This window comes from Catharus ustulatus, chromosome 17 (assembly GCF_009819885.2).
Source record: "Catharus ustulatus isolate bCatUst1 chromosome 17, bCatUst1.pri.v2, whole genome shotgun sequence".
Taxonomy (NCBI): domain Eukaryota; kingdom Metazoa; phylum Chordata; class Aves; order Passeriformes; family Turdidae; genus Catharus; species Catharus ustulatus.
Window position 1 is genome coordinate 14,981,473 of NC_046237.1, and position 68,492 is coordinate 15,049,964.

General features: G+C 52.4%; 3 protein-coding genes and 1 pseudogene across 11 annotated transcripts; 3 read left to right on the forward strand and 1 right to left on the reverse strand.

Annotated features, from left to right (window-relative positions):
• The first annotated feature begins 1,677 nt into the window (after window positions 1-1,677).
• Window positions 1,678-6,289, forward strand: SRSF6 (serine and arginine rich splicing factor 6). The gene is made up of 6 exons (XM_033075017.2): window positions 1,678-1,959; window positions 2,138-2,286; window positions 3,554-3,681; window positions 3,843-4,051; window positions 4,582-4,671; window positions 4,787-6,289. The coding sequence occupies exons 1-6, from the start codon at window positions 1,853-1,855 to the stop codon at window positions 5,148-5,150; spliced, it is 1,047 nt and encodes a 348-aa protein (XP_032930908.1). The 5' UTR covers window positions 1,678-1,852; the 3' UTR covers window positions 5,151-6,289.
• A 93-nt stretch (window positions 6,290-6,382) lies between these two features.
• Window positions 6,383-40,314, forward strand: L3MBTL1 (L3MBTL histone methyl-lysine binding protein 1). Of its 4 annotated transcripts, none has more exons than XM_033075007.2 (23): window positions 6,383-6,689; window positions 19,264-19,445; window positions 19,671-19,833; window positions 21,939-22,162; window positions 22,817-22,961; window positions 23,098-23,236; window positions 23,867-23,990; window positions 24,591-24,678; window positions 26,707-26,798; window positions 27,392-27,496; window positions 28,234-28,369; window positions 28,854-28,954; window positions 29,981-30,132; window positions 30,222-30,298; window positions 30,684-30,769; window positions 31,334-31,444; window positions 31,681-31,795; window positions 32,024-32,123; window positions 33,032-33,229; window positions 33,518-33,564; window positions 34,263-34,420; window positions 34,997-35,059; window positions 35,988-40,314. In XM_033075007.2, the coding sequence occupies exons 3-23, from the start codon at window positions 19,698-19,700 to the stop codon at window positions 36,120-36,122; spliced, it is 2,532 nt and encodes an 843-aa protein (XP_032930898.1). In that variant the 5' UTR covers window positions 6,383-6,689; window positions 19,264-19,445; window positions 19,671-19,697; the 3' UTR covers window positions 36,123-40,314. The 4 variants fall into 4 exon arrangements, with proteins under 4 accessions (XP_032930898.1, XP_032930897.1, XP_032930899.1 ...); XM_033075006.1 differs by lacking the exon at window positions 6,383-6,689 and adding an exon at window positions 13,152-13,208; XM_033075008.1 differs by lacking the exon at window positions 6,383-6,689 and adding an exon at window positions 13,152-13,208 and having other exon boundaries at window positions 28,863-28,954.
• On the reverse strand, window positions 40,074-43,428 carry LOC117004305 (immunoglobulin superfamily member 1-like). Of its 6 annotated transcripts, XM_033075016.2 has the most exons (5): window positions 43,175-43,428; window positions 43,049-43,084; window positions 42,584-42,853; window positions 42,077-42,358; window positions 40,074-41,493 (listed from the first exon to the last, which is right to left on the reverse strand). In XM_033075016.2, exons 1-5 carry the CDS (start codon window positions 43,206-43,208, stop codon window positions 41,327-41,329), a joined length of 789 nt encoding a protein of 262 aa, XP_032930907.1. In that variant the 5' UTR covers window positions 43,209-43,428; the 3' UTR covers window positions 40,074-41,326. The 6 variants fall into 6 exon arrangements, with proteins under 6 accessions (XP_032930907.1, XP_032930905.1, XP_032930901.1 ...); XM_033075014.2 differs by having other exon boundaries at window positions 42,077-42,853; window positions 43,175-43,297; XM_033075010.2 differs by having other exon boundaries at window positions 42,077-43,084; window positions 43,175-43,297.
• A 9,036-nt stretch (window positions 43,429-52,464) lies between these two features.
• On the forward strand, window positions 52,465-57,699 carry LOC117004337 (annotated as a pseudogene).
• The last annotated feature ends 10,793 nt before the right edge of the window (window positions 57,700-68,492 follow it).

Genomic DNA, 68,492 nt, shown 5'->3' on the forward strand with positions numbered 1-68,492 from the left:
GCTTAAATAATGGTTTTTTTTACATTTTAAGTCTTTGGTAGAATTAATCCTTTAGTTCTGTGTATGCTCCACTCAGTGCAATGGTGTTGCTGCACAGAGGAGAGACTCAGAGACACTGTGACACTTTAGTAACAAGCAGTTTTCCCACTTACCAGTTTCTGAGAAAGCTCTGGTGCTTCAGAGCTTGTCCTCCAGCAGAACAGCTAAATGTGGAATATCCTGAGTGTGAGCTACATCCCAACACTTCCAGGAGAGCTTTTATTTCAGTAAGCTCAGGGGCAAGATTTCTCATACAGCATCTCTCATACTGTTCCTCTCTGTGTTGGGCAACTCAGGAATTAAAAAAGGCTTTTTGAATTTTCTACACAGAGATGTGTGTAATGGCTAAATTTACCCACAAGTCAAAATATCTGTATATCGTAGGAAAAAAATAATACAGCAACTTGTAAATTAGTTGCTGTAACGGCATACAGAAAACACTCCATGAATTTGTGAAATCATCAAAGTCCTTTCCATTGTAACAGGTCGCTCACTGCCTGTTGCACTACATTAATCAACCTTTTGAGAAAAAACTGAGACTTGAGAGATTCTCCCAGTTCTGTAACTCAAACTCAGAAGTTGCTTTGTTACAGATTCACTCAGGGCAGCATCCTGAAAAGAGAAGGCAGTGGTGGTGCCCTGGGCTGTCACAGACAGGGATTTTCCAGCACGGAAGATTGAAGTGAACACAAGCTGCTTTTAAAGTAGCTGGGAAAAATCCTGTAGTAGAATTAAATGTGGCTTTTTTATGATTTTGATTATGTAGTATGCAACATAAAAATGTTATCTGCATTATCTGCTTATATAAAATCTAAATATTTAATGTAATACAAGTATAATAATTAAACAGAAGTTTGTCTCAAATATACAAATCATAGTGTACAATAGGAATACTTTGAATGTCAAGCCCAGCAGACTGCAACAGTGCATTTATCCACATATTGAGAGGATTTTTATCAATAAACTGAGAGAACTTTCCTAATTCAGAACATTAAAGGGAAATAAGGACACACTCTTGGAGACTCCAGGCTGGTGTTTACGATTCTCCTCCACAGCCGTGGCCTGGAAGGGACTCCACAGTCGAAGCCCTTGGTGCAGCTCGGGCTCTCAGGAGGTCGTGACAGGAGCTCTGTGAGGCTGATCCCGGGGATTCTGCGGGACTGATCCTGGGAGCTTTGTATGACTGATCCCAGAGGTTCTGCAGGGCTGAACCCGGGGCTCTGTGCGGCTGACTCCGGGAGTTCTGTGGGATTGATTCCGGGGGCTCTGTGGGGCTGACCCCTGGAGCTCTTTGCGACGGATCCCTCGGCTCTGCGGGACTGATAACAGGAATACTGTGGGACTGATCTCAGCAGCTCTGTGGAAATGATCCCGGGAGCTCTGTGGGGCTGACGCCGGAGCTCTCCGAGATCCCGCCGCTCTGCGGAGCTGAGCGCGTCATACGCTGCGCGCTGGTGGCACATGCGCAGAACCGCGCTCATCTCCCGCGCGACCGCCAGGCCGGGCCAGACCGCGCCCGCGCCTCCGCGTGCCCGCAACGCTCTACCACTGCTCCCGAGCGCGCGCGGCGGCGTGGTGACATCACGCGGGCTCCGCCTCCCCTTATAAAAGCGGCGGCGCGCGGCGGGCGCCATTGTGGTGCGCCAGGCCCGGCCGTGCGGATCGGGCCCGCAGCGTATCCGCCCCTCACGTCACCAGCACTCTCGCTCCTTCTTTCTCTATCTCTGTCTTTCTCTTTCTGTCTCTCTTCCTTTCTCTTCCTCCTCCTTTCAATTTCTCTCCCTCCCCTCTTCCCCCCCCTCCCGCCGCGGACATGCCGCGCGTCTACATCGGGCGTCTGAGCTACCACGTCCGGGAGAAGGACATCCAGCGCTTCTTCAGCGGCTACGGCCGCCTGCTTGAGGTCGATCTCAAAAACGGGTGAGCGCCGCTCGTCTGTCCACCCGTACTGAGGGCCCTGGGCCGGCCCCGTCCATGTCGCGGCCGCTGCCGCGTGGCGCCGGCGCAAGATGGCGGCCGGGGTGGGGGGAGCAGAGCGGGGGGGCCTCGGCATGGGCCGGGGGCCGCTGCCTCACCGGCACCTTTTTGCTCTGCCCAGCTACGGCTTCGTGGAGTTCGAGGACTCCCGCGACGCCGACGATGCCGTATACGAGCTGAATGGGAAGGACCTGTGCGGGGAGCGGGTTATCGTGGAGCACGCCCGAGGCCCCCGCCGCGACAGGGACGGCTACAGCTACAGCAGCCGCAGTGAGTCCGGGCCCGTCCCTCCCCTCGGGGCGGCGGCGGGCAGGCCTGGGGGCGGGCAGGGCTCGGCTGGCAGCGAGCCCCGGGACTGGGTGCGGGGGGTCATTAGCAGAGGGTACCCAGTGCACCGCTGGGGCTGCAGCGTTATTCCGGCACCAGCGGCGCGCTCGGGTATCCTGGAGCAGTTCTGGCTGCCAAATCGCGGCCTTCTAGAAAGGGCTTACTCTGTTGATAACCGCTCCTCTATTCATGGGAGCGTTGAGATGTGACAGCGATGTTACATCAGTAATGTTAGTGTATAAATATCGTTGTGTAACTGGGGGAGAATCGCTCAGCTGTGAACTTTCATGTGATTGATTCTGTTGGATATATGGGAGGGGCGGGGGGAGGTTTTGGAGCAGGAATCTGTTGTGCTGGAGGGGGGGTTATATGTAAATGTTTCTGTGCTCAGCTCGTGTAGCTTCTTGAGCTGAGGTCTGTAGAGCTTGAAAGGCCTAGTACTGTAATTAAAAGTACTAAGGTTGATTTTTCGGTGGTGTTTGGAAGCGTGGTGTCGGGGGGGTTGGGTTTCTGTCTTTTTTAAAAAATCAAATGTATGTTGTTTTAAAATTGTTGCATGTTCAATTCAAACTTTTTAACAAGTCCTTGATGTTTCAATTTAAAAGTGACCAGTGGGGCTGAGGCTGTGTCCACTGAGGCTAAGATGACTGCCTTTCCTGGCCATGGCTTTTCCATACATTGTGTGACCCTTGCCCTATGACCCTTTGGCTGACCTTACCGGAAGCCATGACGACAGCAGCCTTTTGCCATTAGACGCAGGGTGATGGTGAGGATTCCAAGGGTTAGACAAAACTGGTTAAACTGAACTAGGTGACTGTTACCTTGCGTGTTTTGTGGCCAAACCACCACCAAAAACCTCATACTGTGATGTAAGTACTTAGTGTAACTAGTAAACGTTTTTGTAAAATGTAGAAATGCATGTAATCAGTTAAGTTTTATATTTTACAATGTTCTGTAAAATAAAACTTAGCAAGGTGAATCTAATAAGGAGCAGTCACTCTCTAACAGATTTTAGGAGCACAGACTTGTAGGATGTTAGTCTGTTTGATTTGCCATTAATATAGATCATGGCAAAATTGCAAAGTTTATTGGAGGCTTAGCGAAATAAAGTCCTACTCCAGTAAATATGACTGTTAAACTAACTTTTTCAGAACATTGAACTTTCTTCATGCTAGGAGACGACCTAACTTTGTTTCTTTGTACAATCAAGGTGGGGGTGGTGGCGGATATAGCAGCCGGAGACAATCGGGACGAGATAAATACGGACCGCCCGTTCGTACAGAGTTCAGGCTGATTGTTGAGAACCTTTCCAGTCGCTGTAGTTGGCAGGATTTAAAAGTAGGTATTGATGTTCTGTGTGGAGTCTGTTGTGAATATCAGGAAGTAGTAGCTTCCTTTAATAGCAGTGTTGATGTTGCAGTAGAATTAGAAAAAAGTGTACGCATTGAGTGCTGCTTGCAGAGCACCCCCATTGTGTAAGTGCCCTGTGCTTCCCGCAGGATTTCATGAGGCAGGCTGGGGAGGTGACTTATGCAGATGCCCACAAAGAACGTACAAATGAAGGAGTGATTGAATTCCGGTCATATTCGGACATGAAGCGTGCCCTGGACAAGCTGGATGGCACAGAGATAAACGGCAGGAAGATCAGGCTGGTGGAGGACAAGCCACGCTCCAGCCACAGGCGATCCTACTCTGGCAGCAGGTCCAGGTAACTCAGGGAACTTGCTGGGCACTGAAGCAAAAATGGGGGTGGGCACTCTACCTGCAGCAGTTACCTTCAGCTGATGATTTAGGACTAGCAGGAAACCTAAGTGTAGAAGGAAATTTTACATACCGTAAAGCCAGGTTTGAGCAGTTTTTTACATGTGAAATCTCAGATGTGGTTCACTGACAGTATGTTGAACCCACCCTGGTGGGACCACCTTTGCTCTTGAGAAGTTCCGAAACAACTTTTCTGTTAGATTATGCTACTAGATAGCACAATGTATTAGATGCATTCAGGAAGATTCTTCCCTGTGAGGATGGATTTCGCAGGGCAGCTGTGGCTGCTCCTGGATCCCTAGAAGTGTCCAAGTCTAGGCTGGATGGAACTTGAAGCACCCTGGGCTTGTGGAAGGTGTCCCTGCCCATGGAGCGGGGTGGAACAAGTTGATCCTTAAGATTTGTTCCATCCTGTACTTGATGCTGGGGGGCACAACCAGGCAAAGTGAAAGGGAATGACATTTTAAATGTCTGCAGGTCACGATCCAGGAGACGGTCTAGAAGCAGAAGTCGGAGAAGTCGGAGCAGCCGCAGCAGATCCCGGAGTGTCTCCAAAAGCCGTTCCCGGTAAGTGCCCCAGAGTTAATGCTGCCAGTGCAGGAACTCCCTTCCTGACAGATGTTTACAGCTTCTGGAAGCACACTGCAAGCCATTGAGAATAAACTATCTCTCTCTTTGAAAGATCCAAATCCAGGTCACGAAGCAAAGACCGCTCCCGTTCCCGATCCAAAAGCAGGAAGTCCAGATCAAAGAGCAAATCCAAACCCAAGTCTGACAGGGGTTCACGCTCGCACAGCAGATCCAAGGAGAAGTCTGAGAAGTCCCGGTCCAGATCCAGGTCCAGGTCTCGATCTCCAAAAGAAAATGGTAAAGGGGATGCTAAGTCTAAGTCCAGGTCCAGGAGCAGATCTCGTTCCCACTCTCCGCAGCAGCAGCCATTGGCCAAGGCTCGCTCTGAGTCACCGCCCAAAAGAGCCACGTCCAGGTCCCGCTCCAGGTCTCGCTCAAAGTCCCGCTCACGATCAAGATCCAGTTCAAGAGATTAGGACTAGAACTCTCCTCTCACCTTGCACACTATTATGGAACATTTTCCTACCTGTCAGGCCATTAGTGTTATGTTAGTTGGTTCAGAAGTTGGTTTTTTCTCTTGCAGGAGGGAATGGCCTAAGAACTAAGTCATAAGATATAAAGGTTTAAGTTGTATCCCAAATTTGACAATACCAGGAGGAATGGTGGTACAAAGCAGGAATACTCCCCCTTTTGTAGAAATTGAGCTGAAAGTTTGATTTTATAGCATTTCTGCAGGAGTACCTTAACTACTCTTAAATGCAAAGTGGTTTTTATATTAAAAATAAACTGAATATAAACAGGCTTAAATATGGGCTTTTTGAAAGTATCCTTTTTTCATATTATTTTCATGACATTACAACTATGGGTGTCATTAGCTTCATAGGTTTCAGCTTGCTCCAAATGCAGGATTGCCTTGCTGGACAGGTCACGTAGTTTATCTTAATTTTGGAAGCAGGTGGCAAACTGTATAAACCAGTAACAGTACTAGGAAGATTTTAGACCAGCAATAAACTCAAGTTGGAGGACTTACATTGTAGCTTGACTTGCCAAAAGAACATTCCCCACATACTGAGACTGTACTAGAAGTAACAAAGGTACTCTGGAACCTGTGTCCTATAGTATTGGTGAAAATCCCTTTGTTCCAGACTTGAATGAATAAAAACTTTCTGACGTTTCTTGCTTGGATCTCAAGTGTCACTGTTGTCAGACACGAAGGTATCTCTTGGCTGTGGTCCAGGTTATTAGTATGCTGTGTGGTTTGTCAGCCTCAATCCCCATTGGATATGAAGCCCAGGTGAAGAAATCTGTCTTCCCTCCCCTTTGACTCACTTATGTTAACGTTTTGCTTCAGACTAGGAGAACATAATCCTCATGTGTGTAGGTCCAAACTTTATTGGAAATGTAGTCTCTTGGAGCTAGAATTCTAGTTTTAACAAAGGCTTTGCTAAACCACAGTTGCCAGTTCACTTAAATTGTGGAATAGGACTCCTCCCAGAAATTCCCCTTTATAGTTAAATTGATTTTTTGTAACATGCAGTAGCAAACATTAGAACTGCCTTGTACTCTTTATACAACGTGTAGTTTGACTTGTATAAAATTAAATTGGTGACTCAAACTCTTGTGTTCATTGCAGTAAAATGGGATTCTTGCTCTGCCTTGTGCTGGGGAAATCAAAACTTACCCTGCAAAACTTACCCTGCTTTTATGGAGACAACTTCCTTGGTTTAGTGAGACTAGGTAGCTCTTGACAGGCTCTTGGTGGTGTGCTTGAGACCAGCACAAGCTCTTTTGTGTCCCAGTGTATCACCTTGTCCTTTGCAGGAGTGGCTGGGTGTGACAGCTGCACCTCTGTTCCCAAGTTACTCACCCAGAGGAACTGGGTCAGCATGGAGCACATGTGAAATGTCACTTGATGCCAACTTTTCTGGAATTTCTTCATGCTATAAACAAGTCTGAAATTCAGTGTCTCACCACTTCCTGACCATCTCTGTAAAGCTGCACTTTGCCCGTTGCAAGTGAGTATCCATGCTGGTGGCAGAGGAGTTCCTAGGGAGAGTGGTCAGTTCTGAGCTCATGTTCCTAGAGCCTAAACTGGAGTGGTTCCATGCCTGATGTTGCCATAAGATCAGGTTATCAAGCCTGGGTGCTGCAGTGTTATCTGCACCTGACCCTGGTGGTAATTTGTGATAAGGAGTTTGGGTTAAATTGGAGGCTTTTCCTGACGGTGGTGTATTTCAGCATGAGTCGAGAAATGGTGTTGCTGTGTTGATTACTGCAGGGTCTGAGATGGGAGGGGAGTACTTGAGGCCTCCTACAGAATTCAGACTGGGCAAGAACAGTTAAGGTCAGGTTTGCAGCCTAAGATACACTTGAGGACATACGAGTTAAGCTGCTTTGGTTATACTTGTGATCATGGAGTAGGTCAGACTTCAGAGGGAACTTCGCCTCTTTGTAAAACAACTTTAGAGGGAACTCTGGTAAAATGCATATCAGACTCTTCAAAAGAAGGATTGACCTTGGAGCTCAGCAGGTTGAAAAACACGTGCATATTCCCAGCTTGTGTCTGTGATAACGAGATGTTGACCATTACTATTTTGCAGATACAGTACCTTCTTTCTAGAACTGACCCCAGTGCCAGCTGGAGAATGTACTGGCCACTCCAACGCCATGGGCACCCCAGCCTTGGTCAGCAATGCAGAGTGGTGGCTCCTAACCAGCTACACTCAGCTGGCTGAGCTGAGATTGCTGTGACAGTGGTTATATTTTGAGTCCTCATTCATTAATTACAGGGAGGGGCCAGATTGCATTTAACCAATTTACCTCCAACTCCTTTAAATACTGAGATTTTTTTGCTGTTTTACTGGAGCCACATTGCCTGTCTCCTTTGGCTGCTGCCCTTCACCATGCAAATTAAGCTGGGATTCCTTGGCATGACTCAGCCTTCTGGATGGGTTTCCTTCGGAAAGCTGGGAGGATTTTGGTTGTGCCAGATCCTGAGCCAGGCAGTGAAGTGCACAGCTTGGGATAATGCTGTAAGGAACAAGCAAACCCCAAACACACCCAGCGTTCCAGCTCTCTCAGCAGCACTTTTTGTGGGAATGGGACACTGAGGCTGGTGTGTATTGGTCATCACAAGTGTGAGTTTTCCTGAGATCTCTTCTGGGTGTGATGAAAGGGATTGGGATAAATATCCATAAAAGAGTAGAAGGCTACAGGACCTTCATGCTGACTGCAGGTGCTTTGCCTGCAGTAGCAGCAATAGTTTGATGAAAAAACTATCTGGCATTGTCATAACTCATTTTTAACCTGGCTCTGCAAACAGCCTTTTGGGGATGTGCATCAGAATTGGGCTATCTGACTTTTGTTGTCGTTTTTAGTGGGGTTTTGGGGATTTTTTTTTTTTGCATTTGGTATAATCAATATAAATTTGTCTTTAAAAAGATAAAAGAGAAACCTGGCTTCTCATCAAATGTGGGGTACAGGATTGACAATCTAAGTGTCTATAGCAAACTGTAAGAGAAATCAACACTACAGTTAAAAGTGAAACTTAGAATGTGGGACTGTATTTGCAGTCTGGATCTGGCCTTTTCCTCTATTTGAAAAACATACCTCTGTGTGTTTTGGTTTTTGGCGTAGATGCAAGTTTTGTCCTTCAGTCATAGAATCCTGGACTGGTTTGACTGGAAGGACCTTAAAGCTCATCTGGTACCATCCACTGCCATGGGCAGGGATACCTGCCACCAGACCAGGTTGCTCCAAGCCTCCTCCAGCCTGGCCTTGGACACTTCCAGGGATAGAGCAGCCACAACTTCTATTTGATTCACTTTTTATTTGATTCTATGTCAGGAATAGTAGTGTTGCTGTAAGGAAGGACACAACTCTGTGTATGATGCACACTAAATTAAGTCTCTCACCTTGCAATATCACTGCTTGGAGTAGAGCTGAGGGCCCGAGTAAGTGACCCTCATTTTTCTTATTATAGCACTTCTACCTTTAAATTCCATGGTTTCAGACTCTTTACAACTGCCAGGTGACTCTGTCCCAATCCTGATTGTAACCACTTTTAGATGAGCAGTGGGGAGTGGCATTTAAAACAATTCCTGGATTTCTTCTTCACACATCGAATAACTTGAACTATTTCCAATTCCTACTAAAGTCTTAGTTTAGGTTGGCACTATGACATCCACAGAGCAATTTCATACATCAAAGAGCAAAACCTGTGAAAGCAGGAACTTGGCTGACATCCCAACAAATAGCTGAGGTGCTGGGAATGTCTTTGAGAGATGATGCAAACCCTGGGATCATTTGAAAGATGCATCATTTGGATGTGGTTGACAATAAAGTTCCTGCAACACCCTCAGCAACTCTCTGCTGTGTCCTAACTTTGTCAGGGCTGTTTAAACCAAACATGTTACTTTAAAAGGTGAGAAGCACAACTAACACAAATATTGCTCAGTGTAGTGGTGGTAGTTCAGGAATTTTATCTATGTATCCTTAGTTTCATAAGGTCACTTTTACATAGTGATCAGCCCTTTCTCTTGCTTTTTTTTTTTTTCAGTTAGGTGAAAAGGGTGAAATAGGAGAATATGGGCTCAACTCTCACAGCTCCCTCACACATTATTAGTTTGCTAAATGTGTGTGTAGGTGTCAGAGGGGAAGTTGCAGCTGTTTCATAATCCAGTAAAAATTTGCAGTAAACTAACTGCTCTGAAGTGGCTCATAAACCTCCACCCTTTTAGCAGCATCTGTCTTTACCAGGCTGGGTTGGAAGCATATAGGTGTGTTCTTGTGGGAGAAGGAGCAATTGGTATGATCCACACCACAGAAAAAGCACTGACCACAGGACGGATGTCTGCAGCTAATGCATGGCTCAGGGTGTACATCACACCAGCTTGTACTAGAGCTCAAGTTTTGAGCATAATTCTGGGTGATTCTCTGACTCAAGGGCAATATCCTCTTGTTCTTAGAAAGCGGCTTTTGCAGGGTGGTCTTATTTAGAATATCTTAAATACTCTTTCCATTCATTTTAGAAGCAGACACTTAAGTCTTGATCCAGTGTTTTTCCATTGGGTAAGAACTGAGTGCAGTGATTTTGGTCCAAAGTACCAAAAACAGGTGACACCAGGGTTGAAAGTGACAGTGTGTGCTGGCGTGTGCCTGGAGTGGGGGGGCTGTAGATTTATTACAGCATATGCAGCTCCTTTAAATGGGAATAAGAGGTTAGTGCTGTTAAGCCAGTAGGTGTTGCATGGATCACAGCTCCTGGGCCTGGTGCAGCTTATGGTGCACAACTGCACCCAGGTGAGCTGCTGGCAGCAGAATGGGATCAAGTGCAAAATGCTTTCCCCTGCACAGCTCTTGTGCACTTTGTTCTGGTCAGCATTAGCGTGAGAGGAGAATAACACAGCACAGTCTCTTGTGATCACAGTAGTGACAGGGATGCTGTACAATTCACCTGGGAGGTGCCACAGCAGCTCCTGTTCTGCTCAGCTCTGCTTCAAGCATGGAGTAAGTGCTGACAATAACAGGAGACACAAGAAAAGTATTTCTGAAAGAGCCTCACCTTGTCTGAGTCTGCTGACAATTAAAACCAGTTGCTCTGGGACACTGGAAGTGTAATCCACCACTTTCCATCATTCAGGTGTCAGCTGTGTATGTGTGGCAGCCCAGACCAGAATTGTTCTATAGTTCTCCACATACAGCATCCTCCTAGAAAGCATGAAACTGATACAGAGTGACCTTCCCAGTGGGAATAAAAGCTATGGAGAGCTGCAGCTTCCTTTGCTTCATGTTTTATGTGGTCTCTGTCACGCTTTTTGGACATGACTGTGGGTGAGGACAGGAGTAACAGGCACTACCATGTGTGCATGCTGCCATCTTGTGAATAGCAGAATCTCAGCCAAACAAGTCCCAGAGCAGCATAGCCCTGCACACACTGGGACTTAGGGGACTAATGGCACAGCAGAGTTGAAAAATCCATGTCAGAATAAATTAAATAGCAAAAGCATTACAAAGAGCTAAGTTTAAGCAAATGAAAGCTCATAGAATCCCAGAACAGCTCAAGCTGGAGGGGATCCATAAGGATCACAGAGTCCAAAACCCTACTCCTGACAAGACCACCTAAAATTAGACTATAGGGACTGAGTGTTGTCCAGATACTCCCTGAACTTGGTGCTGTGACTGCTTCTGTGGGGAGCCTGTTCCTGGCACTGAGCAGCCTCTGGGTGAGGAACCTTTTCCTAATGTCCCACCTGAACTTCCCCTGAGGCAGCTTTGTTCCATCTCCTCCATCCCGTTGCTGGTCCCAGAAGGGAGAGATCAGCGCCTGTCCCCCGCTGGAGGAAGGTGCAGAAGCAATGGGGTCACCACTCAGCCTTCTCCTCCCAGCTGAACAGGCCAAGTGGCCTCAGCTGTTCTTCGCAAGTCCTGCCCTCAGGACCTTTCACCAACCTGATTCCCTGTTCTGGACACAACTCCAGCCCTCAGATGTCTTTTGTGTGCTGAGGGGCCCAAACTGTTCCCAGGACTGGAGGTGAGGGTGCTCCAGAGCAGAGCAGGACAGTCACCCCCTGATGTCCTGTGGGGCAGGGCTGGCCCGTGGTGGGGCTGGCCCGTGGGGCTGCGAGGGCACTGCTGGCTCCTGTTCCACTTGCCCTCAGCCTAAAGCCCCTGAGCCCCTTCCTCAGTATAGCTCCCCAACCCCCAAGGTGTAAGTTCAGATCCTTTGCAGTAGAGATCACAGAAATCGAAGTTGAGGCACAGAGAGGGAAATGGTCTGATGTTACATCAGCCAGAAGGCTCACTGGGAAGCCAGGGCTGTTTCCTCTTTTTACCTAATGTAGCTGTTCCCTAGGAATTCATCATTCTGAGTTCCTGATTGTTTTTTTTTTACAGCAAGCTCAGCCAGGAGCAGGGAACTGATGAATTGCTTTTCAAGTGACTGAGTTTCACTCTGCTCCTGATTCAAATCTGCTTGACCTTCCCTCTGCAGCATAAAATGATTGATATGGGAATTTTTTTTCTACACTGTGGCACTGGAGTTTTATTTGAAAATGGGGAAGAAGGCAGTAGTAGCAAAGGAAATACATTGTTACTTCCCTCCTGATTTGCAGGATCTGTGGCTTCATCAGAGTCTGACTTAATATTTTTAATGTGGTAAAAGTTTTGGAGTACAAAACTGAAGGTGACAAGGAACTTACAGATACACTAAAACTGTGAGGTTGCCCTTACCGTCTCCAAAGTGAGTAGGAACGCCCTGTGCCCCAGGTTCTGATCAGTCAGAGCTGGCTGTCAGGGTGAGCAGGCAGTCACGTCCCCCCAGCCCATCCAAAACACATAGAGGGCTCTTCTCAGAAGTTTTTTGTACGTTTGACCATTGTGCTTTCAGCCTTAGTTCCTTCCACTCCCACTTTCTGCACGTAAGTGGGACAGAGCTTGTGTAAGTGTCTGGTCACAGAATACTGAAGGGTGGGCAGGTGAGCAGCCCTGGGTTTGAGCAGAGCCTGTTACTGCAGTGTGTCCATCATGCATTTCCACTACAGGACCAGCCAGAATGATCCTTTCACTGCCCAGGGATCTTGGGGATGTCACACTAACATCCTCTGGTGCCGCTTTGAGCCTATGGTCGGAGTACCAGAGAGGGAATTCTGCCCTGGTACTGAAGCCAGATAAAGCCTGGGGAGCTGATATGGTCTCCAGGGCCCCTTGGCTGCTGTGGAGGACAGGTCCCCATTGGTGTTGTCTGGTTCTTCTCAGAGGGGAGTTTGGTTCACCACACAATTTAGAATTGTTTGGATTGGGAGGGACCTTAAAGGCTCATCTCATTCCACCCCCTGCCATGTGCGAGGACATCTTCCACTATTCCAGGTTGCTCCAAGCCCTGTCCAACCTCGATCCAGGGATCCAGGGGCAGCCACAAATGCTCTCAGCAACCTGTGCCAGGGCTTGCTCACCCTCACAGGGAAGAATTCCCTCCCAATATCCCATCTGTCCCTGCCCTCTGGCAGTGGGAAGCCATTCCCTATATCCTGTCTCTCCATGCCGTGTCCCCAGTCCCTCCCCAGCTCTCCTGGAGCCCCTTTAGGCACAGGAAGGGGCTCTGAGCTCTCCCTGGAGCCTTCTCTTCTCCAGGTGAGCACCCCCAGCTCTCCCAGCTTGGCTCCAGAGCAGAGGGGCTCCAGCCCATCCACAGCCCCCGTGCTTTAGCGAGGCAGCACCCTGTGGCTCCGTGCTGCCCGTCCCGTCTGATCCTAGCCCCGCGGCCCGGGTCTGCCCGGCCGGTCCGGGGGGCTCCCGGCGTTGCCATGACGACTCCCCCCTTTCCCCGCATCCCCCCGAAAAGCTGCGGCGGGGCTGAGCGCGGCCCTGCGGATACGGCCCCGCGCGTTTCCACGGCGACGGCGCGGCTGAGCCGCCCCCTCCCCGCGCTCCCCGCGCACACTCGGACCGGCCCCGCGCCCCTCCCGCACCCCGGGCCGGGCCGGGCCGGGCCGGCCAGCGCCGCCGGGCTCGGAGCAGCGCCCGCCCGGCTGCAGGTAAGGAGAGCGGCCCGGGCTCACCGCGTCCCCGCCTGGCATCGCCGCAGTCCCGAGCCCGCTGGGCGAGGCCCCGGCCGGGCGAGCGGGCCCGGGCCTGGCGCCGGGGCGGGAAGCGCCGAAATCCGCCGGGCCCGGGCGGGGCCGCAACCACGCTGGAGCCGCGGGGTGGGGCCGGGGCTGCCCCGGGGCGGCCGGGCCGGGCCGGGCCACCGGGAGCGGCTCTGCCTTCGCCTGGGCCGACCCCCAACATCGGCGCGATGATGGCCCGGGCCGGGCTCGCGTCCTGCCCTGTCCGGCTCCGGCCCTGCCCTGCCCAACCCAGCCCAGCCCAGCCCAGCCCAGCCCTGCTCAGCCCTGGCTGCCCCCGGGGAGCCTCTCGGGACGCACCGGGGTCAGGAGTGCCTTCACGGGGGACACTTGGCCGTGTTTCTTCAGGTTTTTCTCAAATATGGGGTGAGCAGGTGCTGTCCCAGAGCTGACCCCACTGCAGCCCTGCACAGGGCCCTGCAGCCTGGAGGGCTTTGATCCAACCTAGCAGTGCACAAACAGCCCAGATGCTCCGCATGGTCCAGGACAGGTCCTGGATTGATTTCTTTACTAGTTATAAAAGAAAATAAAACACTGGACAGTTAGAAATATTTTGAGGTTAGGTATCGTTCCTGTTTAGATGTTTCCATCTGCTTATAAGTGTGGAAAAATATCCAAACTGTTCAGGGCTGGTGCTGCCAGGGGGCAGTTGGAGGTGGGTGTGGCTGTCCTTGTTGTGCCCCTCAGAAGTGCCCGGGCTTCAGGCTGCCCTTGGCCTCCAGCTTGGATGGTGTCACCTTGACCCCTTTGAGGTGGCACATGGGACTGCTGGCAACTGCTCATCCTCCCCACCTGCGCATCTGAGCAGATCCACAGGCCTAAGTGCTGGTGACAGTGAAACTCCTGGGGACAGCAGGGGACACCCAGCCTGAGTGTCTCTGCTTTGTTGTCTGTGTCTGAACCTAAAGCTTGCTGCTTGCTGCTTTATTGCCCTTCTTCCTCTGATCTCCATTTTCACAGAATCTATTTGCTCTTTTGAAATGTGTGACATGAACAACCTCTTACTGCACAGAAGGACATTTCGTCTGTTTTTGAGATGTTGATAAATACCATGACCCACTCCAAACCTCACCATGCTGCATTAGAACCCAGGAGAAGAACTTTGTGGCCCTTTGTTTGTTCCAGAGGAGGCATTTGCTCCTAGCTTTGCAACAGCAGTCAGATTTGGAAGGGGAGAAGTGTGTGATTGTCTGTCTCCACTGGGCTGCTTGCCTGTGCCAAGGGTGTTCCTAAGTGCTCTTGCATGTATACAAAGCAAGTATTTTCTGCATTACCATTAGTCTCCTAAATACCTGCCCTGGGCAGTGCCAGAAGACAAGGGAGGATCCAAGGGAACGGCTCCTAGCCCCAGACGTCTCTCTGGTGCTCTAGTGTGTAACTTGCAGTTTAAGCATCATCCCAGCTGGTGGTCTTTCTTAAAGGCTCAATTTTGCCACTGGAGGTAATTAAAAACCCATATCTCAGCTGATGGCAAGGATGGGAAAGTTTTTGATTATGACTGAGGAAATTCCTGAAAAAAAAAAAATAATTACAGAATCTCAGGCTGGGTGAGGCTGGAGGCACCTCTGGAGCCCACCTTGCACAGCCCCTGCTCCACCAGGGCCACCCAGAGCCAGCTGCCCAGGATGTGTCCACGTGGCTTTTGAGTCTCTCCAGCCATGGAGACTCCACCACCTCCCTGGGCACCTGCCCCAGTGTTCGGCCACCCTCCAGTGCAGAAGTGTCTCCTGAGCTCAGAGGGCCCCTCCTGTGTGTCACTTTGTGCCCGTGGCTCCTGGGGCTGTCCCTGGCCCTGTCCCCTCTGCAGCCTCTCCCCAGGTGTTTATCCCCAGGGATGAGATGCCCTGAGCCTGCTCTGCTCCAGGCTGGGCAGTCCCAGCTCTCTCAGCCTCTCCTCATGGCAGAGATGCTCCAGTCCCTCCATCACCTCCTTCCTGGCCCTGTGCTGGACTCTGTGCAGTCTGTCCCTGTCTCCTGTACTGGGCAGCCCAGCTCTGGGCCCAGCACTCCAGGGCTGGCCTCACTGGTGTGGGGCAGAGGGGAAGGACCCTCTCCCTCCACCAGCTGTGACACAGCTCCCAGTGCAGCCCAGGATGCTGTTCTGCATTGCTGCAAGAGCACATTGCTGGCCCATGGGCATCCTGGTGTCCAGCAAGACCTTTCCTCCCAGCTGGGTGGCCCCCAGCATGTACCAGTGCAGGTTTCAGGAATATTTAAAATTCTAAGTAGCCACAAAGTGAATAACTGTTAATATTGTTTGAATTAGACTACTTTCAGCCAATGTTTTGATGAACAGAATCACCTTTTCTGAGCAGATCATGCATTATACAGTGCTGTTGGGGCTGTGCATGGCTCCATGCCTGGAGCTGCTTCTCTCCATGCTCCTGTGTGGCACGCAGCACACCCTTTCTCTTCCCAAGAAGCAGATCATTCCCTGGCTCTGCCATGGTTTGGTGAGAGGGTGAGGGTGTGTGTGAGGCTGTGGCAGAGCTCGTGTGTCCAGCAGCCTTAGAGATGCTCTGCAAGCCCCAGGGTCACTGGTCTGGAACGTGGCTGTGCCAACACCCAGTGATCCCTGTTGGATGAGCTACACCTCTGTAAGCAGCAGAGACAGTGATCCTGGTTGCCTTAAAGTGTGTGTTTTGTGGCCAGTGTCCTTGGCCTGTGTGACTGTGTGCACAGGCTGATGTTCCTAGCTGTCTCAGGCACTCAGGGTGGTCAGGCTGTGCTCTGTGCCCCCTTCTCTGTGGTGGTGATTTGTTTCCTGAGCCAGGAGGTTTATCTCTGACAGAGAACACAATTCAGAGACACTCATCCTGCTGTCAGAACTGGCTGGGATAGGCTGGTGGGGTGTGGCTGCAGACCATGTGCACAGCCCTACCCTTCCACAGAGCACAGCATTCCAGGGAAAAAGCAGGAGGGAGCAGAGCGCTCCCAGATGAGACTTGTCTTGAAAAATTCCACCTTCCAGCCTGCACATTGTGGTGTTCGCTGGAGGGATCGTGTATGTGTGTGGCCAGGGTTTCTTGGGATGGCTTTCCTCCTTACTGGCTTTTCCAGCTAGGGATCCTTGGCTGTCCCTCAGCAGAAGGCAGAAGTGAGGAATGGATGTGAGGAGTCCTTGTGGAATGGATGGGCTGAGGAGTGGGGCTCACCTGCACCCTCTGTAAGATGTGGAGTTACACCCAATACCAAGAAAAATGGAGAAGGCCAAAACAGCTGCAGCTCCACTGTTGTTCTTTTAAAAGCTGGCTGGGGGTGGGATTTGAAGGCTGCTGAGAGGCCTGATTCTGGTTTGTCTGGGTGGGCAGAGCTTCATCAGATGTCACTAGGACATGTGCAGGCCAAAAGCTTTTTAAGAACAACAGCTAAAAAATAAAAATTAAAAAAAAGAATAAAGAAATAGCTTTTGTTCAGTATCCAGAGCAATCAGCAGAACAAATCATAGAATATCCTGAGCACAAGGATCCTGGTCCAGCTCCTAGCCCTGCACAGACACCCCATCAATCCCACCCCACCCCATGCCTGAGAGCATTGTCCAAATGCTCCTGAAGCTCTCGAGGTCCTGGGGAGCCTGTTCAGTGCCTGTGCCTGACCACCCTCTGGGCTTAAAACCTTTTCCTAACCTCCAAGGAAAAGTGTGAGTTTGGTTTGCTAATTGTTGTGCTAATTTGCCGATTTTCGTCCTGGTAGGCTGGGTAAAGACCAGGCTGAGTAAAGCCCTGAGCTGCGATCCCAACCTGCTGGGAGCAGAAGGTTGAATTACTGACCTTCTGAGGTTCCTGAATTATCCTGTGATAATATGGGTTGCTGCAGGGCTTGCAGGAAACCCCCTGAAGGGATCTGTGGGGCAGTGGTACCTGCCTGGGCTCTGGCTCCAGGGGCTGAGGCCACCAGAGTTGTGTGAGCTGTGGGCATCCCCTCTGTGACATTTTTTCTGCTCCCAGGGAGCAGAGTTATCCCAAGTGCCTTTCTCCTGCTGTGACAATGGTGCTAGGGCAGGTCGTAGCTGTGGCTGAGCCCCTTTTCCTCATGTTGCTGTAGCATTCCTGACTTGAGACACTTCACAGCACCTTGGGCTTCCAGGGGGTTTTATACCGGGATTTTAAAAACTGTGAGCTGCAAACAATCTCCAATCCTGATTCTCAGTCCTCTAGGTGGAGATGGAGCTCTGCAGCCCAGGTATTGTGTCATGCCCACACCTGTGGGGATTATCCCAGGAATCCAGGGTGTGCTGTGGTTGATGTGAGTAGTGTTGGTGGTAAATTTTTGTCTGACACTGTGGAAGCCCCTGACAAAGAGGTGGGAGAGCCCTGGGAGCCGCTGAGTTTCAGCTGTGGCAAGAGTGTGCTTACAAGTTCACACAAACAGTGTTCTTGCTGCTCATGTGTGGCCTCAGAATAGTTTTGAGCCTGGTATAGAATTTGTGCTCCATGCATGCTCAAAGGGCAGGAGCTGGGACAAGGAGTTAGGGGAAGGTTTCCACCAGCAAGACAGTTGTTCCAGCCAGAGGTGCTGGGGAAAGCACTCACACTGCTGCTGAGGGACAGATGAGGGGAACAGAAGGCACAGTTTGTTGTAGAATGGAGGTATTGTTAGGGTTACAGAGGACCTGTAAAATCACTGAGTCCAGCAGTATGGTCAGGCCATGGGCTGGATGGGCTCCTCTGCTTCTTGGAGGGCTCCCACCCCTCTGAGCTGGGCAGCCCCAGTGCTGGGACATGCCCTTGGCTGCAGCGAGGCCTTTCCCAGGAGGCTGCTGGGGGAGGGGTTGTCTGGAGTTTAAGGCCTAAATGTCAGTTGTTTAGCTTTTCCAGTTTAAAGACCAGCACCACACTCTGTAATCCAGATTGATTCTGTTCACCCTGCACTCGCAGGAGAACCAGTGTCCACAGCCTCAGCCTAGCCCCATAAGGATTTGGAGAGTGAACCACAATCACAGAATATCTCAAGCTGGAAGGGACACATAAGGGCCATCAGGTCCAACTTCCTGCTCCTGGCACCCAAAATTAAAACATAATGTTGACTTGGCATGTCCTGTGCAAATATTTCCTTTTGTGTTCATATCAGAGACTGTGAGAAACTGAGGTGGAGCATCACAAGCCTGAGCACTGCCTTCTAGGCATTTCCAGTCCCAAGTTCTGTTTGAATTTTTAAAAAAGGCAAAAGTTCCCACAAAATGAGGAGCTGTCCTTGAAATATTTGACTCAATGATGAATCAAGGATTGACTGGATTTAAGTGCCAAAAAAAGCAGATAGATTCATACTGCGTATTAGGAAGCACTGAAACAGGTTGGCTGCTAAATTCATTTTGGCTTTCACTTGGAATCTGGTGTCCAGATTAGTTTCTCAGTTCCTTCATTTGTCCTGACACTCAGCAGTGCTCTTCTGCACCTGGAGAGTCTGAAAGGTCTGTGCTGTTTGCCAGTTGAGAATCAGGTGTTTCTGGTCACAAACCTGACAGAACTGGGAGAAGTACATCTTCCCCTCCGTGTGACCACACCATCCCACTCTGTGCCGTCTGATTGTAACACCTTTATTTGATTGTCTCAGGTTTTAAAATTCCAGACTTTGTCCTTTGTAGCCCAATTCTTAGCTGCTCCACTGAAATGAATATCCTGTTTTCCACATGGATGTCTTCCCTTTTAAATTCAAGTTCAGAAGGGGCCAAGACATGAGTGTGGTCCTCTTTGTAGCCCTGCTTCCATCCTGGCAGCAGGTGCTTTGGAGAGGATGCTGCTGCAATGTGGAGCTCCTGGGCCCATGGGTGGGGGGCTGGTCACAGCCAGGGAGTGCCAGTCGTGCCCTCGGGGCCCTGCCACTTTGCTTCCTTCTTGAGATTCATGGCTGGACAGGTTGAGCATCACCAGTCCCACGAGAAACTCAGGTGGGGTACGGGGGACATCAAGTTCCCCCCACCCACACCCACAGTAACTCCTGTCACTTGTGAAATTCTCTCTTGCAGCCAGTTAGAAGATCAAGGGTGACACTCCAACAGGAAGGAGACCTGCAAGAAGCTCTGCCTGCTCCAGGGTGGGATTTGGCAGCCCTCAGTCACAGTCTCTCAGAAAATTGTAGGCCCCCGCGGGCGGCAGGAGCAGCTTGTGGTGGACCTGTTGAGCTCGTATCATCTTATGGTGGTGGCAGGTGAGAAAAAACCTTCGGCATTTGCAGGAGCTGAGCTGGGACCTCGCAACAGGGGCTTTAATGGGTCATGTTGATGCCAGCTGTGAGCTTCATGTGGGTTCAGTGGACTTTTAATACATCTTGCAAGGGTTTCTGCCAGGACAGACCATCCTGTGCAGTCACTTCCTCACTCCTTTGTTGTGTTTATACTGGTAGCCAACTTGATTTCTTGCCTGCTGCCTGCAGGGCCTCGCTGTGTGCCCAGGCAAGGTGATGGACAGCAGGGGGGAAACGGAGGTGGTGAGGAGCACCAAGGGCAGTGCTGCTCGGGAGGTCAGTGTCCACGTGGTCAGCACCGAGAGCACTGTGCAGAGCACCCACCTGCCCACCACTGCCTTCATCATCCCAGGTATGTGGAGCAGTCCCCTCCAGCTGCTGCCTCCCCAGCCCTGATAGCCCACGCTCCTTGTGGAGCTGTGCTCCTCCCAAACCTTGTGAGGCAAAGCCAAGCTACTGTTGCCATCTTGGTGGTTCTCTGTGGCTGTCCCACATCACTTGGACTGTTTGTGGTCAACTGAATCTTCCTGAGCTTTAAATGGAAGTCCTTTGATGGGCCCTGAGCCAGGGCAGTGCAGCATGTTGGGTGGCTGCTCTGCAGGGCTGCAGGCTCCTGGGCTGCTGCATGAGCATGGAATCCCAGAACAGCTCAAGCTGGAGGGGATCCATAAGGATCACCGAGTCCAAAACCCTACTCCTGACAGGACCACCTAAAATTAGACTATAGGGACTGAGTGTTGTCCAGATACTCCCTGAACTTGGTGCTGTGACTGCTTCCGTGGGGAGCCTGTTCCTGGCACTGAGCAGCCTCTGGGTGAGGAACCTTTTCCTAATGTCCCACCTGAACTTCCCCTGAGGCAGCTTTGTTCCATCTCCTCCATCCCGTTGCTGGTCCCAGAAGGGAGAGATCAGCATCTGTCCCCCGCTGGAGGAAGGTGCAGAAGCAATGGGGTCACCACTCAGCCTTCTCCTCCCAGCTGAACAGGCCAAGTGGCCTCAGCTGCTCTTCCCGAGTCCTGCCCTCAGGACCTTTCACCAACCTGATTCCCTGTTCTGGACACAACTCCAGCCCTCAGATGTCTTTTGTGTGCTGAGGGGCCCAAACTGTTCCCAGGACTGGAGGTGAGGGTGCTCCAGTGCAGAGCAGAGCAGAGCAGGACAGTCACCCCCTGATGTCCTGTGGGGCAGGGCTGGCCCGTGGGGCTGCCAGGGCACTGCTGGCTCCTGTTCCACTTGCCTTCAGCCCAAAGCCCCTGACCCCCTTCCCCAGGCTAACTCTCCAATCTTGTTCCCCAAGTCATACATTTTTTTTCAGCATTATCCCATCCCAGGTGCAGAATCCAGGTCTTACTCTTGTTTCATGCACATGGTGGTTGGTTAGCCCAGCTCTCTGGTCTATCTAGATCTCTGTGTAAGGCCTCTCTACCCTCAAGGTTGTACACAGCTCCTCCTGATGTAATGTCATTGATAAAATTACTTAATGGGTATTAAATTCCTGCATCCAGATAATTCATAAAAAATTTAGGAGCACTGGCCCTAAACCCTGGGAACTCCACTGGTGATGGCCCCTAGCCTGATGTGCCTCCAGTTCCTGTAAGACTTTGAGCCCAACTGTAGGAGACCCATCATCTGGTTGTTCACCTGATGGAGTGTATGAGCTCTGCACTGGACACTTTGTCCAGAAGGATACTGTGAGAGGCAATATCAAAGCTTTACTAAAATCGTAAAAACCCACATCTATTGGCTGTACTTGGTCAGCTTAGTGGGGTGACTTTTCCATAAAGGGAAGTTCAGTTGGTTAACTGGGACTTCCCCTCATGAGCTTATGTTGGCTGTTGACCAATGACTGTGTTGTCTCTCCAGTGTTTTTCAGTAACTCCCAGAATAACCTTCTCCATCATTTTACCGAGCAGTGTAGTGAGAATGACAGGCTGTAATTATCAGGGTCATCCTTCTTACCCTTCTTGAAAATTTGGAACCGTTTTGAGTGCAGCTGATGGGTGTCTTTCAGGAGGTGTTTGAGCAAAGCATGGCTGTGAGTTCAGGGATGTTCTCTAGAAGCAGATCTCCCAGTTTTTCCTGCTGCCTTAGTTCTCACTGCAGAGAGGCCCTAGGTTGCACAGTGTGTTCCTTTGAAACATAACTAAACTGGAAGTTGCAGTCTAGGAGCAAACTCCTGTCGCATCAGGGCACCCTGGGCACAGGAACAGTATGAGATCAGGCTGAAGTAGAAACCCTTGAATGTGGATAGTGTTGGTGCCACCCCTCTAGCATGAGGCATTACTGGCTGCAGATTTTTTGCGTCACTCTCCTTGCTTTGTGCTTTGGCCCACAGCAGAGCTCTCAGCTGGGAGATCATGTCCTCTGGGATCCTGGGCTGCCTTTGAGCCTTGTTTGCATCAGTGAAGTGTTCTGTGTATGCCTCTGGTTGTTTGTCTCCTTTCTTCCGTTCTCAAGCAAACGCCACTGCCATCAACCTTCCCACGAGCACCTTAGAAATCCAGCGATTTCCCCGGGAGCCCCAGAGAAGCACAGGGGCTGAGAGGCCAGACAGGGGAGCAGGGAATGAGCCCATCACAGCTGCTGTCATTCCCCAGATCAGTGGGGTGCAGACCTGCAGCACAGTCCGTGTGCTGGAGTGGAAAGATGGGGTGGCAACTTTACCTGGGAGTAACCTGCGGGTAAGTGTAGCCCTGGGCCACTGGTTTTGACCCCTCTGCCTCCCCCCACAGCTGCTTGTGCTTGTAAATCTCCCAGCCTGTGCCTGGCAGGGAGCACCAGGATGTGCCGTGGCCCCCCTGCGCCCTAGCTGGAGGATCCCTCAGATGCTCCAGCTCTCTTCCTGCCCTATCCCTATGGCCCTACCATTCTAGGAGCTTAGCACAGAGCTCACAGAGATGTCTGGGGGGCTGCAGCAGCTCTGCCCTGCACAAGGAGGCACGGGGTGCTATGTGCTGTGCAGGACATTGTCTCTTTCAAACAGTGCTGAGGACTTGGCTGTGCTCAAGCTGCTGCCCTCACCCTGGGAGCAGTGGCCTTGTGCTCATCTGGCAGCGGTGCCTCAGGGCTGCCCTCAGTGCATGCACCCATTTCTCAGCTGCTGCTCAGCCTCAGGACACCTCATCTTCCAGCCACCCACCTGCCAGCCAGCACAGGCTGCAAGCAGGGTACCTTCACATGACCCGCAGTGCTGTGCTCACCTCTGTCCTCAGAAGAGTTGTCCTCTTGTCAGACACACTGATGACCAAACTGTGTCCCTCATTTTCAGACCAACCACCCAGTTACATGTCTGTCCTCCTTAACTCTTTTTCCTTCTTTTGTGTTCAATGACACAGTTCCGGATTAATGAGTACGGGACACTGAAGGTGGTGAGTGCTGATAAGATGCCTCCTATGGAAGCTGTAAAGGAGGGTCACACAGAGAAAGATGGGGACTCTGAGGTGGCACCCCCCAGCAGAGACAATCCTATTGTGGCTCAGGGTAAGGGCACCTTGATGGCACTTGTGGGGTGGGTACCACCATCCAGCAGATGCTGTCTGGTGTCTCTGTGGGTAAGACAAATGTCTGCTGTGTGTGCTGTCTTCCCTTGTGCCTCACTGCTGCTCCTCTCCGCCAGACGTGGTGGAGCAGCCCACGCTGCCGGCAGCAGAAGGGCTGTGCCACTGTGACACCTGCGGCCGCAGACACGTGTGGGACGGGGCCCGGGAAGGCAGGGGCTTCTGCAGCGAGCACTGCCACCAGCAGTTCAAAGAGAGGTAAAGGAAGTGGGGTCTGTGTCCTGCAGAGCTGGATCCATCCCTCTGCCCTCCCTCCCTGCCCTGCTACACATGCTCCAGCCACGGATATGTGCGCATTGCCTCTGGCAGGTGCTGGGGGCCCCGCGTGTTCCACTCATTCCTGGTGGCCGGCTACCAGGAGGAAAGCTTTCCCAGGGAGCAGCAGGAAGCTGATTTTCTCCTGCCCAGTTTGTGGCCTAGATATATGTAAACATGTATCTACTGCAGTGGGGCCTGGCAGGCTGAGCAGGGGTGGAAGGCCACACATCACAGGGGCATTTCCAGCTCTGCTCCTGACCAGTGCCTTACTTTCAGGACTTGTTTTCCAGCATCTCTGGTACAGCTTAGAGCCCTGCTACTAAACTAGATCCCTTTTGATCCATCCCTGAGTTCAGGTTTCTGACACCCAAGTGTGTGAGGATGACTCTGGCCTGTCCCTGGCTCTAACTCTTGGCAACTTGTGTGTGTACATCCATCGGGAGGGGTGAGGGCATGTGTGAGTAAGAAATGGGGGGACAGCGATTGTCCAGCAGCCCCTCCCGTGCTAACACCCCAGGCAGTGCCATGCTGCACTAGCTGCAGTGCTTGGCCCTCCCTCCCTCTGTGCAGGTCTGTCATTGTGGAAAACTCTGCCAGCAGCACCAATGCCACTGAAATCCTCAAGCCTGTGAAGAAACGAAAGAGGAAGGATTATCAGAGCCCCTCAGAGGAAGAATATGAATCTGAGCAAATGGTAGGACAAAAACAGGGAGGGGGTGTGTGCAGCCTATGTCCTGGGGGCCAGCCCTGTGTGCACAGATCTCATCATGCTGCTCAGGGCTATGTCAGCTGCAGGTCAAAAGGGAAACAGGTTGGCCAAGATACCAAAAAGACTTGAATGTGTGGAGAGGAGGGCTCCTAGCACTGGGCTGGTTGTTTGGCATGTGGAGCAGTGAGGCCTGTTTGATAACAAACTGTCCAGGCTGGGCTCTAGGTACTGAGCACTCTCAGCTGCTCTCTTGAGTCTGAGCCATCAAAGCTGAAGGAGGAGAGTGTCTGTCAGTGTGTTGGGTATCCTGGGGTGGGGAGAGACTTTGACAAGGCAAGGAAGCCCTGCTTGCTAGCCCTGACTGTAGCAGGTCCAGTCCAGGTGTGATCACTACCTGTCAGCACTGAAGTCCCTGCAAGCTCCCATCATCAGATTCTCTGGCAGCCCATTTCTGGGCCAGGTATTGGTCAAACCACGGACCTTGTGGAGGTACACTGTGGCCCTGGGCACCACTGTGAGGGTACAACATACAGCCAAAAACCTTTGTGTGGACCTGGGTTCTGTTTTGTCTGCTCTCATGTCTAGGAAGAAAAGCAGGAAGAGAGGAAAAGCTCTGTGGAAGACTCTGCCATGAGCAATCTGGAGGCTGAGGCATGGAATGGGAGCCAGCATGGTACGGAGGGTGGGGTGGGTGGTGGGGTGAGCACTCCTGCTGGGGCCGGGGGTTCCCACTGCAGGTTTGGACCCTTTTGGTGCAGGGAGCATACACTGCAATGTGCTAGCATGTACTCCTGAAAGCCTATGAGCTCCTCTGCTTGCTTGATCCTGCTCTCTCTCTATCTTTCCGTTTCTCTCCTTTCCTCTTTTTCTCTCCATGGAAAGAGGACACCCCTATGGACACAGCTCTGTGCTGAACAGAGCTTCCAGTCCCTCTCCTTGGGAGCTCAGTTTGTTACTGACTCATGGACACTGTGTTTGCTCCCAGGGACACTGTTCTGAGTAAGAACAGGACTGTACCACATGTGGCTTTGCTCTCCTTTGGGATGGACTCATGGGGAACTTCCCTCATGGCATCAGGAGCTCACAAGTTTGGGAGCTGCTCGTGTAGCTGCAGTGCCACTGTGTGATTTAGGGTTGTCTCATGCCATGGGGATCTGTTCTCAGATCAGAGATCTCCAAAGCAGAGCTGTTGACATGGAGGGAAAGGATACAAGCTGAGGGATGCAGTGTTTGCTTGGTTGGTTTTTTCCCTGCAGTGTCAAGAAAAACTTTGGGAAACACTGCAAATAAACATGTATGGGAAACCTTTTGTCTTTGAGTACTGAAGGTTATACTCAAAATAATTTTAAACTGTCCTGACCTCATAGTCCTCTCCATAGCCAAGTGCAGGGACAGTGGCAGGGTTCAGGTGTCATTAACCCCTGATGTTACACTGAGTTGACCACTGTTAAAAAGGAATTTCAGACCTCATATCTGCTTTTTACTGAGTCCTGAGCATGTAACCTTCCCTGCTGCATACAAGTAAGCAGTGATGAGCTTTGTTTCTTCAGTGTTTTATTTTCTCTTATTTTAGAAGTACTTCAGCAAACAAAATACACACCTGGATGCCTCAATGCAGCAGTCAGTGTATGCTCTGACTTTTGGTGTATTTGTCATTCCCCAGAACTGCAGAGCTTGTACTCACAGATTTCCCCAGTCATGTCTGGCACTTTTTCTATGTCCTAATGAATAGTAGAAGTGTTTTTCACTTTGAAGTGTCAGCAAAGCGAGGTTAGTCAACTTGCCCACTGAAGTTCAGCTTTAATTTCTTCCCTAATTTTTGTTTTTTTTCCATCTCCTCTTCTCTTAAGCCCAAAGGAGGAAGGAGTTGGTCCATTTTTCCCCTGAGTTTATGGCCTGCCCTTGCTGAGGTTGTCTGCCATGGCTGACCTGTAGCTGGGAATTCGTCAGCACTGGAATAGGCATAGCACCCCTGGAGTTCCTTCAGCTGCTGCAAATTAGGGAGACAAAGCTGGAGAGCAAGAGACTTGGGTTGTGTCTCATAGGTCTTGGGCAAAGCCTTTATGGCCTTCTCAAAGGCTTGAAGGGTCACCTCCCTGCCTATGAAGAGACAATGCTGTCTTCTTTGTCATATGGGCAAAGACATCTCTAGGGCATTAGGGTGACCTTGCTGTGCCACTGGGGCTCAAGTGGCTGTCTCAGAGCAGAGGATGGCAGAGCTGGGATGTGAACCTGCTGCTGCTTTGACTGTCTAGGAGCCCCTTGAAGCTGGGACTGATTCCCAGACCTCTGCATGGATCCTGCTGGCTGCCCCAAATCCATTCTGTGTGGACATAGCAGATGTTCAGGCTGGAGGAGGGTCTGGTCGCACAGGGGGCCTAATGGCTCATCCCTCACACTCCCTGGAGTCCCAGACTGGTTGGAAGGGACCTTAAGGCCCATCTGGTTCTACCCCCTGTCATGGGCAGGGACACCTTCCACTATCCCAAGTGCCTTACTAGGACATGGTTCAGGACATTTGCATCATGGGGGCTCCTGGTTCTGCCCCTCATTGTGCAGCCAGCCAGGTTTGCTGGAGAAGGGGCTCTGGGAGGATTTGCAGGGATGCAGGACCTGTGTGAGAGCAGGACAGCCCCGAGGCAGTGGGGCAGGGCTGGAGAGGCCCCTCAGCAGCGTTTGTGTGCGTTTGTGCTGCGCTCAGGTGCCAGTGAGGAGAAGAAAGAAGGCTGGTCTTGGGCGTCCTACTTGGAGGAGCAGAAAGCTGTCGCTGCCCCTTTAGATCTCTTCCAGGATGTGAGTTGGGATTTTCCTGTCGTTTTTCCTCTTTCATCTTCTCTTTTCTTTCCCTTTTTTTTCCCACCCCTCCTCCTTCTCCTCTCTTCCTTGCTTCCTTGTTCTTTGGGACTCTGAGCAATAGTTAAACTCCTGTTGTCAGCTGGAAGTGACTGGGCAGCCTCCAGTTTTGATTTGCCTGGAGTCTCACTCTCCAGCAGGGTGCTGGCCCCCATCCCAAACACCCCACCTTTGCCTGGGACACTGCTGTGACTCTGGCAGGGTGGTGGAGCCTTTCCAGCCCTTCCTGGAAGCCACGTGGGTTCTCCCGAGGCTGTGCTGCCAACAAGTCAGGCCTGTGCCTCGGCTTCCCCGGCTGCAGCTTTTACCCCAGGGACACCTTGTTCTGCCAATATCAAGAGTTGTAAATCCATAAGGAGGTGAAACACTGTTTTTTTCTATGGGAAAAACTTAAAATTCGGATGACACCATTAGCTGTGGCCCACAGTCTCTTGGTTCCAGCAGCTCCCATTGCCCAGTGGTTGCTCCTCTGGTGGGCTCTAGACCCAACTCCCTATGTTGGTTTTACATTATAGTTTAATTTTTGTTTCCAGTACCAAGTAGCTTCCCAGCACAAGAATGGCTTTAAAGTGGGGATGAAGCTGGAGGGGATTGATCCGCAGCACCCATCCATGTACTTCATCCTGACAGTGGCTGAGGTAAGGAGCCTCCAGTGCCTATGTTCCTTGGTTCCTCCTGGCCCTGGAGCAGGGGAGGTGCTGCCAGCTGGCCTCTGCAGGAGACAGGGCCTGTCACTGCTGCAGCACCTCAGGCAAAGAAGCAGGGAGTTCCTTGCCAGCCTGGAGGGACTGTGCAGACTGGAGGGAGGTGCAGCTGCGTTGGTCTCTCTGTCATCCTGGCACAGCATGGGGGGAGGGATTGTGGTGATGGCAACAGCTTATGTCCCTAGGACAGGTCTGAGCCCTTGAGATGGAGGGTGTGGAGGCATCCCACTGCTCTTCCATGTGTCTGTGCAGATCCACTTTCCACTCAGCCACATGGCAGCCAGATCAGCCTTGCCTTGCAGAGCTCCCCAGGCAACCAGTGTGGCATTTAGCCAAAATCCTTACACCAGCAAATTCCAGGCCTGCAGAACAGAGAGTCTTTACGCTTACTGGAACCAGCAAGGTGCTCCACCATGGCATTTAATGCACCAGCCTGAACATCCCTTCTTTGGGCTGGCTTGTGGTGGCTTTGCAATGACCTTGTTCCATGCTGGACACCCTTTGGAATGGGTTTGTGCCTCCCAGTTTGGGCACTTTCCTGTGATTGACTTTTTGCTTCCCAAAGTGATCCATGCTGAGTGGGTATGTGGGAGGTGGAGGGGTGTGATGCTCAGCCAGGGACAGCAGCAGGTCTCCATGGCCCTTTCCTTCTCCTCCCTCCCTGCTGGCAGGTGTGTGGTTACCGGATGCGTCTCCACTTCGATGGCTACTCTGAGTGCCACGACTTCTGGTTGAATGCTGACTCCCCTGACATCCACCCTGCTGGCTGGTTTGAGGAGACGGGACACAAACTCCAGCCCCCCAAAGGTAAGGAGTTAATTCATCTTAGGTGGTGGCTCCTGCTGAAGGAGGGCAATGAAGAGTGGGCCAAATGTAGAGCTTGAGGTGGGGACAAGAGTGGCCCCAAGGGGCCAAGGAGGGATACTGCTGTACTGGGGGAGTTCCACAGGACAACATTTCAGGCACCCATCTCTGCTTGCTCACATTTTGGGGCAAAGCTCTGTTGCTCTGGACTTCCCAGTGCCACCAGCTGTGTCCCAGGGCAGGCAGGACCAGAGGAGGAGCTGTACTCTGGATTTCCACTCTAGTGCTCATGTTTACTAACATGTTTACTCCCCTTCAAAACCATGCATCAGCCCTCAGTCATGGGCTTTGGGCATCCCAGGGCTCCTATAGATCCTGTCTGCCCACAGCAGGATATGCTGGCAGAGTGACAGTGGGTCAGGGATGGCCAGGCTCACCCTCACATCCTCCCGGCTGTGAACTCACTGCTCTCATTTCTCTTCCTGAGGGGTTGTAGGTTATAAGGAAGAAGAATTCAGCTGGACAAACTACCTGAAGTTAACAAAGGCTCAGGCAGCTCCTAAGCACCTCTTCATGGTCCGAAACACTGTGAGTAGCAGCATCTCCTTCCTGCCAGAGCCTACAGGTTCAGCTGTGACTCTTCCCCTCCAGCTGAGCAAAAGGCTTCCATCAGCACTGAGTTTTGCTTTGTCCATGCCACACCCCTCAAGCCCACACTGCTCAAGAGCCAGGAGCATGTGGCACACTTTGCTGCTCAGGATCTGTAGCTTGGACACTCATTTGGTATGCCCAGGATTGGTGTTGGCCTGATTCTGTTTCATCCAGGTCAATCTCTCGAACAATTAAATCTGTTATACAAGTACTCGTGAGGAGAAGTAACTACTACTCTCAACAATTATTTGGCTAAAAATACATCACTTACTGTTCCTTAAGTATAATTCCTTTGTCTCTGTTTTGTGTCTTTGCCGTTTCTGTGTCTGCCTATTTTTTCAAATGGAAGCTTGGGTAAGGAAAGTGGGAATATAGGAGAATGAAAATGCTGATCATTCCTTTATCAGCTGCAGAGGAAACTCAGCCTACTGGCAAATCAGCCTCTCCAAGTTATTTATTGTACCTAAACCTTGTTGTTCGTTGCTGCAACAACCCCACCAGCATGTGTGATGCAGTGTTTTGCACAGATTCTGGATCCAAGAAATAAAGGCAAGGAAGGGAGAAGGGCCCCATCCCAGCTCCTCCTGCCATGCCTGAGGCATGGTCACTGCTGACTGTGATCACAAACAAATGTTTTGGGACAAAATTGGAGCTAGTGTCCGTTGGAGGTTTTTTTTCCTCTTGGAATTTACTGCTTACAGAAGATCCTGAGGGTCTGAAGATAGTGATCTTTCCTCTTTCTTTGTGTGGCCCAGCTGAGTCACTTACTCCCCTTCCTCTTTCCTTGCACAGCAGCACACTGCCCATCTGGGAGCCTGAGTGGTCCCAGGCCTGTCTGGAGGTCAGATAGAGTGTGGTTTTGGGAGGGTTTGGGGAGGTGCCTCCTTGCAGCAGGCATAGGAGGTGGTGAGGGAGGAGCTGGAGCTGCAGCTCTGAAAAAGCCCTGCCCCTCTTTCCTGCCAGCACGAGGCTTCCCCAGGCTTCAAGGTGGGCATGAAGCTCGAGGCCGTGGACCGCATGAACCCTTCCCTGATCTGTGTTGCCACAGTGACTGACGTGGTGGACAATCGCTTTCTGGTGCACTTTGACAACTGGGATGACACTTATGACTACTGGTAAGTGCACAGAGGCTCTTGGAGTGGGGGGCAGTGGTGGGGAGACACCCACAGAGGGCCCTGTGTAAGAGCTTGGGTATGTTTTCTAGGTGTGATCCCAGCAGTCCATACATCCACCCAGTTGGGTGGTGTCATGAGCATGGCAAACCTCTCACACCTCCTCAAGGTGAGTCAGTGATCAGTCAGGTGCAGCCTGGGAGTGCATCCCCTTGGGAATAGGCTTCCAAGGCTGGCGTGGGGGTCCTGGGGACACAAACCTCCTGCCAAGGCTCCTGTACACATGTTCAGGTGCAGCATGATGCTTGTGTTGGGCCAAGTCTCCACTCAGAGATACGAGGAGGACCCCAGCTGTCTGTGCACACCCAGCTGTTTCTGCTTCCTTGTGCTGTGGGTTTCATGGTCCATGAGAAAATAGCAGCACTTCTTGGTGTCTCTTAGGTTCCCGTGTGCCTGGCACAGACTTGGTTGGCCCTCAAAGGCAGGGGGGCATTCAGGGGTACTTTCTGACTTCCTGCAGGCATGTCTCACTTTCTGCATCTTCCCCTTTCCAGATTATCCTGATCCAGACAACTTCACCTGGGAAAAATACTTGAAAGAAACTGGAGCATCTGCTGTCCCAGCTTGGGCCTTTAAAGTGGTGAGTGTCACATCATCTACTCCACCCCACCTGGGCAGGAATTTAGGTTTTCTTCATTGTCAGGTCTTTGCTTTTATGACAAGTCCAGTGATGTTCTGTATTCTCCTACCAAAGGAGGAGATCCTTGGCTTTGGACCTACACTCAAGAGTTTAGAAGTCAGGGCTATCCTGGGCAAATAGCTCTAAATTGGGAGAAATGTGGAGTATGACTGTGCCCTCAGCTAAACAGGAGCTGAGTGACAGGAAATAATTTAGTTTTGCTTGATTAGTTTTTGCCTCAAACTGCACCACCAGCAGCTGTGTCCAGCCAAGCATGGTTGCAATGTAGATCCCCAAAATGTGTCTCTTAGAGACCTTCTTCCCTGGGGCACATCTTGTTAAAGACAGCTCAAATGCAGGGAAGTCTGTTCCCACTTTCTCCGGTTGCCACTGTGAGCTGGGATGGCTCTTCCCTGGCCAGGCAGGGCTGGGAGCTGGGCTCGAGGAGGACACAGTGCTGGGAAAGCTGCTGAGGGGGTGGGAGCCTGAAGCAGGGCCCTGCTGCCCCTGACTGGGCTCTTCCAGCGCCCGCCCCACGGCTTCCTGGTCAACATGAAGCTGGAGGCAGTGGACAGGAGGACTCCTTCATTCATCCGCGTGGCCAGTGTGGAGGATGTGGAAGATCACAGGATAAAGGTGGGTGCTGGAGCATCAGTGCTCAGCCTGTGTCCAGGCACTGTGCTGGCTTGCTCCTGCCCTTCCCAGCTCACTGGAATGGTACAAACAGGGGCAGGTCCCAGTGTCAGGCTCCAGGAGTGGAGAGCCTTGTGCTGCACTTCAGCTCTGCTGCTTGCTCTCAACTCAGAGGGCTCCAGAGCTCCTCAGAGAGGTGTGCTGGCATTTGAAGGGCGACCCCTCTCTTGCTTCCCCAGGTCCATTTTGATGGCTGGAGCCACGTGTATGATTTTTGGATTGATGCGGATCATCCAGACATCCATCCCATGGGCTGGTGCTCAAAAACAGGACACCCATTGCAGCCTCCTCTCAGTAAGTGCTGCACCTGTGCCAGTTCCTCCCCACTGTCACTGCTACCTGCCTATGCACAGGAATGGGAGGGCAGATTCTGGCTGAGAATGGGCAGGGATGAGAGGCCACTCCATGGATTTGTCAGCTGGAAAAGCCCTCCCTGTTTGGTGCAGGCAGGAAGCCCAGAGCCCTGGCTGTGCCTGGGGTTACAGCCGTGACAGCCTTTCTCCTGTTCTCCTCTGGCTGCAGGGCCAAAGGAACCAACCTCCTCTGCCCATGGGGGCTGCCCAAGCCTGGGCTGCAAGAGCATCCCTCACTCCAAGAGCTCCAAGTACAGCTTTCACCACAGGTGAGCTCCTTGGCATAGCCTGGAGGGGCACAGCTTCTTCCCTGCCAGGCCGGGACAGCTCTTCCTCTGCTCCTCCTCACCTGCCATTCCCACCAGCATCTAGCCCTTCCTTGCACTCATCCCACAACTGGCTGTGCTCCCTGCTCCCCCAGGCCAGGCCCCAGGGCAGCACCAGGACCCAGCTGGAGGAACCCCTCCTGTGCCTATCCTGCAGCCCCAGAGCCCCCAAAGGTGTTGTGTGTGTTCACCTACCATGGGCAGCTGTGGGCTATGCAGAGGACAGTGCAGATACTGTGCACTCACATCAGCTGTGAACACACTGTTCCCCCCACCCCTTTCCCTGTCAGGCTTTGAGCTGAAGTCCCAAGAAGGAGTAGTGCATGGTTCCAGCTCAGACACTCTTAAGGGACCTTTTCCAGGCTGGGTCTAGTAACAACCCCAGCAGTAGACTGGTGTCAGGAAGAGCTAGTATGCTGAGGTATCCATGAGGATGGCAAGGGCAGGTCCCATCCTCATGAGGTTTGAGGATGAGCCTCCTGAGGGTTCCTCAGCTGGCCACACTCCTGGCACACACTTACTGCTCGCTCTGAGGCTGATCTGGATGCCTGTGGAGGCAAGGGAAGATGAAGACTCTGGGAGCCCCAATGAGCTGCTTGATCAGCTCACTGGTGCCTTGCCCAGCGTTGCAGGGATGGCAGAGGGCCAAGGTTTGTACCTGGAGGGACTGGTTGTGCCCTGCCCCGCCCCAGCAGCCTGGCCTTGGGAATTTGCTCAGCACCTCTTTCCTCTGCCTTCCATGGCCAGGGCTATGGCTGCCCATGCTCGGGGACAGAAGGACGGCCCTGCTGGCTTGTCCCCTGGTGCTGGTCCAAGCTGGGCCCAACTCTTGTGTCCCCTCTGTTCTCTAGGAAGTGCCCCACACCGGGCTGTGATGGGTCAGGCCACGTGACGGGGAGGTTCACAGCCCATTACTGCCTCTCAGGGTGCCCGCTGGCAGAGAAGAACCAGGGCAGGCTGAAGGCCGACTTGTCTGACACTGAGGCATCGACTCGCAAGAGGAGCCCGATGGGTTTCCCTCAGCGAAAGAAATCTCGGCACCATGGGAGGTAGGGGCACAGCCAGCAAGCCCCATGCGGGGAGGGCCCCTGTGCCTCCACTGCCTGCCCTGGCAGGGGTCACTAGGCCGCAGAGGCTCCTTGGCTTCGGTCCTGCCAGCTTTGCTGGGCACCTCTATCACTTTTTTTTCCCATGGTTTCTGGCTTTGGCTGTCAACCCATTGGGTCAGGGTCCAAGGGGTCCCTGCTCCCACAGCTGAGGTGTTGCTCTGGGCACTGGGGAGGAGGGCCCTGGGCCAGTCCCAACCCATCTGGACATCAGTCTTCCTGTCTGTTTAGAGGGAGACCTCCAAAGTACCGGAAGATGCAGCAGGAAGACTTCCAGAGTAAGTGCCATCGTTTGCCATGGTGTTATTGCAGGGCCAGGATGGAGGAGCTGGGGTGGGTGGGGGTGCTGGGGCCAAGTCTCCCTTGGCTCACACAGGTCTGCCCCAGTGAGGCACTTGTGGTCAGCTACCACAGAGGACCTTGGATAAGGGATGTCCCTGCGTTGTACCAGGGCTCACAAAGCTCCCTCAGTTTTGCTGTGTGTTATGGCTGGGAATCTTTGAGTGCTTTATGGCATGGAATTAGGATCCTCTCTATGGCAGTGTATTTTCTGTTGTGCTTTGTCCTCTTCAGACAGGGATAGTAGGAAGCTGTGCCCCAAAATTTCAGTGTGGTTGTGAAGTGCCAAATGATTGCTGCCACACAAAAACTGATGCTGGACAGTTGACTTGGCATTTAGTTCTTGATGCCTGACAGAATCAGATACCTGATGTGTATCCAGCATCCCTTTCACCGTGGGCTGTCCTGCCACCTACCCCACTGCTGGGGGTGAGTGGAAAATGAATGATTAAAGGTCATGAGAACAAGGCAAAGCCAAACTTGTCTCAACTTCTTTCCCCAGCATCCCTAATCCCACCTAAGCTAACACTTGGTACACTGACACCCTGTTGACTCAAGGGACTGCCACTAGCTCTTCCTACCTGCATGGGTTGTTCTCGTTCTCTACCCCATATCATATGTTGTGCTTTATCCCCAGCTATTTCTTCAGACAACATGCACCAGTCGCTTTTCATGTCCGCCCTTTCCGCCCATCCCGACCGCTCCCTGTCCCTGTGCTGGGAGCAGCACTGCAAGCTGCTGCCAGGGGTGGCTGGCATCACAGCAGCCACGGTGGCTAAGTGGACCATTGATGAGGTGAGGTGCTTTGGACAGCTCTGTGCTGGCCCCTGATGCGCGCACTTTAGCAGTGATGTCCCTGGGCTAGCAAGGAGGGGTCTGCTGGACAGATTATCACTTTTCTTCTCTTTCTTGGGCAGCCGTGGTGACCCCTGTTAAGGCCTGAGTAGGTGGAGGAGCTCTGGCACCAGCCCTAACAGTCCTTGCTCTCAGGCACTGGCACAGGTTGCCCAGGGCAGTGGTGGAGTCACCATCCCTGGGAGTGTTCAAAAGGTGTATGGATGTGGCACCTGGGGACATGGCTTAGTGGTGACCTTGGCAGTGCTGCTCAGTGGTTGACCTTGATGATCTCAGAGGGCTCTGACAACTTGAATTGTCCCCTGATGTCTCCATTACCCCCTGAGTTCCCCTCTCACGTCAGTGCCTGTGCCCAGGGCCAGGGGTGGGCTCTGGCATGGGAGGGAAAAGCAGCTGCAGCCTCTGCCCCAAGAGCCCCACGGCACCTTGCAGGGCTCCAAATGGGAGGATGTGGGCTCAGGGTGGTCTCCAGCCAGAAACATTGCTCTGTCTTGACATTTCTCTCTTTATTCCAAGGTTTTTAGCTTTGTGCACACTCTGACAGGTTGTGAGGACCAAGCCAAGCTCTTCAAGGATGAGGTGAGAAGGGCTGGCGGATGAGAGCAGGTGGTCAAATACAGCTGTGTGCCACCAGGGCTGGGAGGAATTGGCCAGTGGCCTTCCTGCAGTGGCTTGCTGCTGGATGCTGAGGGCACATCCAGCACACACCAGGGGTCGTGCCCTGCAGTGCCACTGCATGGAAGTGTGCAGCTGTCCGGCTGTGCCCATCCGGGGCAGGAGGGGAGCTGCTGACCCCCAGGGAGCTGTGCTGCCCTGTTCTGCCAGCATGGGGGACAGAGGGCCCCACTGAGGGGATGCAGATGGGGGACAGGAGGAGGATGTGCTGCAGCCTTAAGAGCACCATCGCCTCCTGAGGGGAGCTGCTCCTCCTCACCCTTTCATCCTTCCCCCTCTGCCCCTTTCACCAGAACAGCAGTTGGGTGGCACTGCTGCCTGTCAGGGTTGGTGTTTTTGCACCCTCTGTGGGCAGACGTGTGGGGTGACTCTGACACCAAGGACTCATACTGGGCACACTGGGTACAGCCACTGTCACACCATATCCAGGAATGGCCCCTGTGCTTTAAAGGTGCTCAGCAGGCAAAGCTGAACCAGGGCAGCATCCATGGGTGCTGGTCCCTGGAGCAGAGAATGGATGGCTGCTTGCCCAGTGCAGGCTGTGGTGCCTCTGTGCTGTGCCTGTGGGGCTCCTGCACAGAATCCCAACTTGGCTGTGGTGTGAGCTCCTGGGATGGCCCCTGGAAGGGCTTCTCCCCCTCTTCCCTGTTTCTGGGCACATGAGCTGCCAGCTGGAGGATCCCTGGGGCAGTGTGGGAGTGCTGTGGGTGGCTCCTGCCCTGCTCTCTGGGCTCACCTGTGGCTTCTGCTCCGGTCATGCTGGTGCTGACTGTCCCCTAGTGTGCCAACCCAGGTTTGCAGTGAATGCCTTTGTCCCTGCTCTCCTCTCCAGATGATCGATGGTGAGGCGTTCCTCTTGCTGACACAGGCTGACATCGTCAAGATTATGAGTGTCAAGCTGGGCCCGGCACTCAAGATCTACAATGCCATCCTCATGTTCAAGAATGCTGATGACACCTTAAAGTGACTTCTCTTGGCCCAACTGGGACCCTCTCTCATCACTGGTGCTGCCAAACTGTCTGCTCAGGACAGGGATTCCCCCAGTCATCTGCAGCTTGTCACGTCCTGCTCGTGTCCTCCCGGGTGCCACATTTCCACTCCGCCACCAGTCCATCTCCCATCCTCTTCCTTCCACGCTGCCCTTCTGCAGTGCTGGGCCCAGGCTGGCCCCAGGCCTCGGGGATGCTTGTAGGGAAGGAGGGTGGATGTGGTACTGGCCCATCTTAGCACCACAGCTTCCCCCACGTCCTGCTGTGCCTGTCCCGGGTGGGGGTGCTGAGGGCTGGGGGAGCCCTGTGGAGGGACTGACACCTACTCAAGTCACCCAGGCAGGGCAAGGGACTGACTGCTTGCATCCATGCTGACACCCACTTAAAGGCTGCTCTTGCCTTTGCTCAGCAGCTGAGAGAGATTTCGGGTTTTCCCCTCTGTGTGATCCTCTGGGGGTGTTTGTGCTTACACTGTTTCCAAGGGATGTTCTTGAGGAGCTTCTGCTCATTTTGCCTTTTTCTCTGAATTCTTTTGACTTTCCCTTTTTAAGGCCAGTTGATGACTGCTTTGCCCCTACACTGCACTGCACTGCAAACCAGTGGTGCAAACCACCTCTTGCCCCTTCAGGGAGTCTTGGCTGCTGCTCTGCCCATGACCAGCACCTGTGCTTTATTCCTCTTTCCTGGGCTAGCGCTGGCTGGGTGCAGAAAAGGCTCCATTTCTTCTTGCACTTCAGACTGTTTTGTCCAGCAATTCTCTGGGAGAAAGGATGTTTAGACGGCTTGTTCCCCTTGCACCTGTTAAAGACCTCTACAAAGGAAATTGGGCCGTCTTTGGTCCTTATACTAGGAGCAAGGTCCTCTCAAGAGTGGACACAGCTGCCAAGAACAAGAAGTATCCATTGCTCCAATAGGCAGATCCTTAGTTGCTTCTGAAGGCATTCCTGTGTTGGCTGAGTCGATTCTGCCAAGCTGCCTGCTCCCACCTCTTTGCCCTCACAAGGCGCCCAAGTTCTGCTGTCTGAAGAGCAGGATCTTCTGCTGTCCCTGGATCCCTTACCTGCAGAGCTAAAAGAAATCCAGCACTTTTCTGGTTTGTTTCTATTCTTTTTAGAGCATAGCACCTTTCCAACAGGGCCACAGGCAGATTGGGAATGCTCATGTAATGCTGTCCCTTGTAGTGGAGGAGGGACCAAAGGGCTGCAGAGCCAGAAAAGCCAACATTCCTGGGGGTCCTGGCAGTGTCTCAGCAGCTTCTGATAGGCCCCTGTGCCTCCTGGCAGTCCCCACACTGTTCTCCATGGTCCATCACCCTAGCACACCTGCTGTGGGAGCTCTTGCAGCAGGGGGTGGTCGTGCAATGCTGGATGACAGCCACTTGCCCAGATGGCCACCTACCACGGGGCTCTCTGTAGGCTGCAGCACATCCCAGGGCCACTTCCTTTCCCATTCCCAACAATAACATTCCAATAATAAAACAATTTCCCCCATTTCCCAGTGCCCAAAGACAGAGATGCAGAGATGTGAGCAAGTGCACCAGCAACATGTCCTGCAGCAACGCTGCCTTGGGAGCCGCTGTCACATCTGGGTCAACCTGTTTGAGGCTTCCCATGGAAAATGTAGCATTTTGACTCTGTTATTGAATATTTGGTCATGTTTGACCTTCTCTTGAAATGTCTGCTGCTTGCTTTTCATGCAGGACTTGCAACTTGTCCATATCTTTGTTTTGTCATTGCTTGGGTTTGATTTAGGCAGCTTTCCTTCTCCTTTCCTTTTTTATGTCCTTGCATCTCTTCAAGCACTGCAGTGTGGCCAGCTGTGGAGGGAGGGAGTGGGAAGGGAACAGCTGTGTCCCTGGTCACTCCCCAAGCCACCCTTCATCTGCAGGAACTGGTGTGAAAGTTGGTCTCTTCAGCTGATAGTCTCTTTCTGGGCCCCTGTGTGCTGGGGGAGAAGAGGAGGAGTCCTGGGACCTTCAGCCCAGGCTGTGAGACTTTTCCAGGTGTGATCTGGAATGAAAAGGCTCCCTCACACTGGAGACAGCCCTTGAGCTTGCAAGGACCCAACTAAGGAAAGCCAAGTTCTCATCTGTATATTGCCACGTGTGAAGTTGTTCCTCCTGCTGGGGAAAGGACTGAGCACTGTTCCAGGGTGCTGGGAGAGGAGCTGCTACCCAGGCATCAGATCTGAAACTGCTGTGAAGGAAGGAGAGCCTTGTGTCTCACAAGGCAGAGCAGAGGTGGTGAAGAGATCAGAAGATCCCGCTGAAGGGGAAGAGGAGCCATGAGTCAAGCCCTGGCTGCCCCCCAGGGCTGGGTACAACCAGCACCACCAGCTCTTGCTCTGCTGTTGGGTGCAGCTAAGCCGTACACTGCCTGGGCAGCAGCCACACAGGCAGAGGTGCATCCCCACACTGCCCAGGGCTCTCCTCACCTCCCTCTTCAAAACATGACCTGGACCTGACTTCCAGGGTCTGGGGGGTCTGGCTGCAGAGCTGGAGCCCATGTCCCCGCTGCGTCTGAGCTTTGTGCCAGGAGCAGCTGTCAGGAACACCAGTCTCACTGGCAGGGAGATGGGAGGCTGTGCCACACCTCTGGATTGAGCATTGCTTCCTCAACCTCTCAGGCTGATGTACCTGTTGGGGTACAAAGCTGCTGGATTTGTCTGGGTGAGGGAGTTACAGGGTTTGTAGGTGGTCAAGGGCTATTTACTGTTAAAACTTATAACCTTCTGTGTTCTTTAAAACCAAACCCAAAGCATTGTGTACATGTGGATGGGTGATTGTGGGAGTACCATGATGCCATTCCCCTGCTGTTGGTGTGCTGCTGTTTTAGGGTGGGGATCTCTGGGGCTGTGAAGGCAACAGATGCCCATCCCAGGGTCTCGTGTGATGTGTCCTCTGTGAGCAGTTGTCCCTGGTGCCAGTAGGGAGGCCAAGAGAAGGAAGGTTTGCTGCACCCCTGGCATTGGCAGGTCCTCCATCCCCACAGAGCACTGAGTGGGAGTCCCCTCTCAGGGACTGTCAAGGACAGCTGTAACGAAGGCAGAAGCACCAACGTTTTCTGTCCTTCCCCTGTTGGCAGACCAGATTCCTCACAGGGACATTCACTGCTGTGTCACGAAGAAGCCAGAGAGGACAGTGGGCTGGGTCTGGCCACAGGATCCCCTCTGGGGGATTTCTGTGACTGCAGCCAGAATTTCTAAGTCAATGAAGAATTCTTCAAGTGGAATGTTTTTCTGAGTGGAGGTCCCCAAGTCTCTGTTTTTGCTATTCCTGCCCCTGCAGCTGGTGTTGGGAGGTCTTAGCTTGAGCCATGGGAGAAGTCCCCTTGAATGCTCCAGCCTCAGCTATGGGGTGTCTGGCTGGTCTGTGGCTGACTGAGTGCGTGGGAGCAGTTGGAGCCTCTTGGGAAACTGATTCCTCCTCCTCATGGAAATCGGCAGCACTGGGACAATGCAAGTCAAGGTCTTCATTTCCATGACAGCAGCCAGCCTGGAGCTCAGCAGGGAGGGCAGCTGTGCTTGTCCCAGTAGAGGCTACTTTCCATGGCCATCACAAGCACTTTCAGAAGAGAAAAGCACCCTCCAAATGGTCCAAGAGGGCTGAGGGCTTAGGGCAGCTGCTGCCCACAGGGGCCTATCTGGGCCCATGGGTGCAATGAGGGTGTTGGAGGAGGGAGCAAGGAGAAGAGGGGACCCTCCTCATCCTCCAGGAGGTTCCTCACTCCTCATCCTCCTCATCATCCAGCTCCTCGATGCCGAGAGGGAAAGACAGGAGGGCTGCAGCTTGGCTCCCTTCTTCCAACCCAGCCCTTCCCTCTGGGGCTTGAGGCTCACTTGTCCTTGGAGGGGGGAATGGGGACCATATTGTGGAGGGAGTGTGATTATGATAACAAAAGCTTTTTTGCACTTTCATTCATTTTGCACTCTTTCTTAATTTTTTTTTTTTCTGTGTTTTTGATATTGGCGCCTCCTCTCTGTGTTTTCGTAATGAAAATCTTTCTGTCGTAGCCAGTGCAGCTATTCTGGAACTGTGTCCTGAATGTACAGAGATTTAAAGGCTCTATATATATAAATTTATAGTGGTACAAAAGTAAATTTATATATATAGATGGTGGTGTGGTGTGTTTTGTCAATGTTTTAAAATAATAAACAAATGTGAGCAACAGAGGCCTGTGAAGCAGGAGTGGTCACTGTGCTGCAGGACCAGTCACTGCACTGCAGGAGCGGTCACTGCAGGGCTGGAGCAGTCACTGTGCAGTGGAGTAGCAGGAGCAGTCAGTGTGTGGTGGGAGAGGTCAGTGCATTGGTCACTGCGGGGGAGCATTCACTGTGTGGCCAGTGTGGTCACTGTACAGCAGGTGAGGTCAGTGGAGTGGTCAGTGTGCAGCAGAAGCAGTCACCATGTGAGATCAGGCACAACATGGCTGGAGCGGTTGCTGTGTGGCAGGGGTGGTCAGTCCAATGGTCACTGTGCAGCAGGAGCAGTCAGTGCAGCAGTCACTGTGTGGCTGAGGATCAGTGCAGCGGTCAGAGCAGTAGTCAGTGCAGAGGTCAGAGCAGGGGTCAGTGCAGCGGACAGTACAGTGGTCAGAGCAGAGGTCAGAGCAGCGGTCAGTGCAGTGGTCAGTGCAGCGGCCAGTGCAGGGGTCAGTGCAGTGGTGAGTGCAGCGGTCAGAGCAGTGGTCAGTGCGGTGGTCAATGCAGTGGTCAGTGCAGAGGTCAGTGCGGTGATCAGTGCAGTGGTCAGTGCAGAGGTCAGTGCGGTGGTCAGTGCAGCGGTCAGTGCAGCGGTTAGTGCAGTGGTCAGTGCAGAGGTCAGTGCAGGGGTCAGTGCAGCGGTCAGTGCAGGGGTCAGTGCAATGGTCAGAGCAGTGGTCAGTGCAGCGGTCAGAGCAGTGGTCAGTGCAGTGGTCAGTGCAGGGGGTCAGTGCGGCGCTCAGTGCAGAGGTCAGTGCAGCGGTCAGCGCAGTGGTCAGAGCAGAGGTCAGTGCAGAGTCGGTGCACGGGTCAGTGCGGTGGTCAGTGCCCCCGCCCCTCTGCGTGTTCTTGGGGGTTCCACCGCCCGTCCGTCCCGCGGGGCCCCCGAGGCAGCCGGGACAGGGACAGGGGCAGGGGCAGAGACCGAGACAGGAACCGCGACTGGGACAGGAAGCGGGACAGGGATGGCGACAGACGCAATTTATTTATCCCAGCGGTCTCGCGGCGGTGCCCGCGGGGCAGCGCTGCCTGCGAGGAGCTCTTGGCTCCTCCAGCCCCGGCTGCGCGCGGCGTCTGCCGTGATGAGTCCCAGCAGGAGCAGCAGCCCGGCCGCCAGCGCCAGGCGCACGGCGTTGAACAGCGTATAATCTGCAGGGGCAGAAGGGACCGTCACTGGGGAGGAACACACCGGGACATCCCCGTCCTTCCATGGGGGCTGCAGGGCGGCACACAGGGCAAGGGGACACACCAGGGAGGTCCTGGGCTAAAGAGACTCAAAGGGAAGTTCTTAGGGAGCAAAGGGAGCCCGAGGGGACCCCCAGCTGCACCTCCCACATCCCTGTCCCTTGGGACACCCCTACTCAAAGCCTCTCACCTGTGATCCCACCCAGTGGCACCAAAGATGGGAAGGAGGGAAGAAACATGGAACTGGCCCTCATGCCACTGTCAGTGAGATGGTGACACTGAGCTGTGTAAGTCATATGACTGTCACTGAGGCTGGGAGGTGCAGAGCTGTCCTCTGACTCTTATCACCCCCCGTCAGCCCAGCAACCCTTTATCTATAGGGTCTCTAGGTCAGCTATAGGGTCTCTGAGGAGCTGGCCAGGCTCAAACACAGCTGCTTGGACCCCTCTTACAGCTGCTTTCCTTCCCTAAATCCTCTTTTCTAGTTCTCCCAGGACGTGACAGATTGCAGGGAGGAGAGTAGCATGTGGCTGGGGGAATGTCTCACCTCTCACCACCAAGTCCAGGGTGTTGCTGACAGCAGACCATTCTCTCAAAGCACTCATGGTGTAGCACTGGCAGCTGTAGCGGCCGCTGTCACCTTTCTGCACGTGGGAGAAGTTGTAGTCACCTTGTTCCCTTGAGAGGAGCTGGGCTCGGATCTGGCCCTCCAGGTACAAGTAACAGCCAGTGCTGGGGTGTGTGGTGGTGCAGCGGAACATCACGTCAGCTCCCGCTCTCACCTCATGCCCAGGCAGGACAGAGAGGTCGGGTCTGGGGAGACGGAGCTCTGTGGGGGCAGGAGAGGGAATGAGAAGGTGTAGAAAGCTTTGGCATGGTGCTAGGAGCACCTGGATCTCTGTGAAGCACCTGGATCTCTGGCTCAGGCAGAGGTGAAGATGGTTCCCACCTCTCCAAGCCAGGGAAGAGGAAGAACCCATAGTGGAGATGGCCATGGGCATCCTGGTGTGCCCTGGGGTGTTTCCCCACAAGAGGGGAACAGCACATCCCTCACCTTCAACAGAGACTTCCAGTTCATCACTTCGAGCCAGCACAGTGCCTCCCTCCAGGTAATGGCAGTAGTAGGTACCCCCGTCCTCGTAGGTGGCATTAGAGATGGAGAACTCGGCCCTACTGCCACTCTTCTCCAGGGTACGGAGCCGGTGGCTGCCCTTGTACAGCACAAAGCTCCCATAGGTATGCTGGAAAATGCAGCAGATGGTGGTGGAGCCTCCTAGTGGGATCACCCCAGGTGGCTTCAGGAAGATGGAGATTGTGGGAGCACCTGCACAGGGAGAGAGATACTGCCAGACAGACAGGGAGCCCCCTGCAGCTGCCCTGCCATGAGCCCAGGGCTGCCACCAGGCCTTGTCTCCATACAAGAGTGAGTTTTGTTCCAGGGGGCTGTGGAAGAGCCCTGGGAGATGGGTGGGCCCAGAGATGTGTCCAAACTCCCCATCTGCCTCGTCAAGATACTCACTCGATGTAGCCTCACTCTGTGCCACCAGCCAAGCACCTGCAGGAGAAGCAGGGGTGTGACATCTCTGTGGAGTGTGTGGACACCTCCTGTTGCCCTCTGGGAATCCCCACAGCCTCTGGCACTCACCGAAGGCCAGCACTTGGGTCACAGGCAGCATCATGTCCCTCTTGGCTCCCTCTGTATTCGGCTCAAGAAGGGCTTCTTCAGAGAGAGGCTTTGGCCGCAAGCACTGAGCAGCTGTGTGGCTTCTTGTAGCTCCTGCTACAACCTCATTGCCACAAAACACCTTCTGTCCCACGGCTTGGGTTTGTCCAGCACGACTGCAGGGCTGGGATGGCTGAACTGAGACCACAATGTCCCAGTCATGTGCCCAGGGCTGGGCCCCTGTGATGACTTAGGATCCAACAGACCTTGGGGGAAAGGCTATCAGGACTTTTTGTTTCTCTTTCTTACATCCGGTCACTTGATGGGGAAATGCTTCTTCTCTGTCTTATGAAATAGGGGGTTGTTTTGCAACCACAAACCCTCAGGTTTGGTGGCTCAACAGAATGAAATAGGAAGGAAAGAATTTGACTTCCTTTTTGGCCTTTTCAGGGGAAGTTGTGTCTTCCTGGCCTACAGTGTCTGACATTGCAGGAGGGACAGCAACACCTCCTGCCTGTAGGTCTGGGTGCACCCCACAGGGTTGGTCCCTCCTCATGCATTCAGACCCTCCCAGTCCCACACTGGAGCAGCCAATGGTCCTTACTTGGGACAGCCACTCCCTTCCACCTCCCACCTCCCACCTGGAGTCAGGTGCACATCAGCTGCACCTTCTCTGGGTTGGCCAGTGATGTACACAGAGCTCCCTCCAGCAATAATGAAGGGTTAATGAAACAGGGGAAGTCGCTTGAACCGATGGATGTGGGAGAAGGGAACAGATGGACTCTGGCACTGGGGCTGTGTGGGACACATGACAGCTTGTCCAGGGGTCCTGCTCTGAAGGTGGCAGCGTCTGTAGCTCCCTGGCCTCCTGTGAGCTGCAGGCAGCACATCCTGTCCCCTCTGTGTCTGCAACCTCTGCCGCAATGGACCCCTGCAGGAAAAACAGGGAAGGCTCAGGGCTGGGTAGGTGGGGGTTATATGGGTGCAAACCAAGGGAAAAAGGCAAAGCTGGACTTCTTCCACACCCTTTTCTAACCTTTTCTTTTTAACCCCTTCAGCCTCTTTGATCTCCCTTGGAGATTCCATGGGTAAGGAGAAGTTTTGGCAGTAAGGTGCCCTGTGGCCTCTTCCTGTTCTGGGCACCTCCTCTGGCCCTTTCTCCTTTCTAACCACCCTTTGCCTCCCTTGGCCTCAACTGATTCTTGGCACTGATGCCTTAGTAATTTAGCATTTTAAATTTTTCATGTATTTGTAACCCGACAATTATTTAATGTATAACTCTAAACTCCATATTCAGTGTTAGCTGCTGCTTTCCCATTTTGGTCAGACACAACAATTCCTCTCTAGGCTGGGAATCAAGGACACCTCACTACCTCAGGCCCCAAGAAATGTAAACAAAAGGGAACTGGGGGGACAAACTTGGGGTAAATGACTTAATTAACTGAAGCTGTAACTGGAAGATTAGCACTCAATATGGAAATGGATCAAACTTAGAAAAGTTATAAAACTATGAAAACCCATGACCCATCGTGCATTTTGGGTGTACAGTGATTTCATGAATACAAGCCGCACCAAGTATAAGCCGCATCTCTGGGTGTTGGCAAATATTTCGTTCTTTGTCCATAAATAAGCCGCACCTGAGTATAAGCCGCTCTGTCGTTCGCAGCGAGGACCCACGTGCAACAAAGTTGCCAAATAGTAACAGAACCACAGCAGGGCGGGGTTTACTGGCTCGGCTCGGGCTGTGCAGGCTCGGCCCGCTCGGGGCTGCCAACGGGGCTAGGTGGCCCAGCCTGGCGCTGCCGCTCGGCGGGGCCGGTCAGGGCCAGCCACCGCTGCCACTGGGCTCGGTCACCACAGCCCAGCGCTGCCCTGTGGTGGCAGGCAGGGGTGGAATTCCCCCTGCTCCTGCGGCGGCGGGTGGGGACGGAGCCCCCCGCCGCCTCCCCGAGCCACGGCAATGGCAGCGCGGGGTCCCCCCGTCTCTCCCCCCCCAGCCTGCGGCAGAGAAGGGAAGGAGAGAGCTCTCCCGCCTCTCTCCCCGCCCCCCCCCCCCGTGCTGCCTGCAGGGAGCCAGGCTCCACCCGTGGCACAACAGAGTAACAATTTGTAACAATTGCGAAATGCCGGCTTTGCAGCTGCTCGGCTCGGCACTCTGGCTGGCACTTCTGAGGGTGTAAATGTCAGAAAAGTATTCACATATTAGCCACTCCTGAGTATTAGGCTCTTCAAGAAACATATTTGCCTATTATTCCCTTAGTTTTCTCTGGCCTCTGTTTTTAGGTAATCCCCAAAAGGCATCAACTTCTCCTTGGGGAGCTTCCTTTAGGGCCCATTTGTCTCCACAGCCCCCACTGGCCATGTCAAACTGCTCTGGGCTCACCAGTGCCCAGTGGAGAGCAAGCCCTGGCCATTCTGTGGCTCTGGCCTGGCTCACACTGCCCAGGATGATGTTGTTGGCATCACCATGGGCCCATCCATGGACACACTGGAATCCTTGCTCCCCTCTCTAGAGCCTTTTTTCACATCCCTCAGCCTGAGACCAACCCCTGGGTGCACTTCCAGAGCACGGGACCACGTGTTATAGCTGAAAATATAATATTGGCTTTTACATTCATAGATTAACTTTTTGGATCACAAGTATTTTGATATGGTACAATTTATACTTGCTTTTAACTTTTTTTAAATAGTATAATCTGTCAGTTTATGTATACCCTGTATAGTTTATATGAATAGTAGTGTAATAAATATATCATATGCTTTAGCAAAATGTTAAAATAGAGGCTAAAATACCTCTATGTGACCAACTTAGAAAATGGTGTAAAGCAATTTTTTTTTTCATACATCTGCAGACTGGCCTCTCCAAGTGATAAGATAACAGTGACAGAAACCAGAGCATAAGCATCCAGGAAGGATTTATCAACTCCTCCTTATCAAGGAGTGTGAAACACAGGAAGAAATGAAATATATTGACTTAACCTACAGCATGTCCTGCAGACAAGTCAGAAGTTAAAACCAAACAAGAGAGTTCTTAGAACATCGAAAACTCAAAAGAATATTTGAATAATGTATAAATTCATTAATATGTATGTACTCCCAGCAATGTAACAGTATACAGAGAACAATGTTTTACATTGATGCTGTGTCCTTTCGCTAGTCGCCAAAAACATCCCAGCGCTGGATATATTTGTCCCTAGTTTTATCCCTTGTTAGGCTTTTAGAATTCTAGATAATGCACTTTGTTTTTCATACATGGGAAGAACTTTCCCTCTCCATCACACTGTTAGGAGTTGCCTGATCCAGCAGCCTGAGACAGAGGAGGCTGCCGCAGCTCCAGGCCCCCAGGTCCTAGCTGTTGTGGGGCCCAGGGAGGACAGGTGGGGTCACACACAGACACAGCCAGTCCCATGGGTCTGGACAGGCACATGGGGCCTCCCACAAACAGCACCGACAGGATGTGCCCCTTATTGCATCCCCTGCAAGCACATTTAAGCTTAAATATCAAAAGCTTTCATGAACAATATACTGTCAGAGTCCTACTACCATAAACATAAAGATGTGGCTGGAGACAATTCCTCATATCCACTAAAGCAGCTCCAAAGAACTCCCCTGTGATCTGGGCTTCACCCTCAGCTACAGCTACACCTCCCTCTACTGCCCAAAGGTGTCTGCTCAGCAGCTGCATTGCCTGCAAGACAAGGCTGCTGCACGTCTTAGTTCATCAGCAATGAAATGTCACCCTCTGACAGGAATCAATATCCCCAGCATTCCTGATCCCAGCCACTTTAGCTCTTTCTACCACTGGACATTCTCACCTTAGAATCACAGGTTACGCTGACTTGGAAGGGATCCATCAGGATCCCTGAGGCAAACTCCTGGCTACAATGCAAATATGTGAAACAGTAGGATCTTCTCTCTTTTTTTTTTGGCCCTGAAGGAAACATTGTCACATAATTCCCTTTCACTCGTCTACCTTCCCCAGTTTAATTCTGCAACCTCAGGTCACTGGCTAGAGCAGAAGTATGTCCATACTAGAAAAAAACAGGAAAGGATAAGGAAATACAAGCTGTTTCCAATCATGCAAATATCACAAGAAACCACCCCTGCTGCCAAAATCTAGCTGTTGTTGCAGTCCTCCCAGTCAGCAAACCAGACTCCAGCAATGATCTCCTGCCTGCTCATTGGTGGGACCATGTTTGTAACACCTGAGTCCATGTCTCCCCACAGCCCTGCAGGCCTTGGCTGTCTCTTCCCACTTGAATTATCCCTAGTGAAGGTGGAGATGTTAATCACAAACTCTAAACACATGCAGAAGCATCTTCAGACAAGCTGAGCATGAAACAAACTCTCTGTACCTGCCTATCTGTTCACACACCACCACCTGAGCATGCAGCCATGTCTTCCAGAGAGCAGCAAGAACCAGTGTGAAGCAGACTTCCCACGAAAGGTGGCATTTGAAATTTCAGGGCACGCTTCACGTTGTCTTAGACCTGTCTCTGCTGAAGAGAAGCAGCAAAGTCAGGCTCCCAAGACAAGCAGCACCAACCCACAGTTCGCTGAAGTACACCCAAAATTCAATACGGTGCAATGTTGACTATAATTTGCGCTGCAGACATTTTTAGATTTTTACCATTAAGCTAAGCCACAAATGTTTTTTTGCCTGTCACACAAATTTTAGAATTTTGATTTAAAAAGCCAAAAACATGGAAAATAGGGTTGTTCAAGAAGACAAATGGGGAGAAATTCCTAAGATTAAATTTTTAAAATATTTTATGTAAATGATATTATTATCTTCTCCTTTTGGTTAATTTTTCACACTTTAAACTATGCATTAATTCAAATGCTGTGATGAAAGCATTGTCTTGAATTATGAAATAGAAACATATTCTTCTTGAAAATATCAACAGGAAAACATTTTTTCCACCTGAGTTGTTTCAGATTAGTTCAGAATAATAAGAACTGATTCCTTCTTACAAGCAGATTTTATTGGTTTTTCAGTGAACCTGCATTTTCCAAAGGAGGAAAAAAAAAATAAAATTATAATGTCAGACTTGTTTTGGGTTCTACTTCCTTTTCTTATGATCTGCCTATTTTTGCCTTTCATTTTCAGTTTCAATTTTTCAAATTTTGCCTTAATTCTGAGAGCCAAGATGCTGGAGAATAAATGTCTAATTAGATCCCTCCCTCCCTGTCCCTCATCTCCGAACACTGGTGTTTGTACTGGTCATGCTTCATCCAGAGAGAACTCCAAGGAAGAGTTTGCTCCAGACATGCAAAACTGTTCCAAAGGAGCCCAGGAGGTGCCTCAGCTTGCTCTGTCCACCCCTCAGCCCAGCACATGAGAAAAAACAGGGAAGAGAAGGGTCAGTTTTATTGCACCTATCAAGAGAAGGATTCATTTTACACACCTTCTGTCATGGCGTAATCTCAGACAACAACTGAGCCCCACACATGATCCCCAGACGGCGGAGAGAATCAAATGGTCAAAGTGAAGAAATGCCCCTTGTGGTTTGAGATAAAGTTGTTTCATAAGGGAAGCAAAAGCTGCGCATGTATGCAAAGCAAACCAAGGGATCCATTTCCCACTTTCCACTGGAAGGTTCAGCCATCCCTGGAACAGTCTGGCTCCATCACAGTAATGGTGGCTTGAGAAGACAAATGCCATCACCCAAACATCCTCCTTCCTTTTCCCCAGTATTCTCTATGAGCACAATGCCATCCTCTGGCACAGCAGCAGCTGTGCCCCACTGTACCCTAGTGGTCCTGGCACCGCTGCAGGACCTGTCCCCCATCCCTGCAGAGGGGAACATGGAGCATAAGCCCATGGCTATCTGCAGTCCCACCACAGCTCTGAGTGTCACAGGAATGAGGGTCCCGAAGAAGTGTGAATCTGCCTGGAGAAGGGTCAAAGCCATGGAGCACTGGGCTGCACACTCTTGCACACAGAAGCAAGACCAAATAAGAAAGAGGTGAGGAGGCTTCCCTGCAGAGGTGTCTCACTGCATCCCCTGACATTTGTCCTATGTTTGCCACAAGGCACCATGTCCTACAGGTTTTTTCTTCACACATTCCAAGTGGTCTCATGTCTTTGGGGTCTTTTTGCCTGCAGTCTGCAGTCTAAATAGCTTCAATGTGGTGTCCCTGTGATGTAGTGGGGTCCCCAATGGTCTGTAACAGTGCATGGGGCTGAAATTTGTCTTGTGATCTATACAACGATCTCCATATGGTCCCATGATCCATATATAGCCTCTTCATCCAGGACAGTTCAGGTGTTTCTTCAGGCCAGTCTCAGGCAGGATGGCCTTGGGCCCATAGCTGTATCCCCACATATTTGCATACTCCATCCCTGTAGCCATATCTCCGTGAATTCCCATACCACATCCCTGTAGGTGTATCCCTACACATTTCCATACCATATTCCTGTAGCCATATCACCATGTATTCCCATACCCCACCCATATAGGTGTATCCCCATCCACGCATCCGCATTCCCATATCCCTGCCCCATGCCAAGCTCCTGACCCGGTCTCCCCTGCTGCGTTTCATGCCTCCTTGCTCCTCCCCATCCTCTATTTTTGAAAAATATATGAAAAAAGCACATTTCACCACCTGTGTGTGTGCAATGGGGAATCAAAACTCTTGGTCTGGGAGGCAGGACCAGGGCGGACTGGAGCACCGGGCAACAGCAGCCCCGGGCAGCAGCAGCAGGAGCTCCTGGCAGCAGGCAGGGCTCTCCCCACAGTGCCCATCACAGTCCTCAAACAGCCAAAGGCATGAGTGGGTCTGGAGCTGTCACTGGGGTTTGTGGGGGGACACAGCACATGGCTGGAACATTCTGGGGATCACAGGGGGCTGCTGGTGAGGCGGAGGGTTCAAGGAGTGGTGGGGAGAACTGAAGGGTGACTGAGGGAGATGGGGACTGCGGCAGTCAGGGCTCACAGGAAGGGATTTTTGAGGGCTGCTGGATGTCTTGGTTTTGACTGGGAGAGAGAATTTTCTCCCCAGAAGCTGCTCCAGTGCTGTGTTTGGGATATTCAGAGTGAGAACAATGTTGGTAACACACTGAGTTGGAGCCCCATCGAGTTCACTCCGAGTCAAGGACTTTTCAGTGTGCCATGCTCTGCCAGCAAGGGGGGAGCATGGTCAGAAGACTCAATCCCATGCAGTCTCTTGTAAAACCCGTGAGTGGAGATAAGAATAGTTAAATAACTGAAACAAGACTAAATATATTGATATTACTGATGATACTACTATTAAGAATAGCAATGGGAAGGAGAGAGAACTGAATAAAACCTAGAGAAACCAGCAATGCCCAATAGTCTCTCATCATTCACTGACCAATGCCCCACCCAACCCCCAGCAGCAATCGGTGGCTCCTGGCCAAGCCCTCCCAGTGTCTGTACTGGGCAAGAGGTTCTGTGGTCCAGAATATCCCTCTGGCCAGTTTGGGTCGGGTCTTCTGGCCATGCCCCTCCCTGGAGGGGCAGAGCATGGCACACTGAAAAGTCCTTGACTGGGCTCCAACTCAAACATCAGTGTGCAACCAACACTGTTCTCACTCTAAATCCCGAACACAGCCCTGGACTCACTTCTGGGAAAAAAATTAACTCTCTCCCAGCCAAAATCAGGGCACTGGGGCATCCTAGGAAGAGATGGAGGTTTGGAGAAGTGTGGTTGTCATCCTTGGAGGTTGTTGTTTCAGTGGGTCCTGGAAGGAGATGACCCTTCCCAAGGAGAGGGACATCCTATGGAATCCAAGGAAGACATGGGGGTCCTGGTTATGAAGCCTCCCCCACACCTTCTTTTCCTCTTTCTGCTTCACAGGGAAACCTTCTGCCAGCAGGCACCCATCATCCTTGACTACTTGCACAGCATCCTGCAGAAGTACTGGATGGGGGGCAGGTCCTCATGGTCAGACCCCAGGGAACCCACCCATCTGGGGCCTCCTGCCCAGCAGGGCAGAGTTACCACAGGCAGTGGAGCTATCCACCACCAGTCCCTGTCCACCACCAGCCCCAGGACCTTGTTGCCCAGCTGGGAGAGAGAGTTGATTCTCTTCTCAGGGCCTAGGGGGCCCAAGTGACCAGGCACTGATCCCTAATGCGAGGAGATGGTGCAGAACACAGACGATGCTGGTGCAAACGAGGTGTGTTTCTGTCTGATGAGAATTCTGTGGGAATTCAACATCACAAGAGGGGGACTGGAGGGCGCACAGGGTGAGAGGCACTGTGGGCGCTGCAAGAAACCAGATGGAGCCCCAGCGTGGCACTGGCTGGTGCTGGGAGGGACTGTGGGAACTGGAACTGGTGAGGGGTTTTGGGATGTGCTGGGGGCACTGAGGGTACTGAGAGGACTCAGGGGTACTGAGGGCGGTTTTATGAGCTCGTGAGAACACTGGGTGTGAATGACAATTCCCCCTCGAGGTCCCACTTCCCCCCTAACCCATGGATGGTACTGACTGCCAGGCCCAGCTCTCCTGGCCTACAACAATGCCATGATGTCATGCCAGGACTGGACAGGGATTCAACACCCAGGGGTGTCACACAAGCAGGAGGATCCCCACACTGTGGGGCGCATTGGGTTGGGCTTCAATTCTATCTACCGCCTCACCTGTGAGTGGCACTAGAAGCCTCAGTTGGGACTGAACTGGAGATGTGGGTTTTACTGGAGGCACTGAACTACAGGTGCTGGGGAGAACTGGGGGGCACTGGGGATCCACAAAATGGAGGGCTATGTCTGAAGTGAGGAAACCTGAAGCATCAGGAGGCTGGGGGGAAGACTGGTTGGCAATGGAGGGCAGGGCTAGGGGGACGAACTGAGGGAGGACTGGTGAACTGGGATTAAGCTTTGGATCATGGGAGGCACTGTGGGAATAAACTTGAGGCCATTGGGTGGGCATTTGGGGCACTGATGAATTGGGATCATCTGGGAAGGCAGTGGTGTCCATTTCATCTCTGTGGCCTCATGGTTCCCATGTCTCCAGACCTTCCAGATGTGCTGAGGCCCCCACATGAGGGGGTGCTGGACCACGAGTACCAGGTGCTGCCTGGTGCTGGCAAATGCTGGGACATCTCTGAAGCCCAGAACCTTTGTGGCCTTTTCAAGCCCTTCTGGGCCAGGCTGGAAGCTGTGGGACAACACCGTGCCTCAGCCCAGGACACCTTCTTCTGCTTCCCCTTTGCCTCAACCCTAAGAAATTGCTGCAGGGATCTCCAATCCTGAGCGCATCTGCAACCTCACCCAGACCTTCCTTTCAGAGGTCCCTCTTGCCTTCCTCTTCCTCTGCCATGTCTACCATGTTCCCCTGCACTGTATGACCCCTGATGGGGTCCAGACACTCATGGAAGCACTTGTGACATGCGCTCCGCCTTTCCCTGTCCCCATGCCATTCAGGGAGCTCTCCCTGGGGATGCTGTCAGACATGGCCACTTCTGCAGACGATACCACACTTCTGGCCACACTGCAGTGAAAGGAGATCCGAGACTTGGGGGCCCTCAGGATCCCCCAAGTTGGGCAGCCATTGAACAGCTCTCAGCCTGTGAGGAGGAATCCAGGACCATATGGCACCACCTTTTTTTGGTGTGTCAGGGTGATGAGGAGTTGCTGGAATTGTTTCACCAGAAGACACAGGCAGGACTCCATCCTCCACCTCCCATGGCTGGTGTACCCCTTCCCCTTTCCCCCTGCCAAAAATGGCAAGTGGGTGCCATATCTGGATGCTGAGGAGGGGCAAGTTTTCTGCCACTTCCCCATGCTGGTCATCTCAGGGCTGCCGATCCACCTGCATGGGGCCTTCTCATATCTCTCAAATCTCAAAATTTGAGAGCATCCTCTCAAGTTGCAAGGGGCTGTGGGACACAGTGAAGCAGGGCAGGTGGAACCAGGTGATGCTCCACATTGCTGTGCTGATAGCCTGGCTCTGGGCAGTGGACCATCTCTGTGCCATGCACAAGGCAGGCGAGTTGAAGAATTATGAATATCATCTCTTCTAGCCAGACATTAGCACTGCCTGTTACCCCTTTACAGAGGCCATGACTGGTTTCTACCAGGGTGTGGCAGCCAGGAGTGGCCCCAGGCTCTTTTCTGCTGGCCACTCCTGGTGCTCTCTGCTGGACACCCACTTCCTGCACCAGGCTGTGGAGAGACAGCCTAAGTTGGGTACTGAAGCCCAGTGAGTCTTTGCCACCACCATGCCTCATCCCCTGTTAGCTGTGACCTTGCCTGGGAAGATGCAGGGCCTCAGGAAGGTGCTGGAGGCTGGAACCTATGACTGGGTCCTGGCTTTCTCTGTGACCTTGTGCTTCCCAACTTGACAAACCTCCCTGCTATTGACTGGAACCCACTGCTTCTCCATGTATGGATAATGTCACATGGATGTCAGCTTGATATGTCTCATGAGGATGTGGACAAAGTGCTGCAGACAGTGCCCTACATCCCTGTCACCCCTTGTGGCCACCTGCAGTTCATCAATCACCTGGTACATCCTAGGAGAGGGCAAAGACCTTGCAGCTTGTCTGGACCAAGAATCATGCCCAGTGCTGCCAGAGGGCTGTCTTCATCCTTGAGTTAGTTCAGGATGCAGTGAAGAAGGAGCAAACAACACCCTGTGCGCCACTTTCCAGACTGTGTCCTTCCTCCCTGCTGCACTGCTCACTGGTGACCATGTCCTGCTGCCAGCTCTACCATCACTTCCATGACCTGCTAGTGGTCATCCACCCTACCTTGGCTCCTAAAGTGCTGGGGAAAAACTTCAGCCTCTCCAGGGAGGTAGCATCTTTATTGGGGCTGGACCAGCAGATACCATCAGCTCCAGTCCTTAAGCAGCTGCAGGCACTCAGCCATAGCTCCAGAACTTTCCCTTTGGAGACCCTGCACGACAGCACCAACTGCTGCTACAAGGACCTGAACATGCTGTTCCAGGAACATTGTTCCAGCTGGGATGAGGTGGCTTCTGCAGTGGCCCAAGAGGAGCCCTTCATCTTGGTGGGGTCCCTTTTTGTGCCAGTCACAGCTGTAGCAAGACCTCAAGAGCATGGAAGAAGCACTGGCTAAGGAAGGCGAGGACTTGGTGCTCTTCCTTTGCCATGTCCACACTGCAGTCTTCTCCAAGATCCTCCCAGGTGGGAAAGAGTTATGGGGAAGCTGTGAGTGGCCACAGAGCTCATGGGTCATGATGCAAAGCAGGATTTTCAAGCAAGATTAAGCCAGGCCATGGATGGGAACAGCTCCACCCCTCTCTTCTATACCATGAAAGTAAAAAATAGCAGGGCTGGGACCACAGGTGTGTGGAGGGCAATCTCCCAAATTGGGGTGCAGAGTGGGGCTGAAGAGTCTCCAGTGTTTAAATGGCTGCCTTATGGGGCTGTGGCTGCCTGCCTGGAGCCTCTGAACCGAGTCACAGACAGAGCCTTCTGCACCTTCCCACTGCCCTTGATAATTGGGCTGTCACTGCATATCAATGCCAACTTCTCTATGGATGTCGCCAGGTGCAGTCTCAGCTGGAACAAAGACTGTACAGAGGCAACCTGGAATGACTTCTTGCTCTGGTGTTTGATGGTTCCACTATACTGTTACTTTCTCACCAGGCAGTGGAAAGCCCTGGGGCCAGAAAAGCTTCAGTACAGGTCTCTGAAACTCTGCCAGCAGCACCTGGTCTCCTACTCCCTCCAGTTTTTCCCTATTATGAAAAGAGTGCTACCTATCTTTCAGGACATGGTGAGAGAGGTCTACAAGCACCTCAGTCATGCATCCCTGTCCCTGGTGCACGTGTACCATGAGAAGTCACCTGGCAGCATGGTGACAATAACCCAGGCATCTCAAGGTGGAGGAGACATGCTAACAGAGCCATACTTCTTCGAGGAGATGCCTGACCCAGATGTCTGGAAAGTGCTGCAGCAACTCAACATGAAATTGGATCCAGCATTCACCCACCTGCAGCAGATCCATGAGGAATTCACTGAAGCCCAGGTGAACCCTGTTGTCTTAGGGCCAGCCTCTCTCCAGTGCTTCCTCAAGGCCCTGGCTCTTCCTGTGCCCTGCAAGCTGCCTAAGACCCCCCTGAGGACCCCAGAGAGCTGCTTCTACCTGCTGCAATACTTAGCAGGATGGAGCAGGCACTCCCAAGGTATTCCCAAAGATGGGGACAAGGCAGAACTGGAAGGCCTGCCTTTGCTGGCCACAGAAGATGGTTTTCTGAATGCTTTCAGCATCCACCACCCTGTCTTCAAGAACTCCTTTGCCTACCTCTTCCCCAAGCACAGCCACCATTTTGCCTAAAAGTGTATTCCTGCATGGATCCCACCTTGCTTTGTGAAGGAGCTTGGCCTCCCAGAGGCCACACCACTCATCCAGGAGGCATTGGGTCAGTTGGAGTGGACCACAGAGGGGGAAAAGTGGCTCAAGGGGCTGTGGATCTTCTTTGTCAGTGTGGTCCCCACCAGGACTTCAGACGAGAACATGGAGTCACTCACGGATCATCTCCTGGATATGGCAGTGCTGCCTATTCAGGGGAGTAAGACAGACTCGAAGCACCTACTGCCACTATCCTCCCTCTCCAGGGTTCTTTTTGAGTGTCACTCCAAAGTGGAAAAGGTACTGCACAGACTGGGCATCCCTGTGCTCCAGCAGTCCCTGCTGCCCTCTGGTTTTAGCTGCTGTTGCCTGAAGCCAAAGGCACTGCAGGTCACAGATCCCAGGGCTGTAGTGGCCCATCTGGCAGACACAAGAGATGATCTCTGCTGGAGGAATTTAGGGGAGCAAACACGACAGCCCTGCTGAGCTTTGTCCTGAAGGGAAAGCTGGATTCACATGCACTGGAGCAGCTCTGGCACCCATGTCTCTTCCAGAAGTTGGTGAGAAGTGGGGTGGAGCTATGTAGCTGTGGCTCCCTACTGCAAGGTGCTGTCGCTCCACAGACAGTTCCTGGGAGTGCCCTTGTGTGCTCAAGTGTTATATGACCTGGACAAAGGCATGCTGCTTCTCACACTAAGCCTGATCCATGAATGAATGGCTGAGAGTTTGAAGTGGAAGTTCACAGATGACCAAGAGCTTTTTATGACTGTGGTGCTTCCCTGGCTGTCCCAGCTCACATGGCAAAACCTTATGGAAGCTGTATGCTTGTTCTTTGTGCTGCAACCCATCTGTGACACTCGGAGCATGGAGGCCATTGTGGCAGCTTTTCAGGAGGTGGCCTTTATACCAGATGCCCACAGCACACTGCGCCTGGCCTCCTACCTCTACCATGACATGCCCTCCTTCCACACCCTGTGGCTCCAAAACTGCTTTGTGCCTAAATCTTTCTTCAAGGAGCTACATTCAAATCGGAAAGCTGTGGATTTCCTCCTTAAGGCAGGTGTCTGCACCATCCTCTTTGTAGAGGATTTCATTGCACTGGCTGAGGAGATAGAGCATGAAGCCACTTGGGCTACCTGCCATGCTACAGAACTGCTGGCCCAAAGGCTGGAGGCAGAGGAGCTGGAGCTGAGGGGCCTTGTCCTGGATGTGCAGTGGTTCTGTGACTATGGCATGGATGGCAAGGCCACACAGTAACCAAGCTACCATCCTTTCCCCATGACCCCCAGAGAGGCCTTCCCCAGCGTGGATGAGGAGGAGGTCCTGAAGAAGGCACAAAAAATGCTGGTGACACTGAAGGACCATCTGGGCACAAAGTCATCAAGTCCCTACCAAGGGGCACAGCACCTGGGCCAAGGGACCACCAGACGCCCATCAGAGACCCACCATGCACCTGGTGTGGCTGGCCACAGACCTACCACAGGCAATTCCAGACTGTCCAGCCCTGGTAGGGAAGTTTTGGGGGCCCAAACCACTGCACATCACAGGCTAGCCTGTGCCATTGTCATGTCTTGAGTGTGCAGTAAATAAAGCACAAAATAAATGCTGCAGTGCTGGCAGACCCTTCACTGACAGTGGAGTCAGGGACATGGAGAAGTCATGGGCAATGGGTGTGGAAAGTGGAGGTGGTGATGAAGGACTTTGGAGAACTGTGGTGGGTCAATTTTGGCTAGCCAGGTGCCCACTGAGCCACTCCATCACTTCTCCTCTTTGACCCAAAAGGGGAGAAAATGTGATTAAAATCCCATGGGTCAGGAAGATCACTCGCCAATTACTGTCACAGTCAAAGCAAACTCACCTTGGGGAAATTATTTTATTTTATAACCAATTAAACAGAGTAGAAAAATGGAAAATAAGAACAAACCTGAAAACACCTCCTCCTACCCTTCCTTCTTCCCTGGCTCAGCTTCACTCCCAACTCTTTTATCTCCTCCCCTGAGTAGTGCATGAGATGGGGTGTGGATTGCTGTCAGCTCACAACACTTGTCTCTGCTGCTCCTTTCTCCTAACAGTTTCCCTTCTCCATTGGAGACATTCCTGCACCAACTTTTCCAACGTGGGTCGTTCCTGTGGGCCACAGTTCTCTAAGAACTGCTCCAGCAAGGTCCCTTTCCACAGGGTGAAGTCCTTCAGGAACAGACTGCTCCCGTGTCCTGCCAGCTCCTGCATGGACTCCTCTCCACAGAGCATAGCCCCTGCCAGGAGCCCACTCGAGTGTAGGCTCCTCCCAGGCTGCTGCTCCCTCCAGGGCATCCCCACCTGGTGTGCTCTGGGTTCCTTACATGGGGTGAAGTGGGGATCTGCTCCTCTACTCACCTCCATGGGCTACGGGTCAAAATTCTCCTCCCTATGGGCTGCACCACGGACTGCAGGGGAATCTGCTCCAGCACCTTCTCCTTCCCTGGCCTTGGTGCCTGCAGGGCTGTTGCTCTCACATCTTCTCCCTCCCAGCTGCTGTTGCACAGTAGTGTTTACCCTGTTTTTATACAGAGGCCCTCCCAGCATTGCTGGTTGGCTCAGCCTTAGCCAGTGGTGGGTCTGTCCTGCAGCCCTCTGGGGCCAGCTCTGCCCAACTTGGGGGCAGCTCCTGGTGTCTCCTCATAGACAGTCCCCCTGCAGGCCCCTGCTACCCACACCTGGCCATGCAAATCTGCAACAAGAATGATGAGATGGTACCAAGGGGAGCATGGGGGTCTCAAGGAAAGCATGAGGTAGGGGAAGCAGTAAGATTCAACGAGCTGGAGTCATTGCCATAGGCCCAGAGACCATCACCCAAGTCCCAGTGTGACTCTGCTGACATGAGGCCAAACGCATGGCCTGCTCCTGGCTCAGGGCAGTCCCAAGGGCAGGCTCAGGCTGGGCAGAGAGGGGATCGAGAGCAGCTCTGAAGAGAAGGACTTGGGCATGTTGGTGGACAACAAACTCAGCATGCCCCAGTGTGACAACTGAACAGCAGGCCTGTAAAGCTTCACAAACTGGACTTTGACTCAATCAGACAGGGCTGTGAGAAAGCTACCAGCCTTTCCTAAGAATAGAATCCTATAATGGTGAAAAACAGCTTGTTTCCCTGAGAAAGAATTTTAAGATTGAGACATGGTTTCTTGCACTTGTATAAATTCTTCTCAACTGCCAAAGAGAAAAAATGCAAACAATACCTAAAACCAGATGTTTATCTGCATGTAGACACCTCTGGTGAACTGACCAATCCTTACGGGGTAACAGCTTGTTTCTGACCAACTGGGGATAGACATGGTGTGTTTGTAAAACTCTATATAGAGACACGTGCAAATAAACTGGGATCTTTTCTTCACTCCATGAAAAGAGTGTATCTTGTCTCTCTATCATGAGGTCACAGCGACACCCCAGCCCACACACAGCGACAACCCACTGTCACCCAGAAACCCCCCTGTCCTGGGCTGGCCCCACAGCATGGGCAGCAGGGAACAAGGGGGATTCTGCCCCTCTGCCTCGCTCTGGTGAGATGTCACCTGGAGAGCTGCCTCCAGCCCTCGGGTCAGAAGGATGTGGAACTGCTGGAGTGAGTCAAGAGAGGCCAAAGCCTGGGAGCTGGAGCCCCTCTGCTCTAAGCCAGGCTGGGGGTGTTCAGCCTGGAGAAGAGAAGGCTCCAGGGAGAGCTCAGAGCCATTTCCAGTGCCTAAAGGGACTCCCAAGACAGATAAGGGGGTACCTTGGAAAAGGGCCAGGACAAGCGGAATGGCTTTTGCTGGCAGAGAACAGGCTTAGAAGAAATTCTTCCCTGTGGGGATGGTGAGGCCCTGGCACAGATTGCCCAGAGCAGCTGTGGCTGCCTCATCCCTGGAAGTGTCCAAGGCCAGGTTGGAGGGGGCTTGGAGCAACCTGGTCTGGTGGCACGGGGTGGAATAGAACGAGCTTTGAGGTCCCCCCAGCCCAAAGCAGTCTGGGATTCTATGCTGAGGTGAAACATCACCACAGGGATGACCAATCCAGAGGTTGCCAAGCTGCCATCTTGTCCATTGGGTGGTCCTTGACAAGGTCAAAGGCAGCTCCTAAGGAGACCGGGTCATCCCATTGGGCCAAGACTGCATGGAAATGGGAGTGGCTCCAGCCAGGAAGATGCATTGCTGCCACTCACTGTGACAGACAACATGGAAAATAGAAATTTTCAGTTGCAAAATAGAGCTTAAAGACTAACTAGCAAATTAGAGAAAAGAATATAAAAGTAGATACACAGGATGCTAACCAGAGCTGGAAGCAGTGGATAAACAGATAAGAAGGAACCTAGGTGGGTTTTGTGGCAAAGTTATGTAACTTTAAGAAACAGCAGTGTATGTCCTAAGAGAAGTTCAAGGCAAGGGCACTTACAGTTTTGGGAGCTCTCAGTGAATATAACAGCCAGAGACCCCTTTAGATGACCCTTTAAGACCATAAAAGGACTTTCAGTAAGAGGCAGAGGTGCATAAAGTAGTTCTAGGAAAAGTAATGTTCATGTAGGAGCTAGGAATTACCTTATGATGAATATAGATGACCACAGTGGAAAGAACATCCCGTTCTAAAGTTTCATGGCACACATTTGCTTAGAGGAAACATCCTCTGCATATAAATATTAGCCATTAATCAACAGTAATAGTGGCACCAGAGATGATCTGTGAGTGGTGTCACCACAACCTGGCCACTTCATACACCTGATCCAGCAGCACTGAGCCCTCTGGTTTGGGCAGTTTTCCATTTTGCCATTCACTCGGTCCATATCTCACCATTTGGGCTGTGAGGAGACTGCGTGGCTGTTGAATGTTTTGCAGTGTCAGGCAACACCATCCCTGGTGTCCCATTATTTAGAGAGTCAATCAGCCTGGTCAGATTTTCCCCATGGTAAATCTGTGCTGGCTGTTCCCAATGCCCTTCCCTCTCAGTTGCTTGAACAGGTGTCCAGGAGGATTTGCTCCATCACCTTCCCAGGGATTCCAAAGGAGCTGAGTAGCAGGCAGTTCTTCTGTAGACCCTTGTTTGTGCCCATCTTTTAGATTGCTGTAATGCTCTTTGAAGTTCGCAGGAACCCCCTTCATTGGTCAGGCTTTTTTGAAGACAATAGACAGCTGCCGTAGCTTCCTCTTGTGCTCAGACCTAGTGTATGCCTGGCTCAAGAGCTCCCTTGAGCTCTCCCCCTTCCATACTGCTTCTAGCGGCATGCCTCTACACTCCTCAGAGATTACTTGATTCTTCTTCCACAGCTTTTTCTTTCACATTGCTCTTTTCTGAGATGAGGTTGATCAGAACCTGTTCAGTTGATTTCCTGTCACCCAGGCTTGTGAGTCTGCTTTCCACCTTGCTACGTTATTTTAAATTATGCCTTCAACCCTTGACCTTCTCATGCTCAGCCAGTTCCTGAAAGCTTTCAGGATCAAGAATTCTTCCTTCTTATTCAAAGATCATAGGAAGATGAGTGAATTATCAACTGGGCAAGTTTCACCTTTGATCTGTCATCATTAATGGAAAAAAATTACCTAGGAGGTAAAGGAATTCACAGAAGCACAATTACAGTCCTTGCCTAGGAATTCTTCCTGATCCTCACAAAACAGGGGCTTCTATGGTTTGAAGAATAGTCTTTGAAGGATCTCTACACCCCAGCTTTTACCTCCCTCAGAGTGCTCCTTCCCACAGGAGGTCACACCAGACTGGCACGGTTCCTATGCAGCTGACATCCATTGTCACCGACAACAGGACCATTTTTCCTTTACCCATCACAAGTGAGAGTTAGTATGGATCATTACATTTTTCCCACATAAGATATGGAACAGAAATCCCTATTGTAAATCCTGCCAATACTTGCTGAATATGTACACACAAGCAAAGACACCTTGATCAAAATCTGCCTTCTTGGATCCCTGGTGGTCAGTGGCACAAAGTCCAGCAGTGTGCCCTGGAGGAAAATGCTAAGTCCTGTCCTTTCTGACACCTTTGTTAGTAACTGGGTGATGGGGCAGAGTGTACCCTTCCACAAAAGCATGAGGAGTGGCTGATCTGCCAGAGAGAAGAGCTACCATCCACAGGGATGAGAGTTCAAGATGACAAGTGCTGAGTCCTGTCCTTGGGAAGGAGCAACCACAGGCACCAGTATCTGCTGGGGGCCAGCCAGTCGGAAAATGAAAATTTGGCAGGGTCCTGCTGGACACCAGGATGCCCATGGGCCAGCAATGTGCTCCTGCAGCAATGCAGAACAGTGACCTGGGCTGCACTGGGAGCTGTGTCACAGCTGGTGGAGGGAGAGGGTCCTTCCCCTCTGCCCCACACCAGTGAGGCCAACCCTGGAGTGCTGGGCCCAGAGCTGGGCTGCCCAGTACCGGAGACAGGGACAGACTGCACAGAGTCCAGCACAGGGCCAGGAAGGTGATGGAGGGACTGGAGCATCTCTGCCATGAGGAGAGGCTGAGAGAGCTGGGACTGCCCAGCCTGGAGCAGAGCAGGCTCAGGACATCTCATCCCTGGGGATAAATACCTGGGGAGAGGCTGCAGAGGGGACAGGGCCAGGGACGGCCCCAGCGACCACGGGCACAAAGTGACACACGGGAGGGGCCCTCTGAGCTCAGGAGACACTTCTGCACTGGAGGGTGGCCAAGCACTGGGGCAGGTGCCCAGGGAGGTGGTGGAGTCTCCATGGCTGGAGAGACTCAAAAGCCACGTGGACACATCCTGGGCAGCTGGATCTGGATGGCTCTGGTGGAGAAGGGGTTGGGCAAGGTGGGCTCCAGAGGTGCCTCCAGCCTCCCTCAGCCTGAGATTCTGTGACTCGGAGAAAAAACAGGTTGCAGTTTCCTAAGGACAAATGAAAAAGCTCCATGCATGGCAGGCTTCTCCTGCCCTCAAAGAAGTGTTTCATGTCACCCGTTTCCCTTCTGCACATTCCTCCCAGGAGTGAGGATGCCCCTCAGGGTCACGCCTTGAAGCTGGGAGAAATGTTTACCCATGATCATAGGTTTGGGTGAGTAGCATCAATCTTTGATTAAGAATAGGTTTTGCTGGCTTGCATAGAATTGCTTCAATGTTGCTTCAAATATAACGCACTACCCCAGAAGTTATAATTCCCTGTACTGGGTAGTAAGTAATTCTGATAAAGACCTTTGAGTTCAATTGTGATCATAATAAACTCTTTATTTGCCTATAAATATATCCTTCATCATATGGAACACAGTTGTATAAGGGCTCAATTACACCTATACTATCCTCTAAACATCAACCACTGACTAAGTCTAAGACTGCATCCAGCTGCTCCCTGGCTCCTCTCTGAGAACTTTAGGAAGTGAGGAGGTCCTTTCTGCACCTTGTGACTCAGCGGAGAGTGTCTCCTCCCTGCTCCCTGCACAGGTCTCCAGGTCATCCTAGCAGTCCTGGGCCAGCTGTGACTGCAGCAGGGACACCTGAGAGAGGCTCAGACAAGCCCAGGCTGCCAGGACCATCCACAGCCCCATGGTACCGGCTGTCAGGGCAGACACAGCCTCCAACTCCAGGCCTCACCAACACTCTGCCCTTGGGCAAGGGGAAAGGAACAGGCTCCAGACTGCCCCTGAACAGAGCTCAGAGGATCAACAAGTCCAGTTCATGGCAGGCAAACCCTTCCCACACACATCCCTCAGCCACCACAGAGAGTTCTGACAGCATTTAGGAGCCCAACTCTGATTTTCAAAGCACACATTTGGACCACTGACCCCTTTCTCCACAGGCTGTGCATCGGCAGGAGCGCTGCTGCTCCTCTTCTACTTGAGCTATGGGACAGCCAGGCCAGGCCTGAGGGGAATGTGGTGCTTGGGATTTTTTGGTGCATTCTTGAGGCATTTTAACACCCCAAGCCCCATTTTACACGTCCCCAGTTTTTAATTATACGTTAGCTACGGCGTTAACTGACTGATATTTATTCACCTTTATTATTCTTCTACTCCATTTTACTTAATTTTGAGGGATTCTTTAAGGGGTTTGGGGATTTTCTGGTTTTGCCAAGTTTTAGTGCACAATCTGCCTTTTCACCCCTCCATTGCTTAAATGTAACTAAAACATAGCCTTAAATATTTCATACTTATTCAAATTTATTCCCTTTTTGTCAGTTTACAGTAATTTCACGACCATAAGGCGCACTGGACTATAAGGCGCACCCCCCGGGAGTCGGCAAATTTTGCAACTTTGCAGGTCAGATAAGGCGCACCGGACTATAAGGCGCACTTTTTTTTTTTTTTTTTTTCAGCGAGGCTCCACCCCCAGCTCCCCCCGCGCGGTTGCTGGCCAAGGCCCCGCCCCAACCCGGCAGCCATTGGCCCCCGGGCCCACCTGTATCCGCCACTCCGTGCGGCGTCCCTGGGGCCGGAAAATGCCCGCCGCCGCTCTGTGGGGTGTCCCCGGGGCCAGGGAATGCCTGCCGCCACTCTGTGCGGCGTCCCCGGGGCCGGAGAAAGCCCTCCACCGCTCCGTGCGGTGTCCCCAGGGCCAGGGAACGCCTGCCGCCACTCCGTGCGGCATCCCCGGGGCCGGAAAATGCCCGCCGCCGCTCCGTGCGGCGTCCCCGGGGCCCCGCTGCTCCGGGAGTTCCCTGGTGCTCTGGGTGCCCCCATGCCGGCGGGCTTGCCCCACGCCGCCACTGCCCTGATTCCAGCGGCTTTCCCACCCTGCGCGGTGGCCGCCCTGATGCTGGCAGGCCCCCCCACGCGGAGCCCCTCTCCCCTCACATCCTGACGCTGCTACGGGACACCTCTCCCCTCACAGCCCGGCACGGCCCCGCGGGGCCCTTCCCTCCTCACAGCCCTGCACGGCCCCGCGGGGCCACTCCCCCTCACAGCCTGCCACGGCCCCGCGGGGCCGTTCCCCCCTCACAGCCCAGCACGGCCCCGCGGGGCCGTTCCCCCCTCACAGCCCGGCACGGCCCTGTGGGGCCACTCCCCGTCACAGCCAGGCAGAGCCCTGCGGGGCCACTCCCCCTCACAGCACAGCCCTGCTGCGGGGCCACTCCCCTCGCGGCTCGCACTTCCGGTTCGGCAAATTTTGCCACTTTGTCCATCAGATAAGGCGCACCGGACTATAAGGCGCACTTCCGGTTTCGGGGGAAAATTTTAGTCAAAAGGGTGTTCCTTATAGTCGTGAAATTACTGTAATTGAAATTCCGAGGAGGTTTTCAGGCTTTTTTGGGTTATTCTGAATACCTGCCCAGCCAATCCCTGAGGGGAGTTTGGCTGAGGTGGGAACTGCTCCCGCCCCGCCCCATCCTGCCCAGCCAATCCCTGAGGGCTCTTTTCTCTGCCCACAGTTTGGGCGTGAGCCGCCCCCCATTGTCAATCCCTGAGGGGGTTCGGCCGAGGCGGGAACTCCTGCGCTCCCCTCTCCGATCCCTCCCGGCCCTCCCCTGCCTCGCTCCCAGTGCCCCCTCGTGACTCTGAATTTTCCCCAGTTGCCCCAGTCTGGACTGGTTTATACTGGTTTATTCTCCCCATCCCCCCACCCCCAGGTAAAGGCACTCCTGTGTTCCCCACTCCATCCCCCAGAGTGTAAAATTCACATCGCTGGAGGTTCATGTCCATGTTCATTTCCATACAGAGAAGTCCTGTAAAAATCTTTTGATTTGAACAAAGGGAAAGAGTCTATCAAGCATGTGTCCAACAGGTCTCTCTCAATTAGTTGGAGCAAGTAGCCTTCTTTTCTCCTCATTTCCCAGACACATTTCCTCCTCAATCCCTTTCCCCATTGACTGAGGTATTTGGAAGCATTATAAGTGCATGACGTTGGCTTTTCGCAACTATTGGGATAGATTCTATATGTATAATGTTAAAATAGCTTTTCTGTATAGGTTTTTTTTTTCTAATAGCAAAAGTTAGACATAAGTTTTTTTAGAGACTGCATGCTTAAACTACCCACTTAGTTGAGATAACAGCCCGTAAACGTGTAATAGGGACCCTGCAGTGAGTTTTACACACCGTAAAACGTGTTTTTCACAGGAAGGTACTCGGGACATCCCGATCCGCCTATCTATGCCCCCTTAGTGTGTACCCTCCATAAAACACACGTTCCATGATCATTACAAGTAGCTAAATCAGTTGATATTTTTCATAAGCTTTACTAATTGACATGGATTGCTCCTCAGCCAAATTCATGCTAAACTCTGGAACTTTGTGTAGAAGAACAAATACTTTATAGGACTGTGAGAGATGAGGTGATGTTTTAATGAAGCCAAAAGATTACAGTAATTTCACGACTATAAGGCACACCCTTTTGACTAAAATTTTCCCCCGAATCTGGAAGTGCGCCTTATAGTCCGGTGCACATTATATGATGTACAAAGTTGTGACATTTGCCACCCCGGAAGTGTGAGCTGCAATGGGGGGGCGGTGCCATGGGAGCACCGAGTCACGAGGGGGGGCAGGAGCGGGCGGCCATGGCCGGCAGAAGCTGCGCAGGGAGGGAGGGAGCCAGCCCCAGCCCCGACTCGGGGGGAACAAGGAGCCGCTGGCTGCGGAGGGAGTGAAGCGCCGCCAGGCGCTGCCAGCCATGAGGGGAGAGAAGTGCCGCCGAGTGCTGCCGGGTGCGGGGGAAAGCAGTGGTGCAGCCCCTGCGGCTGTGGGAAAGCAGTGGCGGTGGCGCAGCCCATGCGGCCGCGGGGAAGGGTGAAGAAGCGGTGCCGCTGCCGCCGACTGTGGGGAAGGGGCGAGAAGTGGCGGCACCGCTGAGCCGAGCGAGAGACGGGCGACAGACCCGCTCCGCAGAGCTGCGAGGGGGAACAGCATGGCGACACAATGGAGCCGCGAGGGGGAACGGCATGGCAGGAGGGCTGAGCCGAGTGAGGGACAGGCGGCACGGCAGGAGCGCTGAGCCGAGCAAGGGAACGTCATGGCAGGAGCGCCGAGCCAAGTGAGGGAACGGCATGGCAGGAGCACTGAGCTGGGCGAGGGAATGGCATGGCGGCTCTGTGGAGCCGTGAGGGGGAACAGCACCGCAGCAGCATGGAGCTGCAAGGCAGAGGCGGCCCCGCGGCTGTGCCAAGCTGCGCCTACTGGCACCGAGGGCGGGCGGGAGTGCCAGGGCCCACTGCATGGAGAGGGCGCCTGGGACTGCCTTTGAAAGCCTACGCTGATCTGTGAAAAATGTTTCCAAATTGTGCACCTGCCAGTAAACTCCACGATCGCGGGTTTCCGTTACTAACTTTGTTGTGTGCGGCACGGATCTTCACGGCAAAAAATATGTGCACCCTATTGTCCGCTGCGCCTTATATGATCTACAAAGTTGCAAATTCTACCAACTCCCGGGGGGTGCACCTTATAGTCCGGTGCGCCTTATGGTCGTGAAATTACTGTATTTCTCCCTCCAATGCCACTGGTACTCGCACATGGCCATGGCCTGAAGGGACACTCTGGTGGCCTTCAGGTGGGAGCTGGCGAGGGTGTCCTGACCTGTGGGGCTTCAGCCCCTCTGGGGGAGGCTGGGAGGAGCTGCATCCTGAAATGGCTCCCGCAGCCCCCTCAACCATGCAGCTGCACTGGTGGATGACTGCCTCTATGTGTTTGGAGGTGGGAAGGGATCTCAGGGCATCCAGGGCAGCTTCTGGGTGGACTTTGCAGGGGCTACAGTGGCTGGGGGATCTTCAGGGCATCTTGGGGCCATGGCAGCAATTTGGAATGGTGAGGGGATATGGGAGGGCTGGGAGGCAAGGTTTTCTATGTCTTTAGAGGTGGGGAAGGGACAGGAGGGGCTGATTTTGGGACCCCCTCTAATTATTGGGTGTCCCCCCACCCCAGCAAATGGCCAAGGATGTTTTCTTCTCCTGTCTGGGAGGGAGGTGGGCTTTGAGGATCCCATCTTGTTTGTGAGGGGTTCCTTTGTCACTAAAAGTGAGGGAAAACAAAAAAAAGCTTCCCCAACAGCATTTTTAATGTTAGAGAATCAAAATCATTACTTTATTCTGTCCAGGATGTGCAACAAATAATTTCATCCACACATTGCCCAAGTGTGCAAAGAAAATCATTCCATCGCTCATGAATTTTACTAGATTTTTCAGATACCTACACAGTCAAAACCCATCAAAATGCATAGTTCAATGTCCCACACTGGTCCCACATTGTGCACTTCTCAGTATTTGGTTTCCTTTTCCTTACAGATCTCTTCACCTCTGATGCTAATTAGGTTCTCATTCTTATCTCTCTTTTCCCAAATCAGGAATCTCTGACCATGCCGGGGGTGGTGTTTGAAGCTGATGGTTGTTAATGATCATTATCTTTCGCGTATCTTCTGTGCTACTCCCAGTCTGTTGAGTTGTTAAGGTCCTCAGACCGCGCCTGCTGGACCAGTGCCCTGTAAAGCAAGTTCAATTTCCATCCCCCGTGCCAAGGGCTAACAAAACTGGCTGAAGTTACATAAAAATTTTAACCTTTGTAGCATTTCCAACACCTTCCTGATTTTGGAGTCTCCCCTTATTTTGGGTCTCCCCTGTGATTTTGGAGCTCCCTTAATTTTGGTTTTCCCCCCAGGACATACATCCAAGGACATGTTCTCCCATCTGAGGAGAATCAGGGATCCCAGCTTCTTTGGCAAAGGTGTTGCCTTGATATTGTGGTCCTCCAACAAGAGTTTGGGGTGTTCCCCGGTTTTGGAGCTCCCTTAATTTTCACACCTCCCCTGATTTTGGGGTCCACACGATATGTGTTCTCCTCCCACCAGGAGGGGGTGGGCAGGTCTTGGGGGTCTCTTCTCCCATCTAAGGAAGCCTGGGGGATCTGGGGGACCCATCTACTAATGTAAGTGTTCCCCCTAATGTTGTGACTCCCCGATTTTGGGGTCCCCTCCTGAGGCTGCACATCTGAGGACACTTTCTCCTCAGAGCTGCTCTGGTTCCTACTGTGGGGGGTTGAGGGAGTGATTGAGGGTTTAGGAACAGGAGGGAAGCCCCGCACCCACCACCAGCTACTCCATGGTTTTCCACTCTCCTTCCCATGCTCTTCTCGTC

Coding starts and splice junctions, on each gene's coding strand:
- L3MBTL1 (XM_033075007.2), top strand. CDS start 19,698: ATGGACAGCAGGGGGGAAACGGAGGTGGTGAGGAGCACCAAGGGCAGT. Junction 31,796..32,023: donor CCCATTGCAGCCTCCTCTCA/GTAAGTGCTGCA, acceptor CTCTGGCTGCAG/GGCCAAAGGAACCAACCTCC. Junction 32,124..33,031: donor AAGTACAGCTTTCACCACAG/GTGAGCTCCTTG, acceptor TCTGTTCTCTAG/GAAGTGCCCCACACCGGGCT.
- LOC117004305 (XM_033075015.2), bottom strand. CDS start 43,208: ATGATGCTGCCTGTGACCCAAGTGCTGGCCTTCGGTGAGTGCCAGAGG. Junction 41,494..42,076: donor CCTGGACTTGGTGGTGAGAG/GTGAGACATTCC, acceptor CTGCCCCTGCAG/ATTATACGCTGTTCAACGCC.
- SRSF6 (XM_033075017.2), top strand. CDS start 1,853: ATGCCGCGCGTCTACATCGGGCGTCTGAGCTACCACGTCCGGGAGAAG. Junction 4,052..4,581: donor TACTCTGGCAGCAGGTCCAG/GTAACTCAGGGA, acceptor AAATGTCTGCAG/GTCACGATCCAGGAGACGGT. Junction 4,672..4,786: donor GTCTCCAAAAGCCGTTCCCG/GTAAGTGCCCCA, acceptor TCTCTTTGAAAG/ATCCAAATCCAGGTCACGAA.